The 72,089-nt window shown below is 39.7% G+C and overlaps 1 long non-coding RNA gene across 2 annotated transcripts; it reads left to right on the forward strand.

Moving 5' to 3' along the window:
* Positions 1-20,372: 20,372 nt before the first annotated feature.
* Positions 20,373-48,272, forward strand: LOC121994472. 2 transcript variants are annotated; one of them, XR_006115737.1, is made up of 4 exons: positions 20,373-20,777; positions 20,883-20,986; positions 21,104-21,380; positions 48,211-48,272. It is a non-coding gene; the product is annotated as an uncharacterized LOC121994472 (long non-coding RNA). The 2 variants fall into 2 exon arrangements; XR_006115736.1 differs by lacking the exon at positions 48,211-48,272 and adding an exon at positions 21,726-21,786.
* The last annotated feature ends 23,817 nt before the right edge of the window (positions 48,273-72,089 follow it).

The raw sequence follows: 72,089 nt of genomic DNA on the forward strand, positions 1-72,089 counted from the left end.
AATGACCAGGTCGGTTAGAGCAGAATTGACAGACTAGGACAGAGCAATCTTGACAGACCAAAAGACCAGATCTGCAGAGCAGAAATGCCGATTGGGCAGTAAGGCCGTCGATCGGACAAAGAGACCGATCGGGCGAGCTGACCGAGGCATGCAAATAGCAGTTTCCTTAAAATAGATTCACCCACCTTCGGTTGTGCTTCGAGATTTACTCGGGTCGTCAGTTTCCCAGGATACAACGGTCGACCGTGAACTCTACCAAGCACTGGTGGTCAAGGCGAACTGAGTGGTACCCGAACGCTATCACGGGCGCTCTGCTGAGCAGGAATTGCGCGATAGAGGAGGGGAATAAGGTGGAGAGCTTCTGCTTGCTTCACTGTGTTATCTCCGTAACCTTTTACCTGTGGTCGCAGCCTCCTTATATAGGAGCTCAAGACCAAAGGACAACATTAATGATCAATTAATGATCATTACTTTCACTTGGCCGTTTTGATTCTGTATTAATCTTTCTTTAATGCATCCGTTACACAAGTAGCAAAAAGATTTATGTGGAAAAATGTTGGTTGTTCTGCTTAGGTAAATTTTTGCCTCGACTGGTCCGGTATTCGTGTGCACAGGTTGCTCTCGCACCCGAGTCAACTTGGTTCAATGCAATCCGGGCCCTGAATTTGCACCCCCCCTGCGTACCCATGCGTGAGAGAGAGCCTCTCCCCATGCATTTGTTCACATCCTCAATGTATGTGAATAAATATAAACCAACAAAATTGCCTTGAAACTCCCAATATGGGACTAAAGCCCCATTCACAATGGAGCTTCTTCTCTTCCACCTATTCTCCATTCATACTTAATCAACAAAAATAAAGGTTTGATATCCCTAATTTTATAGCCCCCTCCCCCTAGGTTATCACTAAACATATTCCTCTTCATTCCTTCCTCTTATTTTTTTGGATAGCCCAGCCCCAAGCTGTCCAAGCCTCTTCTCCACTTGAGCCTCATCTTCACACGATCCTCTTCTCCACCCCTCTTCTTCCCCACCCGCCTAAGCCTCCTCCATTCTTCTCTTCCTCTCGGTCGCACCCCCTTTCTTCTCGCCCCTTTTTCTTGATGTCTATTTCTCCTCATCCTCCCTTCTCAGTCGCCCGAGCTGTTGCCATCAAAGTTGTTCTCCCCTTCCTCCTCCTCCCTTTCTTCTCCCCCTTCCCCTTCTCTTCCTCCTCCCAATCGAAGCTGCTCCCAACCGAAGTTGTTGTCATCGAAGCTTCCTCCACCCAACCAAAGTTGTTGCCATCGAAGTTGCTTCTCTCCCTTCCTCCTCCTCCTTCCTTTTTTCTCCTCCCTTCTCTTCCTCTCCCTATCGAAGCTTCCTCCTCCCAATCGAAGCTGTTGCCATCGAAAGAAACTACAATCTGTAAGTAAATCTTTTATCTGACTTCTGATTTTGAAATTGTGTTTAATTTTTCATCGGTTGTTATGTGATGTAGATAAATATGACACAACCACTGTTTAACCAGAGAAGACGTAGATTAAATGTGCACTTTGTGGAATATGTATGGAACGATCATGGTTTATTTGATTGTTGTACTTTATCAAATTGCAATACTTACATATCCTCGAAGTAGGATTCATCAAATAAAAAGTAGGGAGGACAAACAGATTAAGCGTGTGGAATGGATGTTCAATCTTACAAAAGAGAGCGATGATTAAGTATTAGTGAACTTCGAATGAATAGGAGAACATTCAAGATATTATGTAATATGGTACAAGACGTTGGGGGTTTAAAAGCCATAAAAATGCTACGTATTGGCACATCATCAAAAAATCGAATGATGAGTTTCCTTTTTAAACAAAGTCATGAGACAGTGAGTCGTCATTTCAATCTATGTCTTCAAGCAATTTTACAACTACCACAGCATATTACTAAAAAAACCTGAACTCGTACGTGATGATTGTGAAAAAGATAGATGAAAACCATTTAAGATAAGAATTTTAACATCACCTATATTTTTTTAGTTTAATTTTATTTTTTATTTCAATATATAATTCTTTAGTTTAATTACATTTTTTAACATCATAAAGATTATTATAGGGTTTTTAGGTGCTTTAGACGGTACTTTTATTCAAGTGACACCCCTAAAGAAGAAAAATAATGTTATCGCACAAGAAAAAAGGGGATTGCAACAAATGTGTTGGGAGTGTATTGCCCACAAATGTAATTCATATATGTGTTACTTGGGAGAGCAGATCCTCTGGACCGCAAAGTGCGGTCTAGCGGATGAACCACTACACTAATTGGTTATTTTGTATGGATCCCACCTGCTAAATAGATGGGGTTCATTCAAATTAACCAATAAATTTTTATAGTTCATCCGCTGGACCGTTCTTTGCAGACCAGAGGATCCTGCCTAGTTACTTGGGTGGAAAGGCATGATGGCCGGATAATTCGTGATGTCATTAGTAGACTATCTGGTCTTAAAGTTCCTCAAAATAAATAACAAATATTTTTTTTCTTTGAAGTTGGAATTATGACGGAGTTTCAAATTTCTAAAATACTTGCATTTATTAATTTAACTATTGTCCTTAGTTTATTAATTTAACTATTGTCCTTAGTTTAGGCTATTATTATTTGGTCGATGCTGGATATTGTAACCCAGATGGATTTCTGATACCTTATCGTGGGCATAGATATCACCTCAATGAATGGGAAGGTTGTCATATTGTGACAGCCAAAGAATATTTTAACATGAAGCACTCTAGAGCTAGAAATATTATTGAGAGGTGTTTTGGATTATTGAAGGGTCGTTGGAAAATCTTAGCTTTCTCGTCATTTTTTTCAATGCAAACCCAAGTTGGTATTATCATTTCTTATTGTTTGCTTCACAACTTGATCTATAAATTCATGAGTCATGATCCTTAGGAATGTATCCCATATGAAGATGAACAAAGTGAAGATGATGATAGTGAAAGTGAGACTGAAACAGACTATATATGGATACTTGCCCCAACCAATCAGTGGACTTCATTTGGGAATAATTTAGCACTCCAAATGTTTAACAATTGGAAAAATGAAGTAGTTGATATGGAATGCCTTTCATTATTTTAATTATCTTGATAGATGTTTTGATTATGGAAAATTATTGACAAAATTGTTTAATATGTGATGATAGTTTATTCTAAAAATAATTATTATGTTCTATTATGCCTTTTATATATTAGAAAAATATTCACCATATTGTGTTTTTTAATAAAAAGATTCTATCATGAATATGTGTTATTATTTTTATATTTTACTTATAAAGGTAAAATTAAAATTTTGATTGATTCTCATTTCATAATTTAAGATAAATTAATCAACAGTAATGAGAATAATAACAATTCTAGCATTCATTCCTATTTTTATTAACTCCTCGATCAAAATTCATTACAATTCTATTGCCCAATGTATAACCAACGCCTCCTGAGTATGCTCCTCTCGCTCAATAGTTTGGTGATTTGTATTTTATATATAACACTTTAACAAAGTAAATTAGGGCTCTAAGTCTCCCAATCTACCAATATTTATTTTTTCAACTTTTTTCCCTTAAATACTATTATTTGCATATCTAATAAGATTAATTATCTATGATTTTTAATTTATAATTGATAAGAATAATATGCATTAATGATGATATTATATATAATAGATTTAATTAAATAAAAATTATAAAATTTTTCAATAATTTATAGTTTATCAGAATATGTTATACATGCAAGTTTTAATCTATTGTCAAGATAGAATATTTGCATAATTTAGCAATAATTAAAATGTTTTATATCTACTAATATTTATTTTCCTTACACGTTTTATTTTTATATAAAAAGGAATAATATATATTTACAACAAGATTAACCAGGTAAGGAATTTTAATAATTTAAATTAAATATTTTTTTAATCATGGCTATCTCTAGAAGGTTATCATTGAGGGCATCCATAATACATCACTATTATAACACCCATCATTTCATCAAAAAGTATGTGGTACACTCTCACATACTCATTATAATAACATATCTCTTTCACCCACACTTTTTTTAACATTAACATTCATTATTTAAGTGTCTCACAATCTACTAATAATCTTAAAATTATACTATATTAAATAAATATATTTTAAATATGTTTTAAAATATTTAAATTATTATTACTTTTTAATAATAATCTTACTTTAAAAAAAATAATTTTACTATTTTTCAAAAATAATATTAAAATTTTTAAAATATATTTATTAAATAAAATAGATGTTTGTGAGAAAATAAAATTACAAAGTTGAAAAAATGGAATTACTCTGAGTGGCTAAACTTACAAAGTTGGGGAGACGAAATTTATTTAAAATTATCATGTGATTATGAAATTGAAATGCAACAATAACTTAAATAAATCACACTCTTATGAAATTAAAAATAACATATGAAATACTAATTCACGGACTGTTGGAATAAAAATATATATACACATTGATGATTATTTATAGATAAAATTTTGAACTAACCATTAACTAGCCGTTAAAAAATAGTCCTTAAAAACTAATCGTTTTATTCAATTATTAATTTTAAAATTTTATTTTTTTAATAAATAAAATTTTAAAAAATACCCACCTGGGTTGGACCAGTCCATTTCTTGAACGTGTTCAAGTGGAGGGGTGTTATAACGCCCCTCCACAATGGGTGTTAACACCAAGAGGTGTTATAACACCCCTATTAGCGGAGCATTGCAGATGCTCTGATAACTCTGTTTAATTTAGGTAATGTTTGATTCCAAGTAATAAAGGATGCCACATCAAAAAAAAAAAAAAAAGGGGGGGGGGGGAGAGAGAATCCGATTACCTTATAAATAGATGGTTTTTGACAATTTTAGGGTTAACAAAAATATGTTTCAAAAATTATCCTTAGGGAATCTATCGCTCCTTTGATCACAAACTCGATAACCATGCTTCGCCATTGTGAGAAGCTCCTTCCGGTGGCCGAAGAGGTCGATATCATCGACAGAATCATAGCGAAGATAGTGAACAATGCTTGCCAAGAGCAAGTCATCGTTGGCCTTTTGGATATCAAGCATAGTTTGGCTCTAGATCTAACGAACTAGTGGGGAAACGCTTTAGCGGTGTTGAACTCGGATCTCTTCCAGAGAGTCATCAAGGCGATGAAAGCTAAGGGTTTGAGGAAGGAGACGATCACTAGGATCTTGATGAACTACTCACATATCTCTGTTCAAGGTGGCCTATCGTCGGAAGAACATATTCTCACAAATCAAAATATTGTCATTGAAATGATCGCCGATTTACTTCTGACGTAGAGGAGGAAGTGCGATGTGCCAATGAAGGATGTTTATGAAGCCATTTTGTAGGAGCTTCTTCAGCGATCTTCTCTCTCAAAGAGCTATTTTGTAGGAGGTGATGCCCAGCGATCTTCTCTTCGGCAATCATTGGTAGAAGAGGGCATATGCTTCGAGTGAAAATCAGAAGAAGAGGAGGAAGCAAAAGTAAATTAGTAAAATATCAAATTATGTTTTTGTATTACCTAAGTTGAACCAAACAATATTATGTTCTATTCTATTCCCCATAACCTTAGTTATAAAATTATCCGGTAATTACATAACCAACCAAGATTATGTATAATAACTTGAATCAAATGCACCCTTATAGTATACTTTCAATGACTAAGTTTTAGTGACATCATCAATAACCATCTTATAAAATGATGTTGTTTTAGACCTTCTTGAAAATCTTAACATTTTGTAATGTCGTTATAAAATATCAATATCAACTTTTGAGATGTCTCAATTAAAAATATAACGACAATCTAAAATATATAAGAAAATAATGTTTCAAGAAAATTATATATTGCTTGTTATTATTATAATAACGACAAATTTTGTTAGTGCAATCAACCTCAGGTCAAGGTTGACCAAGTTTGTGTAATTCAAGTTTGGGTTTCGATAATATGTTAGTAAGATGTCAAGTAGGTTAAGGTTTACCGGACACTTGGTTATCGAAATTCTAATGAAAGTTGACAAGAGAAAAGTCCAAATGAGTCAAAGTTGACTGGACACTTGGTGATCGAAAGTCCAAGGGCAATTAGTACAAGCAAAGTCCAAGTGGTTCATTATTGACCAAACACTTGGTAGTCGGAAGTTGAACGGAAAGTTGGCAAGAGGAAAGTTCAAGTGAGTCAAGGTTGCTCGGACACTTAGTGATCAGAAGTCCAACAAGAAGTTAGCAAGAGAAAAGTCCAAGTGGGTTAAGGTTGATCAGACACTTGGTGATCGAAAGTCCAATGAAAAATTGTCAAGATGAAAGTTTAAGTAGATCAAGGTTGACCGCATAATTGGTATTTGGATGTCTAATAGGTAGTTGGCAAGAGAAAAGCCCAAGTGGGTCACAATTGATTGGACGCTTGGTGGTCGAAAGTCCACTAGGGAGTTGGTATGAGGCGTGAAGTCCCGATATGTCAAGATTAATCTGATGTAATCAGTGAAGAAATTTGGATAGAGCAAACTGTATGTCCAGGTATGCCAACTACAGGGAGGGTGAATAGCCCTGAAAAGAAAGTTAGAAAAATCTTTTGCTTTTCGAACTTCGCAAGGACACAATATTAATTAAACACATAAACAAATAAGTAAGAGACTCAGAGTTTACTTGTTTACAACCTAGGTGGTTGTTAATCCAAGGCAATTGAAAAGCTCCACTAAAATGACTCCTTCGTGAAGGCGAAGTAGCCTTTTACAGACTTTGAAAGTTCATAAATTACTATATAAATAAATACAATTGTCGTTATATAATTCCTAACTTTAGGGGGCTTTTTATAGCTTCCTGGGATAAGTTACCATTACTTGGAGGTGCCTCCAATGCCATCCAGAGCGCGTCTAAGTGGATAAAGTTTTATCCACTTTTCAACGGTTAGCCAACGACTCTGATTGGTTGATGGCGCCTTTGTGCCTTGTCTTAAGGTACCTTCGCCTAAGGTTCCTTCGTGCATGCTCTAGGCGCCTTTATGCCTAGTCCTAAGGAGCCTTTGCGCTTGCTCGAGGCGTGTTCATGCCTGGTGTTTGAGGTGCCTCCGCGCTTGGTCTTGGTCAACTTTAGAGTTGACTTTCTTGCATGGGTGATACTCTGGTCATCCGTCCGGAGTTGAGCTCACTCGAATCTAACTATGATCTTCTCCACGAGTAGACTTTCTCTCGACTTCTCGTCCCTCGAACGCTTCGTGTGCGTCCTTCTTGTCCACCGATGTACTCTTCTGTAGTTTTTCGTCCCTCAGATACATCGAGTCCGCCGTCTCATTTCTCATGTCCTCCTTCTCACTCATCGCATCTTCCATTTGACTTCTTATTTTCCTAAGTTCCTGCACACTTAGATACAAGGCATCAAAAAACACATGACCTAACTTAACTCGGTGGATCACATCAAAATCAACCTAAGGTACTTACACAAACTTCCTAAGTCTATAACTTTTGACTTAGATATCAGAATGAGATAATTTTTGGTAAGAAATGAAACTCGTTCAGAGATCTATATTTTTACCTGGCCAATCTATTGCACCAATTGATTGAGAGCTTCCAATTGATTGGGTCAATTGATTGATAGCTTATTTTTAGTGAATAGAATGCTTCCGAATCGATTGGCCTGATCGATTAGAAGCAACCAATTGATTGGTGAGTTCCACCAATAGATTGGTAAGGTAAAAAAATAGCCCTTCTTCAGGTTTAAATGACTACTTCCAATGTGGTAATCGATTAGTGAAGTTACCAATCCATTTGTAGGCGGAAATAAACCCAAATGTAATCCAATAGAAGAGGGTTTTGTGAAGATTTAAAAAGCAGCAGTTCTTAAGGTTTTGGAGATGAGGTGTTGCTGCATTTCCTACCACTAAGAGGCAATCCAAAGCAACTAAAGAGCAAGCAAAGTAAAGTTTTCATTGTAAAGTCATTTTCACTTTCATTTGTATTTGCATAATTGCATTCTTGTTTCTTGTTGTGTTACTGTAAGAACAAAGTTGTAAGACACTTCTCTACCTCTGGAAGGTATCCGGAAAGAAGATGTTCATAGTAGAGGAAGATCACTAAAAGTATGTCTTGAATTAATTGTTAGAGTGTATACTAAAAGCCTAGCTTTTGTAAACATTTATTTTTTAAATAAAAGAATCACATTGGTCAATATCTGTATTTATTTGTTAAATGTAATTGTTCAATTAATTTATATAGTAGATAACATGGAATGTGGTGTCACAGTCAGAAGATCATGTTGTCGGTTCTCTATAAATTATAAACAGTTGCTCACGACTAAGATGGAAAGGAGCAAACCATCAGAATAGTCGTAGTGTAATTAAGTATTAGTTTATCTTGACTAATAAATTACACTGATACACTTTAAGTGTATTGAGTAAGATCATTTAGGTAAGTTCTTTTTGTACTGACTTAGTAAAAGAACTAAACCTTAGTTATTATGGAAGTGTGTGCTCTTAATCCTAATATAATAACAAGCACATATATTTAATACTTATCTTTTTTTATTTATCAAAGGGTGAGGTTTAGCTCGATAAATCAATATGCCCGATAAGTTGGGAAATGATATTACTTATAGTGTGTGTTATTGATTATAGAAGGAATCTGTGTCCTAGTTATCTAGGTTAAGAATATCCCCAAGAGGAGCTCATAAGGATTGCCATGTTAAACCTTGCAGGTGGACCTAGTCCGACATGACAATAAAGTTGAGTGGTACTACTCTTGGAGCTAGATATTGTAGGACCGATGCGACCGGGTAGAAGGGGGGGTTGAATAACCCTGAAAAATCAAACACAACCCTTTCTCGTACGATTTAAGCTAACACATAAAAAATAGATTAAGCAGAAAATAAAGCATAAAAACGAGGCACCGAATTTGACTTGGTTACAACCAGGGAGGTTGTTAATCCAAGGATGAAGATCGCACTAAGAGCTCCTTCAGGCGGAGAAGCCTCGTGTAAGCACAGAAAGACAGAAGCTAATCTAAACAGTGGAAGCACACAAGTGTTGTTTACAATTTCTGAACTGATGAAGAGCTTCTGGACCAAGGCTATATTTATAGCCTTGGTCGGGGCGCCTAGAAGGGTTCCGGGCGCCCTGGGGGGGATAAAGTTTTATCCCCCAACGTTCAGATCACGTAAATCGCGATCTTGGTCAAAATCAGGGTCCGGGCACCCGGAAGCATTCCGGCGCCGGACAGCTCCGGCGCCGGATTGGTTCCGGCGCCGAGCAAAAAGTCAACTTCTGGTTGACTTTTGTCGGGGACCACTTCTCCGTTAAGTCCCCGTCTCGGTCGGGTCTTCCGCTCCGGATCCGCTTGATTGGTGATCTCGACATCCGAATAGGGCTCACCGAACCCATCTTTCGGTCTTCTTGAACGTGCTTCCCTCGGCTCTCGTCCCTCGGAATTGCGGCGTGTCCCTTCTCGCTCACCGGTACTCATCCGCAGACTTCGTCCCTCGATCGCACCCGTGCCGACCTTCGCGCTAGCGTGCCTCTTGCTCCCCGAGCAATCTTCCGCTCCGGCTTTCATACCTCGGAACCATCGCACTTCCTTCTCGTCCGGGTGTACTCTTTCGCCTCGTCCCTCGGACGCACGTAGTCGTCCTTCTCGCTAGCGTCTTCCGCTCGAGTACCTGTGCTCCTAAGCTCCTGCACACTTAGACACAAGGTTAGAAAACAACAGAACCTAACTTAACTTGTTGATCACACCAAAACCAACCTTGGGATTCCAACAATCTCCCCCTTTTTGGTGTGATCAACCCAAGTTAAGCTAGGGTTAACTAGACAAAAAATAAACTAACTAAATTTACAATTTAGTGCACAAAGATAGAAAAAAATAGTTTTAGGCTATCTCCCCCTAGACTTATACTTATCCTTCTCCCCCTTTGATCACAAAAAAATGGGGTTCCAAAAAAAATCTAAGGGTTAAAGACTTAGAAAATTTTGAAAAGCTACCTTAAAAAAAATTTCTAAGTCAAAAGATTCTAAGTTAGAAAAAGAATTTTGCAATCAATAAAACTTAATTAAATATTTTGAAAAATATTTTTGAATCAATAAAAGCAGAAAAAACTCTAAGTAAAAATTATTTTTGAAAATAGAAAAAAAATTAATTATTTAAAAAAATTTATGTCAAAATTTTGAACCATGTTTGAATAACTTTTTATAGCATTAAATAATTCTAGTATTAATGCTTTATTAATTAAACATTTATTTCAATATTTGGCTTCCAGGCAGTGGCGAGGCACTAGGCCTTCTTGGTTATTGGAGCAACAACCACTTTCTAGTCAAAGCCCATAAAGAAATTTTTGTTTAATTTTCTCACTTAAAGCGCTAACTTTGATTTTAAAATTTACACTAAGCAAGATTTAGGAACCCAATAAAGGTTCCAACCTACTGGATTAACTAAAAATTTCTTAGGGATATATTTTCTAGAGATATTTTTAATTTGTCCCTGGTGATATCTATAATACCAATTCAAATTATTGAACCTTCTAAAATTGGTTTTAGATGAGCAAGCAGAGTTTTTCAAGTTTTCTACTTGAATTTTTAAAATTTGAATTTCTAATTTTAATTTTTCATTTTCTAAATTTGATTTATCTATCATTTCTAACGGACAAGATGTAGCTAATATTGCTTTTAAATCTTTATTTTCATTTTCTAATTTGCAACAATCTTTTGTTAAAATTTTAATGAATTTAAACATTTTATCAGGAGGAAGAGATCGTACCTCACTTACCTTGTTGATCTCGTTGTCGGTTTCTCCCCCTGAACTGCTGCTCTCTTCGGACGTGGCTCCCCCTTCATCGATGCTTTCGATGCTCATTTCGGAAGAGCTTGACTCGCAGTCGTCGTCTTGATGACTCGCCATTAACGCGAGCCCGGAGAACTCCTCGACTTCCGATTCCGACGACGTATCGTCCCACGTCGCTTTTAGGGCCTTGCGCTTTTGGATAGGCTTCTTACCCTTGTCCTTCCCTTTGTTCTTCAGTTTAGGGAAATTGTCCTTGACGTGCCCTTCTTCATCGCAATGGTAGCAGCGGATGTTTCTTTTCTTTCTTCCCTGCGGATGGTTAGATTTCCTAGATTTACAAATATTTTTAAATCGTCTTACCATCATTACCATTTCCTCGTCGTCGAGAGAAGATTCTGACTCAGGTTCGTCTCTTGAAGCTTTAAGAGCGACATTATTCTCGGGCTCCTTCGGACCTGCACATCTCGACTCATGCACTTCAAAAGTTGAAAAGAATTCGTCTAATGAAATTTTTTCTAGATCTTTTGAAATGTAAAAGGCATCTACTAGTGATGCCCATTTTGAGTTTCTAGGAAAGGAATTTAGGGCATACCTTAGCGAATCTCGGTTACTTACCTCTTCTCCGAGATTCGTAAGTCTAGTGATGAGTTCCTGAATCCTCGAGTGTAGATGTGCAATTGTTTCACCTTCTTCAAATCGGAGGTTTGTAAGCTGGTTACGAAGTAAATCCCGTCTTGCAAGTTTGGCTTCGGATGTTCCTTCGTGTAACTCCAGGAATTTCTCCCAAAGCTCCTTTGCCGAGTTGTAGGTACCGACTCGATTGACTTCTTGTGTTGGAAGTACACTTAGTGTTGGTGCGGGTAGCACTAACGGTCTAACCCAGGTTTTGATGAATGACAAATAGGTTAAGTTAGTTGTGTTGTTGTCTGACACTTTGATCAAGTGTGCAGGAGAAGTCCAGCTAGGTCGACGGGCTGACCGGATAGCTGGCGAGAAGTCCAAGTGGGTCGACGGGCTGACCGGACGCTTGGCGAGAAGTCCAGCTAGGTCGACGGGCTGACCGGATAGCTGGCGAGAAGTCCAAGCGGGTCGACGGGCTGACCGGACGCTTGGCGAGAAGTCCAGACGGGTCGACGGGCTGACCGGACGTCTGGCAGGTAAGTGAGGTAAGTCACTGGAGGGGAGTGACTGCGAGGACGCGTTCCCGGGAAGGGAACATTAGGCGTCAATCCGGCTTAGATCCATTTCGGATATCTAAGTCGAGATCGTGACTAGATTCCGGTCTCGGAAAGACGGAATCTAAGTCATACTTTGCTTATCTATAAAATTGTGCTAACAATCTTTGCTACAGGGTAAATTTGCCTCCGGACTAACGTTTGTCTTGCAGGACGGATTCTGCGGGAAAACAGGGTCCGGGCGCCCGGAAGGAATCCGGGCGCTCGGAGGTCCGGGCGCCCGGAGGTCCGGGCGCCCGGAAGGGATCCGGGCGCCCGGGAGGGGAATTTCATCCTAATTGCGCGTCGCCACGTGGAGCTCGCTGGTTGGACTTGCCACGTCTCACCAGGGCGCCCGGAAGGAATCCAGGGCGCCCCGAGCTTTATATAAAAGAAGGGTCAGAGGGGAGCTTCAGTACCACAACGAAATACATCAAGTCTGCACTGAAAACTTACTGCTTGCTCTGCTGCCTGTGCCGGTTGTCCAACCGTCGGCCGAGACCCCTTCGGATCTAGCCGAAGCCCTTTCTCTCTCTCTCTCCCTTCTCTCTGTTCTCTTTTGCGGACAGTCGACGCCGACGCCGACAGGATTAGGGCTCCAGCTCCGGCGATCGTTGGTGTCACTTGAGGAGGAAGCTGCTGGATTGAGCGCAGATCCGGCCGACGCCTTTCATCTCCGGGCTGCAGACATGCGCGTCTTCTTGCGCCGATCACTGAGGCCATTGAATCGAGCGAGATCCACTCGGTCGCCAATGTGGAAGAGCAATTAGGGCTTCAAGGGTAAGCCATCGAACCTTATTCCTTCTATTTCTTTGATTTGTGCCCTAGTTCGAGTCTTCTTCTCCGGTTCTTGCTCGCCTTCTTGCTGATGGTTGGCGATCTCAGGTTAGGTCATGGATTTCTTCCTTGTTCTTGTTGATTGAAGGTCAGAGAAGTCCCTGGTGTGCAGAATCTAATCGAGCAACACCTTTTGGAGACGATCAATTGAGGTAAGATTAAGGTGTTGTTTGATCTGTGATTTCCATTGTTTGATCTCTTCACTTGATCCGATCCAATGAGATGAGGTGGAGTTTTGTTCTGATTAGTGAGTTGTGTTTGGGCTGTAGGGCAAAGACTAGAGGGGTTGATGCTTGATCAGTAGTCTTACTGCTTGATTCCTTCTTGATTCGAATTGTGGAGTGGAATCAAGCACCTTGCTGTTCTGTTTATGGTGTACCTTGTTCCATAGCTACTCATCTCACGTTCGGCAGCAACCTATCCAGTGAGGTGAATCCAGTGAGGATTTGTGAAGGTAATTTTGGTGTCCTGCAGCATTTCTAGTTTTGGCAGCAACCTCATTTAGCAGATTGCTTGGTTTCAGCAATCTACAACAGCTTGATCAAGGTAAGGTGTATAGGTTTTGTTCTTTGTTTTAGATATGATTTGATTTCATGAACAGATGTAGATTGGAATTAGGGTTATACTTAGTTGTTTATGTGTAGAATTATTTAGTTTAGAATTAGTTTAATGGAATGATTAGGGTTAAGGTAATTAACCCTAGTCAACCGTTGGATTTCTAATCTAATGGGAGATTAGGGATTAGATAACTAATCCTAATTGACCGTTAGATTTAATTAGATAGGATAAGGTTGTGGTGATTAGGGTTTTGCCCTAATTTAGTTTTGAGAATTTTATTTAGCTATTTCATTTGGATTTAGCTAAATAAAATATATATATTGTTTGACACAGGACTCTGATTCGAGATAGGCGTCTCGACTTCGGATTTGGATTGTACCTTCTATTTGAGGCGGGTACCCTTTGACTTATCTTTTGATACTGTCTTATGATATGTATAGTTTATATATAGTTGCTAGTGATAGTGGTAGATTTATTTCTTCCCTGGTCTTAGCTAGTTAATACCTATCACATGCTTCATCTGTTAGTTGCTTTACTTCAGGATTGGATATTTACCTCTTGCCATGTATATATATGTTCATAGAGATGCATATCTATAGTGCTCTACTCTACTGGATTAGTTGCTTTACATGTGTGATGCATGCTCTCGGATTCATGATACTTACATCATTGTTATATGTGATGTCTTTGGGTTTATGCTGTTTATATCATGGTTATATATATGCGTTTACCTTTTTGGGCACACACATATATGGAGGAGACTATGTTCAGGTATGTCATATTGTAGCCGCATGCACCATATCGCATGATTGCATGCTGGGCGATTGACGACTCCATTATTGTTGAGCTCGTCGGCCGGCTACATAGGCCTGCACACAACGTGTTTCACTGCATGGGTAGTGGCACAGCACAGTAGGGTGTGTATGGCAGTAGCTCTGTAGTGCTCCGCTGGTCCGCTCATGGGTAGTGTGACTGCAGCGTGGTAGCAGACAGGGATCCCTCCCCGTCATCGCGTACCGGGAGTTGAGAGCATTGCGCTCCCTCACTATGTTTGAGGTAGGAGGATAGGTGTACTCCGACAGCATCCCGTCCACTCGGTCACTCTTCAGGGGCAGTGATGGCAGAGTGCACGGTGTCACAGCCCTACCCACTCGGTCTCACCATTGTGTGTGAGATGGCTGACTGGTTGACAGGGGTGACCATGTCATATTGCATCATATGCACGGATTGCATTCGTTATGATTGATGCATTTTGGTGATTACATATGATTGACATACATACAGGATACATGCTTTTGCTCTGACTATTTTTATCTCTGTATGTTGACAGTTAGTTGCCCAAGCCTCGCAGGTGAGTACAGTTTATTTCAGTTATGCATCTTCTTATTATTCTTGCTATAGACTGTACTTTATGCCTATTGTTGGTTATTACAGTTTATTTCAGCTTTGCATATCTGTTATACTGTTAGGAGACTGTGCCGTAGATTGTACTGTTAGGAAACTGTTCTATTGATCCTATGGTTTAGGAGACTGTACCTTAGGATATTACTGGTAGTTATATATTGCTGTACATGTCTATTGGATTACCTGCTGAGTTCATTGAACTCACCCCGTTTTTATTACCATTTCAGGTTGAGGCCGTTGGGGAGATTCCAGTCGCTAGCCCCATTATCGCGAGGATTTTCTTTGTCGGATTATATTTTGCTTTTGCATCTTATATACTTGTATTGTGGGTTTGTATTGTGGACTTTACATTGAACATTCGGGTTTGCTACCCTTGTTTTCCGCTGCGGTTGTATTTTCATTACTTCGTGGATTTGTTTTCTTCGTTGTAGTGGAGTAGGCTGTTTACATATATCTTCGGGGTTCTATATCGTCTTTCCTTATTAAACTGCGTGGATTGATCATATATTATATCTGTGTGGAATGTTGATATAAACTGCGTGGTTTGTTTCTTATTGTATTGTATTATTCCGGCCGTGTGTGGCCGAGGTATAGAGATATATGTATACTGAGTTTCATATTGTCCGCCGTACAGGGGAGATGCTGTCGAAATTTCTTCGGACAGGGACTACCTGGGGCGTGACAATTTTTTTGGTATCAGAGCAAAGTTTTGCGATACCTACTTGTCGGGTTTCGGATTTACGATACTTTCGTGAGCATTCCTCGATATTTTCGGATTGTACGGATCTCCGTCGATTTTATCGTTTCGGAATTCCGAGGTATTTTGACAAGGTTTTATTGGTTCTATTTGGGGCTAAGCAGCGACAGGATATCTCCAGACGGTAAATAGGTAATTTAGGTAATTTTTCAGTTCTTATGCTTGTAGTGATATCTGGGTAACATTTTCCTTACAGATATGCCACCTACACGTGTACCGGCACCGTGACGTGGGCGGCCACGTAAGAGGCCGTTAGATTCTCCTGAGACAGAGTCTTCAGAGAGGTCTGTTAGGGTTGAGCCTGTCCGTCAGGGGCAGACTCCTCAGGTCATTGTGGGTACGGGTGCTTATCAGACCCCGATAGTTCCGACTTCCGAGGTACCTACCTCGACTGTACCACCAGTGGTACCCCCGTCGGTATATTCAGCACCTCCCCCAGCAGTAGTACCCGCAGTATACCCGGCAGCCCCTATAGCCGCGCCTGCTACTGCGTACTCGGTACCACCACAGACATCTATGCTGGTTACTACATACTCGGTACCTGCACCAGCAGTACCGGTTACATCTTACCCGGTACCGCCCATCGTACCTTTAGTCGCCCCTACTTATGCCTACTCAGCAGTTCCACCAGCAGTACCCATTCCAGGTTATTCGACAGCACCAGTGGTACCTCTTCCGGTCTATCCCTCAGTACCACCCATAGGATCAGCTCCAGTGGCTCTACCTAGTTCCGCAGCGATCCCTACTGGTATAGTTGCGGCACGAGCACGGATCCCAGCCTTAGCCGAGTCGATGAAGAGTCAATTCACGCTATTTCGCGGGGAGACTGATCCGAGCGTGGCTCAATCTTGGATAGAATCTATGGAGCGGACATTCTTTTACATGGCTTGCTCCGAGTGGGAGAAGGCTGAGCTGGCTGCTTACCACTTACGAGACGGGGCAGAGATCTGGTGGGACACACAGTGCTCAATTATAGGCGAGCAGCATATTTCCTGGACGAGAGTTAGGGAGGCATTTGAGAGTTAGTATTTTCCCCGGGCATATCAGATAACACGACGGTAGGATTTTCTGAGTCTTCGGCAGAATAATCGCTCAGTGATGGAGTATAATGCCGAATTTAATCGGTTGGCCAGATTCTGTCCTGAGTTGGTTGCCGAGGACAGATCTCGTATGCTTTAGTTTGTCTAGGGACTGGACGGGCATCTTCAAGTGAAGATTGCCGGTTTTGGTAGTTCATCATACACAGAGGCACTGGATAGAGCTCTTATGATTGAGTCTGCTCATCAGAGAGCAAATGCGGATAAGAAGAGAAAGCAGACTGATCGGACTTCCGGACAGATCCAGCAGCCACAGGCTATTGGGCAGCAGTAGAGCAGTCACACTCAGACGGGTCAGGGTACTTCTGGGTCATTTGGCCGACCCCAGAAGTCCAGACGCTCTGCATCAGGACGTTCCCGGTCTTCTCAGAAGAATCGGGAACAGTCCACCGGTGACACTGCACCCGATGCGGATCACGAGATCACAACACCTCTGCATGCACCATGAGACAGTCAGTTTGCTATTATTGTAAACTGCTTGGGCACGTGAGCCGAGACTGTTCGCTGAAGGCTCAGCATGTAGCTTCCGGGATTTCTGTTCCGGGAGGATAGTTTGGGTCAGTCTGGGACTCGACGAGGAGGGCCGAAAGCCCAATCTTCGCATAGCCACCAGAGGACAGCTCCCCCTGCAGCAGCTGCTTAAGGCATGCACGGACAGGAGCATTTCGGTGTCCTTGTGGAGAACCCCACGGTATTCCACCTTAGTGGTCTCCAGTACTATTCGGTAAGCAGAAGGATGGTACTCTGAGGTTGTGCATCGATTATAGGCAGCTGAATGCAGTGACTATCAGAAATAAGTACCCCTTGCCACGGATTGAGGATTTATTTGATCAACTTAGAGATACATCAGTGTATTCCAAGATTGATCTGCGGTCTGGATATCATCAGCTGAGAGTCAGAGATTCTGATATTCAGAAGACAGCATTCCGCACCAGATACGGACATTACGAGTTTTTGGTAATGCCGTTTGGGCTTACCAATGCTCCTGCAGTATTTATGGATTTGATGAACCGTATCTTTTTGGAGTATTTAGATCAGTTTGTGATTGTGTTTATCGATGACATATTGATCTATTCACGTTCCGAGGAGGAACATGCGCAGCACCTTCGCATAGTCCTGGAGACTCTTCGACGACATCATCTGTATGAGAGGTTCAGCAAATGTGCATTTTGGCTATCCTCGGTTGGTCTTCTGGGACATGTGGTGTCTAGCCGAGGTATTTCTGTAGATCCTCAGAAGATCGAGGCCATCACTAGCTGGGAGCAGCCGAAGTCAGTCCAGGAGATCCGTAGTTTCTTGGGCTTGGCTGGATATTACCGACGATTCGTTGAGGGTTTCTCCAGCATTGCTATGCCGTTGACACGTCTGACCAGGAAAGGCGTGAAGTTCACGTGGTCAGAGGCTTGCGAGACCAGCTTCCAGGAGCTGAAGCGGAGATTAGTATCAGCACCGGTCTTGGTTTTACCTTCTGGTGATGACGGATTCATACTTTATACAGACGCATCTCTTCAGGGCTTGGGCGCTATTTTGATGCAGCACGGTAGGGTAGTCTCCTATGCTTCTCGTCAGTTGAAGGAGCATGAGAAGAACTACCCAGTACATGATTTAGAGCTAGCCGCTATTATCTTTGCTTTGAAGATTTGGCGACACCATCTTTATGGCATTACTTTTGAGATTTTTACTGATCATAAGAGTCTCAAATATATTTTTACCCAGAAGGAACTCAATCTCCGACAGAGGAGATGGATGGAGTTCCTGAAGGATTATGATTGTACTATTAGCTACCATCCGGGTAAAGTTAATGTGGTTGTTGATGCACTGAGCAGGAAGTCCAGAGGGACTTTAGCTTGTCACCGAGTTTTAGTCGCGGACTTGATTCAGGGATTCTCCGAGTTGGGCCTTGAGGAGCAGGGACGGACAGAGCGGGGTATTCTTGTTACCATGGTTGCTCAGTCGTCGATCAGGATGAGGATTCGAGAGGCCCAGGCCGGAGATCAGCATTTATATAGCTTCTGGACAGCAGACCGAGTTTACACGAGATGATGAGGGGATTGTTTATTTACGAGGTAGATTATGTGTACCTCAGTCTCACCCGGTCATGGAGGAGTTACTTCAGGAGGCTCATCGTTCTAGATTTGCTATCCACCCAGGTGGGACCCGTATGTATCGTGATTTGAGGCGTTCCTATTGGTGGAACGGTATGAAGAAAGACATCGCGGAGTTTGTAGCCAGATGTCTTGTCTGTCAGCAGGTGAAGGCTGAGCACCAGAGACCTGCTGGATTACTTCAGAGGATCCCTATTCCAGAGTGGAAGTGGGAGCACATTACTATGGATTTCGTGGTTGGTTTGCCTAGGACTCGTCGAGGCCATGATGCGATTTGGGTAATCGTTGACCGATTAACCAAATCCGCACACTTTTTAGCGATCCGGAAGACTGATTCTCTGGATCGATTAGCAGAGTTATACTGTCGAGAGATTATCAGATTGCACGGAGTTCCGTTGAGTATTATATCAGATAGAGACCCACGATTCACGTCCCGATTCTGGCAGAGTCTGCAGCAGGCCTTGGGCACACAGCTTCGTTTCAGTACGACATTCCATCCGCAGACAGATGGGCAGTCAGAGCGGACCATTCAGACTTTGGAGGACTTGCTGAGGTCTTGCGTTATGGATTTCGGAGGCAGTTGGGAGGACCACCTGCCATTAGTGGAGTTCGCCTACAACAACAGCTATCATTCGGCTATCCAGATGGCACCGTTTGAGGCGTTGTATGGTAGGCCTTGTCGGACACCCACCCTCTGGGAAGAGGTTGGGGAGGCCCAGTTGATAGGACCTCAGAGAGCTCAGCAGGATGCAGAGTTGATTCGTACTATCAGACGGAGGATGTCAGAGGCTCAGGACCGTCAGAAGAGTTATGCTGATCAGCGGCGGAGACCCCTGGAGTTCTCCATTGGTGATCATGTATTTCTTAGAGTTTCACCCATGAAAGGGGTGAAGAGATTTGGTCTCCGAGGTAAGCTAGCTCCTCGATATATTGGACCATTCCAGATCTTGGAGAAGATTGGAGCAGTAGCTTACCGTCTGGCGCTACCACCATCTCTAGCTGGCATTCACAATGTATTCCATGTATCCATGCTGAGGAGATACGTATCCGATCCGGCACATGTCCTGTCAGATGTATCTGTTCCTATTCAGCCTGATGTTACTTACGAGGAGGTTCCGGTGCGGATTCTGGACCATAGAGAGCGTCAGCTGCGGAACAAGATTGTCCGGCTGGTTAAAGTCCGATGGCAGCATCATTCTGACGAGGAGGCTACTTGGGAGCTGGAGGATACGATCCGAGCTCGATACCATCATCTTTTTACTTGAGGTATGTGGGTTAGAGTTTCGTTCAGCATTTATACTGGTTGGTTATATTCTAGTGGTTGCTGTTGGTTATAGCGAAATTTGGGGACCAAATTTTTATTAGTAGGGGAGGATGTAAGATCTCAGGAAATTTAAATACATAGGGTTATTTCAGAAATAGCCTTATAGAATTTTTTCGGAATTTTTAGAAATTTTCTGGGAATTTTTCGGAGCTCGTACGGAGGGTTTTGAGGGGATCAATTTTGGGTTCGGATAAAGCCTATTTGGGAGACCTATTTAAGAGAGGAAATGTTTAATTATATAAATTCCCTTTTCTTATTTCTTTTCTCCCCAAACGCCGATCCCGACTCGACCTTTACCCTCTCTGCCGACGCGAATTTCCGATCTCCTTCCCCGATCTCCCCTCTCTTCTTCCCGATCGCCTCCGCTCGTCACCGATCACAGCCGCCTGTGCCGGTTGTCCAACCGTCGGCCGAGACCCCTTCGGATCTAGCCGAAGCCCTTTCTCTCTCTCTCTCCCTTCTCTCTGTTCTCTTTTGCGGACAGTCGACGCCGACGCCGACAGGATTAGGGCTCCAGCTCCGGCGATCGTTGGTGTCACTTGAGGAGGAAGCTGCTGGATTGAGCGCAGATCCGGCCGACGCCTTTCATCTCCGGGCTGCAGACATGCGCGTCTTCTTGCGCCGATCACTGAGGCCATTGAATCGAGCGAGATCCACTCGGTCGCCAATGTGGAAGAGCAATTAGGGCTTCAAGGGTAAGCCATCGAACCTTATTCCTTCTATTTCTTTGATTTGTGCCCTAGTTCGAGTCTTCTTCTCCGGTTCTTGCTCGCCTTCTTACTGATGGTTGGCGATCTCAGGTTAGGTCATGGATTTCTTCCTTGTTCTTGTTGATTGAAGGTCAGAGAAGTCCCTGGTGTGCAGAATCTAATCGAGCAACACCTTTTGGAGACGATCGATTGAGGTAAGATTAAGGTGTTGTTTGATCTGTGATTTCCATTGTTTGATCTCTTCACTTGATCCGATCCAATGAGATGAGGTGGAGTTTTGTTCTGATTAGTGAGTTGTGTTTGGGCTGTAGGGCAAAGACTAGAGGGGTTGATGCTTGATCAGTAGTCTTACTGCTTGATTCCTTCTTGATTCGAATTGTGGAGTGGAATCAAGCACCTTGCTGTTCTGTTTATGGTGTACCTTGTTCCATAGCTACTCATCTCACATTCGGCAGCAACCTATCCAGTGAGGTGAATCCAGTGAGGATTTGTGAAGGTAATTTTGGTGTCCTGCAGCATTTCTAGTTTTGGCAGCAACCTCATTTAGCAGATTGCTTGGTTTCAGCAATCTACAGCAGCTTGATCAAGGTAAGGTGTATAGGTTTTGTTCTTTGTTTTAGATATGATTTGATTTCATGAACAGATGTAGATTGGAATTAGGGTTATACTTAGTTGTTTATGTGTAGAATTATTTAGTTTAGAATTAGTTTAATGGAATGATTAGGGTTAAGGTAATTAACCCTAGTCAACCGTTGGATTTCTAATCTAATGGGAGATTAGGGATTAGATAACTAATCCTAATTGACCGTTAGATTTAATTAGATAGGATAAGGTTGTGGTGATTAGGGTTTTGCCCTAATTTAGTTTTGAGAATTTTATTTAGCTATTTCATTTGGATTTAGCTAAATAAAATATATATATTGTTTGACACAGGACTCTGATTCGAGATAGGCGTCTCGACTTCGGATTTGGATTGTACCTTCTATTTGAGGCGGGTACCCTTTGACTTATCTTTTGATACTGTCTTATGATATGTATAGTTTATATATAGTTGCTAGTGATAGTGGTAGATTTATTTCTTCCCTGGTCTTAGCTAGTTAATACCTATCACATGCTTCATCTGTTAGTTGCTTTACTTCAGGATTGGATATTTACCTCTTGCCATGTATATATATGTTCATAGAGATGCATATCTATAGTGCTCTACTCTACTGGATTAGTTGCTTTACATGTGTGATGCATGCTCTCGGATTCATGATACTTACATCATTGTTATATGTGATGTCTTTGGGTTTATGCTGTTTATATCATGGTTATATATATGCGTTTACCTTTTTGGGCACACACATATATGGAGGAGACTATGTTCAGGTATGTCATATTGTAGCCGCATGCACCATATCGCATGATTGCATGCTGGGCGATTGACGACTCCATTATTGTTGAGCTCGTCGGTCGGCTACATAGGCCTGCACACAACGTGTTTCACTGCATGGGTAGTGGCACAGCACAGTAGGGTGTGTATGGCAGTAGCTCTGTAGTGCTCCGCTGGTCCGCTCATGGGTAGTGTGACTGCAGCGTGGTAGCAGACAGGGATCCCTCCCCGTCATCGCGTACCGGGAGTTGAGAGCATTGCGCTCCCTCACTATGTTTGAGGTAGGAGGATAGGTGTACTCCGACAGCATCCCGTCCACTCGGTCACTCTTCAGGGGCAGTGATGGCAGAGTGCACGGTGTCACAGCCCTACCCACTCGGTCTCACCATTGTGTGTGAGATGGCTGACTGGTTGACAGGGGTGACCATGTCATATTGCATCATATGCACGGATTGCATTCGTTATGATTGATGCATTTTGGTGATTGCATATGATTGACATGCATACAGGATACATGCTTTTGCTCTGACTATTTTTATCTCTGTATGTTAACAGTCAGTTGCCCAAGCCTCGCAGGTGAGTACAGTTTATTTCAGTTATGCATCTTCTTATTATTCTTGCTATAGACTGTACTTTATGCCTATTGTTGGTTATTACAGTTTATTTCAGCTTTGCATATCTGTTATACTGTTAGGAGACTGTGCCGTAGATTGTACTGTTAGGAAACTGTTCTATTGATCATATGGTTTAGGAGACTGTACCTTAGGATATTACTGGTAGTTATATATTGCTGTACATGTCTATTGGATTACCTGCTGAGTTCATTGAACTCACCCCGTTTTTATTACCATTTGAGGTTGAGGCCGTCGGGGAGATTCCAGTCGCTAGCCCCATTATCGCGAGGATTTTCTTTGTCGGATTATATTTTGCTTTTGCATCTTATATACTTGTATTGTGGGTTTGTATTGTGGACTTTACATTGAACATTAGGGTTTGCTACCCTTGTTTTCCGCTGCGGTTGTATTTTCATTACTTCGTGGATTTGTTTTCTTCGTTGTAGTGGAGTAGGCTGTTTACATATATCTTCGGGGTTCTATATCGTCTTTCCTTATTAAACTGCGTGGATTGATCATATATTATATCTGTGTGGAATGTTGATATAAACTGCGTGGTTTGTTTCTTATTGTATTGTATTATTCCGGCCGTGTGTGGCCGAGGTATAGAGATATATGTATACTGAGTTTCATATTGTCCGCCATACAGGGGAGATGCTGTCGAAATTTCTTCGGACAGGGACTACCTGGGGCGTGACAGCTCTACGCTCCTGCGACGCCACGAGGCTATTCCGACAAAGCGCTTTCTTAAAGTCTAACTCTTCTTCTCTTGTCGGTATTTTATTTCTGTCAATTCTTGTACTTATTTGTAATCTTCATTCGAATTGATAGTGATTGCCCAACGAAAGTACTCACGGAGTACGGGCCTTCGAGTAGGAGTCGTCACAGGCTCCGAACGAAGAAAAAAACACCTGTGTCTATTTTAGTTTTCCGCTGCGTTTATACTCATCTTTATCGAATCGATATTCACCCCCCCCCCCTCTATCGAATCCAACGGTCTTACACTTAGCAGATGGAATTCTGCTTTCTTGTTTGCCACGTGGTCAGCCTGCTCCTTCTTTGACCATTGATTTCTTGCTTTGCCCTCTGGTGCTTCATAGCCAAATTCCATTGTTAGTAATAAATCATAATCTGTTTCAAGAAATACCTCCATTCGATTTTTCCAGCTAGCGAAGTCCCCTTCGAATTTTGGTGCGTGGATGTTGGATCCGGCCATCTTGTTGCTTCGTTCGGCGGTTAGTCCTCCTGAAGCGCCTCGGCTCTGATACCACTTGTAGGACCGATGCGGCCGGGTAGAAGGGGGGGTTGAATAACCCTGAAAAATCAAACACAACCCTTTCTCGTACGATTTAAGCTAACACATAAAAAATAGATTAAGCAGAAAATAAAGCATAAAAACGAGGCACCGAATTTGACTTGGTTACAACCGGGGAGGTTGTTAATCCAAGGATGAAGATCGCACTAAGAGCTCCTTCAGGCGGAGAAGCCTCGTTTACAGGAAAGAAAGAAGCTAATCTAAGCGGTGGAAGCACACAAGTGTTGTTTACAATTTCGAACTGTGAAGAGCTTACGGACCAAGACTATATTTATAGCCTTGGTGGGGCGCTGGAAGGTTTCGGCCACAGGGGATAAAGTTTTATCCCCAACGTTCAGATCACGTAAATCGCGATCTTGGTCAAAATCGGTCCGGGCGCCGGAAGCATTCCGGCGCCCGGAGGCGCCGGTTGGTTCCGGGCGCCCCGGAGCAAAAAGTCAACTACGGTTGACTTTTTGTCTGGGACAACTTCTCCGTTAAGTCCTCGTCTCGGTCCGGGTCTTCTGCTCCGGATCCGCTTGATTGGGTGATCTCTGACATCCGGAATAGGGCTCACCCGAACTCATCTTCCGGTCTTCTCGAGCGTGCTTCCCTCCGGCTTCTCGTCCCTCGGAATTGCCGCGTGTCCCTTCTCGTCCACCAGTGTACTCATCCACAGACTTCGTCCCTCGATCGCACCCCGTGCCGACCTTCGCGCTAGCTGCGTCTCTTGCTCCCTGAGCAATCTTCCGCTCCGGCTTTCGTACCTCGGAACCATCGCGCGCACTTCCTTCTCGTCCGCCGGTGTACTCTTCCGCAGCGCCTCGTCCCTCGGACGCACCGCGTGCCGTCCTTCTCGCTAGCTGGTCTTTCGCTCGAGTACCTGTGCTCCTAAGCTCCTGCACACTTAGACACAAGGTTAGAAAACAACAGAACCTAACTTAACTTGTTGATCACAACAAAACCAACCTTGGGGTTCCAACAGATATTAATTAAGTGAGTTGTCAGTAACTTACTTAATTAGTGGACATTCGTAATCTTAAACACAGAGAGACTAACACACTCATGATAAGAAGGAGCCCATAATGTAATTTGGGATTGGTGCGGTAGTGTGGTAATAACTCTCTAGTGGAATGAGTTATTATCGATGAACTTGAGTTGTCTGTTCATCGGAAGGCCAAAACCAATTTCTCCTCTAGGTCCCTGTCGTAGCCTCATTATAGCCTCAAGTCCATCCAAATGTAAGGCTCTTCTTGGTGTCCAAGAAGTGGGTCGGTCCAATGCTTGGTGACCAAGCAAGGGCCGGCTACATCCTCTCCTATAGGGGTCGGCCCTTTGCTTGGTGACCAAGCATGAAGGGGCCGGCCACAGTAATTCAAAAAGGGAGGGTTGTTTTGAATTTTTAAAATCTTTTCTTTGTAGAAAACTATAAGTTTTAAAAGAGAGATTTTAATTTTCAAAACTTTCCTTATTTGAATTAGGTCACATGTTTAAATAGAGAGTTTAAAAGATTTTAAAACTTTCCTTTTTTAACCATCCTCATGGTTTAAGAAAAAAAGGAAAAGAAGTTTTTAAATTTAAATTTTCTATCATCATGTTAAAAAAGAAAATTTTATAAGAGAAGTTTTAAATTTTAAAAAATGGTTTTAATTTTTAGAACTTTCCTTTTTTAACTCTTACTTTAGGAAAGAGAGCTTGTAAAATTTTATAAAAATTTTTCTTGTAAAATTTTATATAAAAATTATTTATTTCTTTCTCTTGTGGGGGTCGACCAACCTTGCTTGGTGCCCAAGCAAGGTGGCCGACCATATTAAAATAATAAAATCATCATCCAATTAATTTTGGTGATTGATTCAATCAAGAGGAAAGAAAAGGAAAAATAAAAGGGAAAAGGAAAAACTCTTGGATGATTTTATTTTTTGTAAAAAGTTTTTCCTTATTTGCCTTGGGTAAGTAATATAAAAGAAGGGGTGAGGGGGCTTCATGAGACACAACTCTTATTCTTTTGCTTGGGTGATCTCTTGGTGGCTGGCCCTCTCCCTTCTCCTTTTCCCTTTGCTCTCTTCTCCTTGGTGGTGGTGGTGGCCGAATTCTAGAGGAAGAGGAAGGACTCTTTTGGGTGGTGTTCATCTTGGAGGATCGTCGCCCACACGACGTCCAAGGCGAGGCGAGGAATACGGCAGAAGATCTCGAGGTCATTAGCTTACAAAGAGAAGGTATAACTAGTAGTTTTCTTCCGCATCATACTAGTTATTTTTTTTGTAAGAATTCTAAATACAAGAGACAATTAGATCTAGTTTAATCAAATTTATTTTTCGATTTTGTGTTTTTTTTTTCGAATTTGTGATTCGATTGTTCTTTTTGGTTAACCTAGAGTTATTTAAGGAAATAAATATTAGCTTTCCTTAAAAGGCTTTGCCTATGTGGTGGTGGTTGCTCTCATATCCAAGAAGGCCATGTGCCTCGCCATGCAGTCCTGGAAGCCAATTTTAGAAATTAATATTTATGGAATTAATAACTTAGGTAGATTTGAATCAATAGTGTTAAGTTCCGCTTGCGATTCAAATCTAAACCATTAAGAACAGATAAGTTAAATTTGGAATCAATGATGTTAAGTTCCGTCTGCGATTCATTAGTTGAAACATGTTTCGTGGTGTTATCTACCAGAACCTGGAGTATAGATACAGATGCCATTAATCATGTCCACAATTCATTGCAGGGTTCCAGGAAACACGACAACTAAATGAAAATAAAAACACCATCCACATGGGCACTGCTATAAAAATGGCAGCTGTTGCAGTGAGAAATGTTTATCTTTTGATAAGAATAAAATATGGATTTTAAGTAATTGTCTTTACGTACCAAGTTTAGAAAGAACTAGTTTTCAGTTTCTAAACTATTCTAAGAATTTGATATTCTGCCTCTTTTAATAACAAAGTTATTATTAAGAAAAAGAGGGAAGTTATCTGTTCTGGTATGTTGGTTGACAATTTATAAATCCAATAACTCCCACGATGCAACAAATGGAAATTAGTAACACATCTTCTAACTTTAAGAGAAAGCAACCTTCGGAAATGAACCAATTATATCTTTGGCATCTAAGGCTAGGTTATATTAACTTGAGTAGGATTCATTGGTAGCTGATGAACTTTTGGGTTCATTGGTAGTGGAAATCTTTCCAACCTGCGAGTCTTACTTGGAAGGAAAAATAACCGAGAAGCTTTTAAGTATAAGGGGTATGGAGCCAAAGATACATTGGAATATGTTCATTTTGATTTGTGTGATCCTATGGCAAGAGTTAGTATCGAATATTTCATCTATTTTATAGACAACTATTCAAGATACAAATACATTTACTTGATGTGCCGCAAGACTAAGTGCTTTGATTAGTTCAAAGAGTACAAGGCTGATGCGGAGAAATGTTAAAGTAAAAGTATCAAGTCACTATGGTAAGATCGTAGTGGCAAGTACCTCTTGGGAGAATTTAGGAGTCACTTATCAGAAGTCGGGACTCAATCCCAACTAACTGCACCTAGTACACCCCAATAGAATGGTGTAGTAGAAAGAAGGTATATGACTCTTATGGAAATAAGTAGATTGATGATGAATTAATTTCCAAATTCGTTTTAAGGATATACACTAGAAACAGAAGTGAACATAATACCTTCTAAAGTCAGAACTCTCTACTCCCATAGAATTGCAGAATGGGCATAAGCCTAGTCTAAAGCATATTCGGATTTGGGTGGTCTAGCACATGAGAGACACTGATAAGTTAGGCAGGAGTTCACTTGTTTGTGAGTTATCCTAAAAGAACGAAAGTAGGTTTATAGTCTTAAAAAATCAGAAGGTCATGGTTAGAATCAATGACCGATTTTTAGAAAATGACTATGTAATAAACCACAAGCCCATAAGTAAATTTGTTCTTAAAGAAATTATAAAGGACATGTCTAATCTAGTACCAACTGTACAAGATGAAATATCACAAGTGTTGGTGCGGGTAGCACTAACGGTCTAACCCAGGTTTTGATGAATGACAAATAGGTTAAGTTAGTTGTGTTGTTGTCTGACACTTTGGTCAAGTGTGCAAGAAAAGTCCAGCTAGGTCGACGGGCTGACCGGATAGCTGGCGAGAAGTCCAAGCGGGTCGACGGGCTGACCGGACGCTTGGCGAGAAGTCCAGCTAGGTCGACGGGCTGACCGGATAGCTGGCGAGAAGTCCAAGCGGGTCGACGGGCTGACCGGACGCTTGGCGAGAAGTCCAGACGGGTCGACGGGCTGACCGGACGGTAAGTCACTGGAGGGGAGTGACTGTGAGGACGCGTTCCCGGGAAGGGGACATTAGGCGTCGATCCGGCTTAGATCCATTTCGGATATCTAAGTCGAGATCCTGACTAGATTCCGGTCTCGGAAAGACGGAATCTAAGTCATACTCCTTTTATCTGTTGAACTTTAACTGTGCTAACAATCTGTTTTACAGGATGTATATTTGCCTCGGACTAACTTTGTTTTGCAGGAAAAGGGAGTTTTCTGGAACAAGGTGGTCCGGGCGCCCGGAAGGGATCCGGGTGCCCGGAGGCAAGTTTTATCCCCAGGACGACGTTGACACTTGGAGCATGCTGGTTGGGAGTGTTACGTCACACTCCAGGCGCCCGGAAGAGATCCAGGCGCCCGGAGCAGCATATAAAAGAAGCCCCAGGCAGGAGCTTCAATACATCAGTTTTCTGAGAACTCTGAGTCCAATCACTCTGCTGCTCTGTGCTCCAACAACGTTCACAAAGCTCCGACGACCCACTCCGGCTCTCCTTTTAATTCATTGTTTGTCGGTTAGCTTTGTTTTCTTTCTTTTCATTAGCAATATTTGTACGTAAATTGTAATTATCCGAATTGCTAGTGAATTGCCCAACGAAAGTACTCAAGGAGTACGGGCCTTCGAGTAGGAGTCGTCACAGGCTCCGAACGAAGTAAAAAATCAACAGTGTTCATCTCTTTACTTCTTTACTTTTCCGCTGCGTTTTAACTCGAGATTTTTCGAATCGATATTCACCCCCCCTCTATCGAATCCAACGATCTTACAAGTGGTATCAGAGCTGGTACCGCTCTGATTTGGTGCAACCACCAATCAGACAGGGGGTGAAATCATCTTTTTTTAACAATTCAAAACTGATATTATTATTATCTTCTTGGAAGATTTTTTTTGGTGCAACACCAACTTAGAGTTTCTACTTCTCCCACACTGCTAATCCAAGACGAAGTCTTGGGATATTTTTCCAGTTAATTTCGTGTGTGTAGGTAATGATGTCTCAACAAGAAGGCTTCAGCACAGTACGTCCTCCTCTATTCAACGGGGATGATTTTTCATACTGGAAGAGGAGAATGGAGGTCTACATGAAGACAGACTACGACCAATGGATGAGCGTCACAAGGGCTTACAAAATTCCAGTAGACAACTCCGGGAACATACTAGACCCTGAAGACTGGACAAATGATATAAAGAAAAAGGCATCAATTGAAAACAAAGCCATAAATACTCTACACTGCGGACTAACACGAGAAGAACTGAACCGAGTCGGACCGCATCAAAACGCTAAGGAGCTTTGGGATAAACTGATCGAGCTGCACGAAGGAACAAGCGATGCGAAGGTAACAAAAAGAGATCTGCTGTTAAATAAAATTTTAATATAAAAAAGGAAAAACAGCAAGTCAGCTCCACGCGAGGGTCAAAGATATCCTCAACGGTCTCCACGCGATTGGCCACCAAATGGAAAACCGAGACTTAATCAGGTACGCGTTAAATGCTTTTCCGCGAAACAATTTGTGGGCATCAATCGTAGATGCCTACAAAATTTCAAAAAATTTATCTAAATTAAAATTGGATGAACTCTTTTGTGAATTAGAACTGCATGAGCAAACTAACGCCGGGGTCGAGAAAGGTATAGCTTTATTTGCAGGTTCCCCTAAAGAAAAGAAGAACAAGCCCGAATCTGAAGAAGATTGAACCTGGTAAGGAAAATGTTCACTAGGAAAAAGAGAAGCTTCAGCAAACAGGATCTTCAGAAGATCAGTTCGCCAGCCGACTCAAGAAATGTCACATGCTTCGGATGTAACAAAAAGGGGCACTACAAGAACGAATGCCCAAGATTGAAACTTGACAAACCAAAGTCAACAAAGAAGAAAGCCCTCAAAGTAACATGGGACGATTCCTCCTCAGACGAATCGGAGGGAGAAAGGCAAAAGCACCAAAGTCACCTCGCGCTGATGGCTCGCGAAGCTGAAACGGAAGACGAATCAGAGGAATCGGAAGACGGGTCCGAACCCGAATCAAGCCACGAGTCCGCACTCGTTTCCGAAGGTTCCGAAGAGGTATACCTAAACTTAAATCGTAAATTCTTTAGAATTATCTCGTGTTTAAATAAAAAATTAGTTAAATTGGAAAATAAAAATAAATCGCTTCTTGAGGAAAATCAAAACCTCAAGGAACAATTAAAAAATTCGAATCCAACTCAAGATCGAACACTTGAGGAGGAGAATTTATCATTAAAAAATGAAATTAATAAGTTGAAAGAATTGTTGGAAAAATTCACAACAAGATCTAAAAATTTAGATTTAATTCTAAATAACCAAAAGGCATGCTATAATAAAACCGGACTTGGATATAAGTCAAACTCAAACAAAACCTTTAAATCATTATTAACCCAACACGAAGCAACTAAACAAGTTTGGGTCCCGAAAGCGTGCTTAACCACGCAAGTAGGACTTAATCAATTCTATATACCTAAAGATAAAATACATTATATAAACTTGAATAAATCAGATCAAAAACTAAAATATAAATTAAAATCAAAATTCAAAACTCAACAAAATTTAGATTATCACCAAGTTGATTATAACTATAAAAAGAATCGACACAAACCCAAAATCTAAATTAATGGCCAATAATTCAGGGGGAGGCTCTAGAATAGCTGGCACCTCCAAAACTAACCTACCCGACAGGGTAACCCAAAACAAACTAACCCGGCAGGGTAATTAGGAATAGTTAAAGAGAGACCAAGTTTAACTTGACTCATGGTACTGGTGAAGTTTTTGGATGATAGTACGTTAGGGAAGCTTGGGCATCGCATGTCTAGAAAGATATGGTTTCGATCTGGTGCATTTGGCCAAGTGGAACTGACCGAAGCTACCCTTAAACGAATCCTAACCAGTTAGACCAAGATTTAGTACTAAGTTCCGTGGATAGCACTATTCGAAAAACCTCGAAAGGTTGGTTACTTTTAATGATGTCCTTGTGACTCACCAAGCTTAGAAGTTTATCCGAAGAATGCCTATTTGTGGAAACCAAAGCTAAGTCTGAATCTAACACAAGTTAAAACAAAACTCTGTAATCTAACTAATTTCATCTCACAAAATCATAGGATTCCTTGATTGATAATATAAATCGGGTGAGATGAATAAAACTTAAATTAATTTCAAAATTTTAATTTTAAAACTTAAATTAATTTCAAAATTTTCAATTATAAAACTTAAATTAATTTCAAATTTTTAATTTTAAAACTTAAACTAATTTCAAATTTTTTATTTTAAAACTTAAATTAATTTCAAAATTTTCAATTATAAAACTTAAACTAATTTCAAAATTTTAATTTTAAAACTTAAATTAATTTCAAAATTTTAATTTTAAAACTTAAATTAATTTCAAAATTTTCAATTTTAAAAACTTAAATTAATTTCAAAAATTTTCAATTTTAAAACTTAAATTAATTTCAAATTTTTAATTTTAAAACTTAAATTAATTTCAAATTTTTAATTTTAAAACTTAAACTAATTTCAGAATTTTAATTTTAAAACCTAAATTAATTTCAAAATTTTAATTTTAAAACTTAAATTAATTTCAAAAATTTTCAATTTTAAAACTTAAATTAATTACAAAATTTTAATTTTAAAACTTAAATTAATTTCAAAATTTTAAAACTTAAATTAATTTCAAAATCTTAATTTAAAAAAAAAAAACTTAAATTAATTTCAAAATCTTAATTTTAAAACTTAAACTAATTTCAAAATCTTAATTTTAAAACTTAAACTAATTTCAAAACTTTAATTTTAAAACTTAAATTAATTTCAAAATTTTAAAACTTAACTCCAAAAAAAAAAAAAAAAATGTCAGTCCAAAACCAGGGGCGGGCGCCCCTGGTATTCCCCTCCGGGCCGCCCGGAAGGAATCCGGGCGCCCGGAATCCCCTATAAATAAGGGGCAGCAGGCGCCCCTAACCTCTGCCCCACTCATTCTCACTTTTGCCAAGGTTCACTTTGAACCTCAGTGCGAAAGTACTCTAAATCAAAATTTTCTTGCGGTGAAGACGCTGTTGCGATTCAACCGAGGTCGTCAAATCTATATCATTTTTCGATGGCTCCTCGGTAAAACATTCTTCCCCTCTCTAAAATTTTTCTTGTCCTCTAAATTTTGTTTAATATATATTTCCCACAGACGAACTTAGGATTAAATTTGAGTCCACCAGTTATAAGGCCATTAGGACTACCTGCATAGATAGAGCGTTCTTCCTTAGGTCATGTCCCTCTGCTTTAGAGGTTATAGGCCACTATAACTTAAGGAACCTTGTCGAATGTACCAGTCCAATAAACATAAGTCTATGTGCCGAATTTTGCAATAACCTAGTAAAAGTAAACGATTTCACCTATACCACTAGGGCAGCAGGCACTGATATCATATTTTCCCCTACGACTATCCGAGAGTTTTTAGAGTTGCGTCCATCTACTTGCTCCTTTTTGTGCTATCCTCCGAGGGATCTTCCGTTCGACGATCCCTACTCACATATTACTCTCGATACGATGTATTCGTATTTTTTTGAGGGAGAGAGAGATCCCACTGTGACACAGTTTAGATCAGTAGAACTTAGAGTCCAGGACTACACTCTTTATAGGGTTGTAGTTCTTTGCATTTTACCACTGACTACTCGGGACATCGCTGTGATGCGCCCATTCCATTCATTCTTACTTTATGCCCTGATTCATAGATTAGAGATTGACATTAGCCTACACATCTTCTCCACCATCATTTACTCAGCCGGATTCGTGACTGACAGTCGAGTCCATATACCATTTAGTCACATTTTGACAGCCTATATGTCCTCGTTGCACATTGATGTCACTAGAGGAGACGTTGCCCATATGACCGAGTTCGATGTTATATCCTCTCGGAACTTTTCCCTAGCCGGCATCCACATAGATAGAGATGACGGGACTATGTCTTGGCGGAGGGGGGCACAGCACCAGCCCGATCCAGACGCACAGATGGACGAGTTCATGCTCGCACTATTTCCGGAGGAAGCCGCACCGGCTCCACCACCACCCCCAGCTCGAGCACCACGACACGCTCCCCGCACTCTAGCCGACCGTATGACCGGACTAGAGAGAGCTATGGCGAGTCTCCAGCAGGAGAACTCTGACTTTCATCGGGACATGCGGCGAGAGGTTGCCGAGTTACGAGCTGCCGGAGTCACCCGACACACTGAGCTGATGACACTTCTTCGATCCCTGGGATCTGGACCACCCCCTTCATCATCCCAGTAGCCTTAGTGATGACCTACGTCTGTAGCTACACTACTTATAAAATATTTTGGATTTATCTAGTAGCGTTTCAAACTTACATTGAATATGTTCTCTCTTAATAGACTAGGAAATTTCAAAATACTTTCAAAAATGGTTTTATCAAACTATAGGTTAAATTTGTTTGTTTTCAAAACTTTCCATTTTTAGATTTTTCAAAAACAGTTTTGGCCTTAGACTAGTTTTGAACCCTTAGAAAGCATGTGCCCATAGGTCTAGTTCTTGAGCATCTCACCAACACCTTAGGTTTACCTTGCTTGTGTTTGATAAACATAGAAAGGGGTGAGATGCATAGGCCAACTGTCTGGACTTAAGATGCTAATTTCAGTGCATCAACATAAGTCTGGACGTTAAATACAATTCAGATATTAATCAGATTAAAGTTCATCAGTCAAGTCAAACACTGACTGGTTGTAATTAACTTAATCTGACTAACCAAGTGAAAGCTACTATCTTCTGATAGTTAGTTAGTACCTAATTGGTTAGACAGCTGGTTAAAGTGATGTCAGGTTCAGGGGGAGGAATTAATTAAAAATTTTCCTTTATATAAAATATTTAAAATCTTGTTTGAAAAATGTTCTCCTAAAAATTTCTTAAACCTACTTTTGAAAACTAACTCTTATAAAACTAAGTTGTTTTTAAGAATTGAGTTTTACTTTTTATTGAAAATTGATTCTGAAAATTAGATTTAACTTAGTTTTGAAAATTGTGGAAATTAGATTTTTCAAAACTTAAGTTTACAAACTAAGCTTCTCAAAATCACTTTCCTTAATTTTGAAAATCAATTTTCAATATCAACTTGCTTAAAATTGTGAAAATTCTTTCAAAATTGTTTTAAATCACAAACTGTTTATCCTTTTCACTTAGTCTTTGAAAACTCAACTTTTCAAGTATTTTAAACCATGGTTTTGAAAATAGTACTTTTGAACTTTAAAATTTTAATTTTTGAAAATTAGATTTAATTATTTTTACTTTATCAAAATAAAAGTAAAGTTCAAAATCAATGTTTACAAACTGAAATTTGATTTGCAAAAACTCAAGTGTTAAAAATTATGAAAGTTAGATTTTTTTTCAAACTTAAATCACTGTCAAAACTTAAGTTTTAAATTAAATCATTTACAAACTTAGTGTTGAAAAATAAAATTTTCAAACTTAGTTTTGGAATTCTGATTTTTGAAAACTTGTGTTTGAAAATGAAAACTTAACTAGCTTTCTAAAAGCTAAAAGCTAAAAGCTAATGCTTTAAACGAATTTTCAATAGCCTAAACTCCCCCAAGTCAACTTGACTATTTTTTTGCTGTTAATTTTATCAATATCTTTGAATTTTTTTTTAACCAAACTTTTTATTACTCTACACTATGCTTGTTTTCCCCTGCTTACTTTTTTATGAATGCCAAAGGGGGAGAAGGGTTAGGTGGTTAAGTTAGCTAAACCAAGTTGAAAACACAAACTAACTTTAAAACCACACAAATGCATGTTGTTTCGTACATATGCTTTCACTAACTTAACCAGGTTGTCATTCCATCAAAAAGGGGGAGATTGTTGGTGCGGGTAGCACTAACGGTCTAACCCAGGTTTTGATGAATGACAAATAGGTTAAGTTAGTTGTGTTGTTGTCTGACACTTTGGTCAAGTGTGCAGGAAAAGTCCAGCTAGGTCGACGGGCTGACCGGATAGTCGGCGAGAAGTCCAAGCGGTCGACGGCTGACCGGACGCTTGGCGAGAAGTCCAGCTAGGTCGACGGGCTGACCGGATAGTCGGCGAGAAGTCCAAGCCGGTCGACGGGCTGACCGGACGCTGGCGAGAAGTCGACGGTCGACGGGCTGACCGGACGTCCGGTAGGTAAGTGAGGTAAGTGACCGAGTGAGGACTGTCCCCGTTCGAAGGGACATTAGGCGTCGATCCGACTTAGATCCATTTCGGATATCTAAGTCGAGATCGTGACTAAATTCCGGTCTCGGAAAGACGGAATCTAAGTCATACTCCTTTCATCTGTTGAACTTTAACTGTGCTAACAATCTGTTTTACAGGATGTATATTTGCCTCGGACTAACTTTGTTTTGCAGGAAAAGGGAGTTTTCTGGAACAAGGTGGTCCGGGCGCCCGGAAGGGATCCGGGCGCCCGGAGGTCCGGGTGCCCGGAAGGGATCCGGGCGCCCGGAGGCAAGTTTTATCCCTAGGACGACGTTGACACTTGGAGCATGCTGGTTGGGAGTGTTACGTCACACTCCAGGCGCCCGGAAGAGATCCAGGCGCCCGGAGCAGCATATAAAAGAAGCCCCAGGCAGGAGCTTCAATACATCAGTTTTCTGAGAACTCTGAGTCCAATCACTCTGCTGCTCTGCGCTCCAACAACGTTCACAAAGCTCCGACGACCCACTCCGGCTCTCCTTTTAATTCATTGTTTGTCGGTTAGCTTTGTTTTCTTTCTTTTCATTAGCAATATTTGTACGTAAATTGTAATTATCCGAATTGCTAGTGAATTGCCCAACGAAAGTACTCAAGGAGTACGGGCCTTCGAGTAGGAGTCGTCACAGGCTCCGAACGAAGTAAAAAATCAACAGTGTTCATCTCTTTACTTCTTTACTTTTCCACTGCGTTTTAACTCGAGATTTTTCGAATCGATATTCACCCCCCCCTCTATCGAATCCAACGGTCTTACAACAAGAAACTGCAACACGTATCATAAATGATATACATACAGTGGCTCATCGTAGTGGGAGGGTTGTCAAGCAAACCTAAAAGATTCATGTTTTGGGAGAGTTTTTGGACTTGATCCCAAATGAACATGAGTCTGATCCCAGACATATGATGAAGCACTCCAAGATAAAGATGCAGCATCTTGGCAAAGAGCAATGAATACAGAATTAGAATTCTAATAAAATCTGGAAGCTTGTAGAACCACTAGATGGTGTAAAAGCCATTAGGTAAAAATAGGTCTACAATAGGAAAAGATGGATAGACAGGAAGGTGGAAACTTTCAAAGCAAGGCTTGATGAAAAAGGAAACTTTTCACTGGTAGTCATGCTTAAGTCTATCTGGATTCTTTTATCTATTTGGCAAGTGGATGTCAAGACAGCATTCCTTAATGGAAGTCTTGAAGAAAGTATCCATATAAAGTAACCAGAAGAGTTCATTGCAAAGGGCAAAGAGCATCTTGTGTGCAAGTTCAATCAGTCTATGGACTGAGGCAAAGCTTTAAGGTCTTGGAACATCCGGTTTATCAAAATAATCCAGACCTATGGATTTATTTAGTAACCGAATAAGTCTTGTGTATACAAAAAGTGTGATGGAAACGTGGTGGTATTTCTTTTACTATACGTAGATAACATTTTTGGTAGTTGGAAACAATATCAAAATGTTGTCAGAAGTAAGGGTATGGTTGTCCAAACAATTCGATATGAAGGACTTGGGAGAATGTATATATTCTAGGGATCAAAGTAATAAAGGATCGTAAGAAAAGAATATTTTACTTATCCCAAGCTTCATATATCGAAAAAATCCTTGCTCGTTTTAAGCATGCAAAACTCCAAGAAAGGTTTCTTACCTTTTTAGCATGGAGTAACTTTATCTAAAGAAATGTCTCCATAGACATCAAAGAAGATAGAGGAAATGAAGGCAGTTCTTTATGCTTCGGCTGTCGGAAGTCTAATGTATGCTATGCACGAGATCAGAAATCTGTTTTGCCAAGGGCATAGTTAGCAGATATCAAAATAACCCTGGACAAGGACATTGGATTGCAGTAAAGCATATATTGAAGTACCTTAGAGGAACTAGAGATTATATACTAGCTTACAAGGCAGTTAATTTGGTCCCTGTGGGTAGCACAGATTTTGACTTCCAGTTGGATAAGGACAATAGTAAGTCAACCTCGGGGTTTTGTGTTTACTTTGAGAGGTAAAGTCATAACTATGGAAGAGTGATAAGCATAAGTGTTTTTCTGGACTTTACCATAGAAGCTGAGTATATGGCAAACCTCTGAGGTAGTCATAAAAGCTGAATGACTCAATAACCTCAAGTTAGACTTAGATATGATTTCTAGTTTGTCCAAAGATTATTACAATTTATTGTAATAATAGTGGTGCAGTAGCAAACTCGAAGAAACTATGAGTCTATAAGGCAAGTAAACACAATAGAGAGCAAGTACCACCCAATACGAGAAATCGTATAAACGAGGATAAGTTGTTGCTGCTTAGATTACATCAAGTGATAACCTAGAAGATCCTTTCACTAAGGCTCTTAAGGCAAGAGTTTTTGATAGGAGTGTTGAAGGGTTGAATCAGATGTATGGCAGCAGATAAGGCAGCTTAGTCTTTTAGTATAAGTGAGAGATTGTTAGGATGTATACTAAAAGCCTAGCTTTTGGTATAAACATTTATCTAGAAATAAGAATCACATTGGTCAAATGTCTATATTTATGATAAATGTAGTTGTTCAATTAATTTATATTGTAGATAACATGGTGTGTGGTGTCACACACAGAATATCATGTTATCAGTACCTTATAAATTATAAACAGTAGCTCACGACCAAGATGGAAAGGAACAAACCATTAGAAGGTCATAGTGTAATTAGGTATTAGTTTATCTTAACTATATAATTATACTAGTACACTTAGAGTGCATTGAGTAGGACCATTAGAGGTCGTTTCTTTTATACTGACTTTATAAAGGAACTAAGACCTCAATTATTATGGAAGCGTGTGCTCTAAATCCTAATATAATAACAAGCACATATATTTGATATTTATTTCTTTAATTTATCAATGGGTGAGATTTAGTTCGATAAATCAATAAGCCCGATAAGTTGGGAAATGATATCACTTATAGTGTGTGTTGTTGATTATAGAAGGAAACTGTGTCCTAGTAATCTAGGTTGATAATGTCCCCAAGAGGAGCTCATAAGAATTGTCATGTTAAACCCTGCAGGTGGACTTAGTCCGACATGACGATAAGGTTGAGTGGTACTACTCTTGGAGCTAGATATTAATTAAGTGAGTTGTCAGTAACTTACTTAATTAGTGGGCATTTGTTATCTTAAACACAGGGAGACTAACACACTCATAATAAGAAGGAGCCAAAATGTAATTTGGGATTGGTGCGGTAGTTCAATAATAGTTCTCTAGTGGAATGAATTATTATTGATAAAATTAAGTTGTGTGTTTGGGGCGAACACGGGATGCTTAATTTTATCGGGAGACCAAAACCAATTCCTCCTCTCGGTCCCTATCGTAGCCTTTTGTATATAGAGATTTATACCCACCACATACACTACAAGAAAATTAATTTTTAATGACGAAAACTTAATGAGGGTATGGAAAAATGGTCATTAAAACCATAATTGTTGAAGTTTTTATGAGGGTAAAAATAAGCATGGTTAAAAAGTTAAATTATTAGTGACGAATTTTTTATTTCGTAACTATAGATAACAAATCCCGTCATTATGTGAATACAAAATAAATCCCCTTATAATTGAGTATTATATTTAGACACCAAATTTTTCAACAAATAAAATTTGTGTTAATATTATATTATATTATATTATATTAAAAACATATATAACACAATATGCTTGTGTTATCTATAGTTACGATTATATATAACACAAATATATATATGTTTCGCAAACATGTATATTTGTAAAATAAATTAACTATGCTTGTATTAATTTGTAACACATTATATATTTGTAACACAAACATATATAACACATTATATTATATATCCTATGTTCGTTTTTTAAAAACTATTAAACAAATATTTTTTTCCCATGTTCATTTTTTAATTGTGACGTTTTATTTATTTTTTTTGTTTGTGTTAATTTGTTTTCCACCGATTTTTTAAAAACTATTAAACAATTTTTTTTCCATGTTCGTTTTTAAATTGTGACGTTTTATTTTTTTTGGTTGTGTTAATTTGTTTTCCACCAATTTTTTAAAAACTATTAAACAAATATATTTTTTTCCATGTTCGTTTTTTAATCGTGCCTTTTTTTTTTTTTGCCCTAGGCGGGTTATCTCTTCTCCTGTTCGTGCGCCTCTTCTCCTTTGCACAGCGGGCTCACGTCTCTTCTCCTCTGCATAGCGGGCGAGCGACACGCTACGACGCACCTCTCCGCAAGTCAAAACAACGCCTTCCTTCCTTCTCTCAACAGCGCGCTTCCTTCTCCTCTCAGTAACGGCGCAGCCTTACTCGTCTCCTTCCCTTTCCTTGCTCATCTCCTTCCCTCTCAACAACAACGTAGGAAGCTCAATCAAAGGTAAGCCTTTTTTTTTCCGTTCCACAAAAAAAAAACACTTTCGTCTGGAATGGTATCTTTAATTTCTGATGCTACACACTTTGTTACGGATATGTTACAGAACATGCTAGAATCATTAGCAATGTAAACACTTTCTAAATTAATTGCATCATTTGTTATCATCTATTGTTCCCACTATTAGTTTGTTTAACTTGCATATTTGTTAACTAGTTGTAATATTTTTGTTATTCATAATTTCTTTTCCAAATTCTTGGAACTTCTAATATTCGCTCAAGAATTATCTATTGTTCCCACTACCTTTATGTTGTATTGCCTATCAATCTGTTGCAGGTTTTTTTTTGAGCAAGAATTCATATTTGTAAAAGGAAAATGGCACCTAGTAAGGAATGGATGAGTTTTTTCAATGATCAGTTCAATGAAAAATATAAGATTGGAGTTGAACAATTTTTGAATTATGCTTTTAAGAAGACAAGTGAAGAGAATAGTATTCGGTGTCCATGTGTCAAGTGTAATAACACTGATTATGGATCTCGTGAAGTAGTTGAAATGCATCTAAATGTGAATAGAATAATGCCAAATTATACAACTTGGTATCACCATGGTGAAAGGTTTGGTGAGTCTTCATCTGATGACGAATCGGGTAAATAGAGTAATGCCTCATCGAACTGGAAGCAAGCCACACAGACAACTGATATATGACATGGTCATAAATATTTATATTAATTTTTATGTTTATTATTTATGATGTTTTATTTAATTAATATATATAATTTACTTTCCTTTTATATATCTTTCAGGGAGGCAAGGATAATAATCCACCTGACATTGCAAAAATTTTCTATTAGACGCGACATAAACATGGAAAGTTTGTTGAGCCAAAAGTGCAAGAAAAATATGTAACTATCACTATTTAGCCTTTTAACCTAAATTTGTTATTTATCATTTATTTAAATAATGTTTGAGTGATGAACTTTTGTAGGATGAGATTGTGAAGACTATTCAGTCTACTGCATCACTCTCACATATTGAGGTTGTTGAAAAGTGTTTTGGACCACAACAACATAGTCATGTCTTTGGTTTCGGAGGTGGAATGAAAAGAAAACATTTTAATTGTTCACAAGCTACTTATATAAAAGATCTTGAGGCTAAGCTCCATGAGAAGGAAGAAGAAAATAATAACCTTAAGAGACGCATGGATGGAATTGAAAGTAGATTAGCCAAAATCGAGAATGAAAACCAACCAACTTCAGATGAACCTGCAATAGATGGTAAAGGTGAGTTTATTTTTTTTAATCTAACACTCTATATCATATATCTGCAAAATTTTAATATTGTGTAGAAAGGTTGGCATACTTCATCCATCCTTCTCTTGCAACAATGCTTCAGTAAGTTTCATATTTAATGACAAACGTAAGTAGCTCTTGAGGAACTCAAATTGTTAAATTGGTTTCTTTATAGTTATTCTATTACTAGTTCAGGAATTCAAATAGTCGAATCTACTACCAACTTTCACAATTACTGAAATTTCAAAGACTAGTAGTATCAGAAACCAACATTACCTTTTTATTCCATGAAAAAAAATGGAAGATCCATGAGCTGTTCTTCCATGCGATGCCATAATTTGGGGAAAATTAATCTCTTTTCCAAAATTTCTGCGGAATCTCACCTGGCCTTTTCATCAATAAAACTCCCATTTTATCTAAATACTGGAAAATCACCAGTCAATCTCACAATCTAAAATCTTCTGTTCAAACCATGATGTATTTTTGTATGACTAGTGTTGATTAATAGATGACATCATTTTTAGATGACTAGTATTGTAATTGTTATCTAATACTTGTATTTTTGGACTTGGACATTTAATTGTTCGACTATATCTTTATTTTAATTAATTTTTTCTATTTATATTTTACAGATGATGCCCTGATGGAAGTTAATAGGCTGCCTTAATCGGACGGCGTGCTCTAAAGAAGAATTCAAGCAAGGATCAATTAAGAAATTATATAGTACAATTGCAATATTTTTAAATCGGATGGCGTGCTCTCAAATATTTTTGTACTCAAGGAACTCATTTTGGAACAAATTGCAATTTTGTATATTTTGGAACTCATGCTTATATAAAATATTTTTCTAACCACAATTCTATTTATTAGTAATGTCATCTATGATAAATTGATACAAAACTATTTTAAATTTGATCACGATTAAAAATATTTTTTAATGAGGGTAATTAATGATTTAATGAGAGGTAATTTTATTATTAGATCGATTTTTAGTGAGGGGTCAATGATGATATAATGAGAAGATATAATGTCATTAAAATATTATTTAATGAGAAGTAAATGGTAGTATAATGACGTCTTTTTTTGTCATTAAAATTAATTTTAATGACGGTGTAATCTCATCACTAAAAATATTACAAAAATAATGACGGGATGACTTTACTGTCATTAATTACCTTTACCTAGGAGGGCAGTAATGAAGGTCCATGACGGATGAATTCCCGTCATTATAAGTATTTGATGACGGGTTTTGAACATTTAATGACGACATTTTTCATCACTATAGATCTATTTTCTTGTAGTGATACCCACCTTCTTACCCATCCAATGGGGCCGGCCAAGCTAGCTTGGAACCTAAGCTAGGGCCGACCAAGACCAAGTGGATGAGCCAAGTTGGTGGCCGGCCAAAGCTTGGGTCTCAAGCTTAGGTGGTCGGCCACTAAAATATTAAAAAGAATTTTTATTAAAATTATTTCTTATGTGGATATCATGGTTTTAAAAGAGAGTTTAAAATTAAAAATTTCCTTTTATAGTTTTCTACAAAAGATTAAGAGAAGAGATTAATCTCTTTCCTTATTTGTAGATTAAAAGGATGGTTTTAATTTTTGGTAAAAACTTTCCTTATTTGTAAATCATCTACATGTTTAAAAGAGAGTTTAAAATTTGAAATCTTTCCTTATTTGTTGATTAAAAGGTGGATTTTAAATTTTAAGAAAACTTTCCTTTTTAACCATGTTCATGATTTAAAAGAGAGTTTAAAAAATTAAATATTCTCTTTTATAAGTTTCTACAAAAGATTAAGAAAAGATTTGATATCTTTCCTTATTTGTAGATTAAAAGAGATTTTAATTTTTAGAGATAAATTTCTTTTTATCCACATGTTTAAAAGAAATATTTTAATTTATTAAATTTCCTTTTTATAAACAAATCATGAAGGGATAAAAATTATTGGAGAAATTTTTATAAATTTCCGGAAACAAATTAGGAAGTTTTAATTTTTGTTTTAATTAAAACTTTCCTTGATTTGGGGAGAAGAGTGGCTGGCCAAATAAATTGGAGAAGAGAAAATTATTTTTAATTAAATAAATTTTCTTTTTCAATGGAAAAAGAATTAAGGAAGTTTTTATTAAATTTTCTTTATTTGCCAAGACCAAGGATTATAAAAGAGGGGATAGAGGAGGCTTCATGGTGAACAACCTCTATTATTTTCTCCCTCTTTTCTTCCTTGATGTGGCCGACCTCTTCCTCTTCTTCTCTTCTCTCCATCCTTTGTGGCCGAAGCTCACATCTTCTTTAGAGATCAAGTGGTGGCCGGATTCTAGCTTAGAGAAGAAGGAGAGAAAGCTTACATCCCTTGGAGCTTGGTTGGTGGGAAAAGATCTTCATCTTTTGGAAGCATTGTGCTTGGCCGAAACTTGAAGAAAGGAGAAGAAGGTGCCTTGGTGGTTCTCGTCTCGGAAGATCGTTGCCCACACAACGTCCGGGATTAGAAGAGAAATACGGTAGAAGATCAAGAGGTCATTATCTACTAAGTAAGGTATAACTAATATAGTTTTCCGCATCATGTTAGTTTTATCTTCATGTAAAATACCAAATACAAGAGGCATGCGATTCTAGTATTTCAAATTAGTTTTCGATGTTGTGTTCTTTTATTTTTCTTTTCCTTGTGATTTGATTGTTCCTTTTGGTTGACCTAAAGTTATTTAAGGAAATTAAATATTAGCTTTCCTTAAAAGGCTTTGTCTAGGCGGTGGTGGTTGTTCCCATATCCAAGAAGGCCATGTGCCTCGCCATGCAGTCCTGGAAGCCAATTTTGGAAATTAATATTTAATGGAATTAATAACCTAGGTGATTTGGATCGAACGTGTTAAGTTCCGCAGGAGATCCAAGTCTAAACCTAAAAGAACAAATAAATTAAACTTTGGATCAAACGTGTTAAGTTCCGCAGGCGATCCAAGTTTAATTTAAAAGAACACATGGTAGCTAGTAAAAGGTTCAGACCTTTGTACAAAATTTTTGTACAGTGGAACCATTAGGTTTTCTAAGTAGCAACCAACAGACTCAACCATAGAAGCTGAGTATGTGGCAGCCTATGAGGCAGCCAAAGAAGCTGTATGGCTCAGGAACTTTCTAATGGACTTAGATGTGATTCCTGGTTTGCCCAAGATCATCACAATTTATTGTGATAATAGCAGTGCAGTTACAAACTCGAAGGAACCACGAGCTCATAAGGCAAGTAAACATATAGAGCGCAAGTACCACCTGATACGAGACATCGTCAAGCGAGGAGAAGTTGTCGTCGCCAAGATTGCATCAGAAGATAACCTAGCAGATCCTTTCACAAAGGCCCTTCCGGCAAAAGCTTTTGATCGGCATGTGGAGGGGATGAGAATCAGATGTAAGGCAATAGATATGACAGCTTAGTCTTTTAGTATAAGTGGGAGATTGTTAGAGTGTATACTAAAAGCCTAGCTTTTGTAAACATTTATTTTTTGAAATAAAAGAATCACATTGGTCAATATCTGTATTTATTTGTTAAATGTAATTGTTCAATTAATTTATATAGTAGATAACATGGAGTGTGGTGTCACACTCAAAAGATCATGTTGTCGGTTCTCTATAAATTATAAACAGTTGCTCGCGACTAAGATGGAAAGGAACAAACCATCAGAATAGTCGTAGTGTAATTAAGTATTAGTTTATCTTGACTAATAAATTACACTGATACACTTTAAGTGTATTGAGTAGGATCATTTAGGTAAGTTCTTTTTGTACTGACTTAGTAAAAGAACTAAACCTTAGTTATTATGGAAGTGTGTGCTCTTAATCCTAATATAATAACAAGCACATATATTTAATATTTATTTCTTTGATTTATCAAAAGGTGAGGTTTAGCTCGATAAATCAATATGCCCGATAAGTTGAGAAATGATATTACTTATAGTGTGTGTTGTTGATTATAGAAGGAATCTGTGTCCTAGTTATCTAGGTTGAGAATATCCCCAAGAGGAGCTCATAAGGATTGTCATGTTAAACCCTGCAGGTGGACCTAGTCCGACATGACAACAAAGTTGAGTGGTACTACTGTGAGATCTCGGAAAATTTAATTAATAGGGTTATTTGAGAAATAGCCTTATAGAATTTTTCCGGAATTTTTAAAAATTTTCTGGGAATTTTTCGGAGCTCGTACGACGAGTTTTGAGGGGATCAATTCCGGGTACGGATAAAGCCTATTTGGGATACCCGTTTAAGTGAGGAAAAGTTTGTAATTATAAATTCTTTTCCTTTATTTTTATTTCCCTTCCCAAATCGCCGATCACCGAATCCCTTCCCCTCTTCCTTTTCCCCGATCTCCTCTCTCTGTTCTTTCTGTCCTCTCCCTCTTGCGGACAAGCGACGGCGACGGGACCAGCTCCGGCGATTCCTCTGCCGGCATCGACGCCTGGTAAGCCCAGATCCAGCCGAGACCTTTCTCATCCTAGCTTCGATCTCTTCTCCTCGCCACTGGTTCTTTCACGGGGATGAGCCGACGCCACTGATCGAGCGAGATCCACCCGATCGCCGGCGAGGGTTTGCTTCCGGAGGTTTGAGAGTAGGGCTAGTTCCACCTGAGCCCTTCTTCCTTGTGCAACCGTGCCCTAAATCCCTTCCAGCGGCTCCGATCAGTCGTCGCAGCGTCGACCAGCCGTGCCCTAGCTACGATCCTGGAGGCAAGGATCGTTTCCTTGCTGGCAGTTCTTGATCTTCTTCCTATTGACCTCACGGGGTCAGATCTTGATCCTCTTCCTTGAGGTTGAGTTGGGCCACAGATTGGGCAATTTCTGTTGGAGACAGCCGATTGGGGTAAGGTAGGTTGTTATTTTGGTTGGTGTTTGGATCAATGATCTGTGCTTGATCCCTTCTTGGTCTGGTTGATCCAGTAGGGTGATCTTCTGTGGTGTTCTTGATTCAGCACCCTTTGCTCCGGCAGCTACCTTCCGGAGAGCAATACTTCTCAGGGTGGATCAACAGAAGGGAGGGCTAAGCGTGAGGTATGGTGTAATTTGATTGTTCTAGAGGAATTAGTTTTGATTGGAGGTGAAGTAGTGTTCTGTGGTAACCTTGTCCAACAGATCACCTTGTCTTTCCAGCCAGCTCAGTTGGTTTCCAGCAGCTCATTTCGTTCCAGCAGTGGCTGTAAATTTAGGTAAGGATTAGGTATGTTTCGGTACATGATTAGTTGTAGATCATGGTATGATTTGAATACTAGATGGTTAGTGTATCATTAGTTGATACATGTTGTATTTAGTTGCTAAAGTGTAATTAGATTTATTTGCCTAGATAAATCTAATGGAATAATTAGGGTTAAGATAATTAACCCTAGTCAACTGTTAGATTTAATTTAGATGATGATACATGTTATGATAGATATATTTGCTTATATTTAATCTAATGGAATGATTAGGGTTAAGACAATTAACCCTAGTCAACTATTGGATTTAATTTAAGTTTATATATCTGATCTAATTGGTGATTAGGGTTTAGGTAACTAACCCTAATTGACCGTTAGGTTTAATTAGATAGGTTGAGATTGCTGATTAGGGTTTTGCCCTAATTTAGGTTTAGAGATTTTATTTAGCTATTCATTTGGATTTAGCTAAATAAAATATATATATTGTTTGTTGACACAGGATTCTGATTCGAGACAGGCGTCTCGACGTTGACTTCGGATTTGGGATTGTACCTTCTATTTGAGGCGGGTACCCTTTGACTTATCTTTTGATAATGTCTTATGATATGTGTAGCTTATATATATTTACTAGTGGTAGATAGTAGATTATTTCTTCCCTGGTCTTAGCTAGTTGATACCTATCACATGCTTCATCTGCTAGATGCTTTACTTCAGGATTGGATATTCTATCTCTTGCCATGTGTATATATGTTCATAGAGATGCATATCTATAGTGCTCTACTCTACTGGATTAGTTGCTTTACATGTGTGATACATGCTCTTGGATTCATGATACTTACATCATTGTTATATGTGATGTCTTTGGATTTATACTGTTTATATCATGGTTATATATATGCGTTTACCTTTTGGGCACACACATATACGGAGGAGGCTATGTTCAGGTATGACATACTGTAGCCGCATGCACCATATTGCATGATTGCATGCTGGGCGATTGACGACTCCATTATTGTTGAGCTCGTCGGCCGGCTACATGGACCCGCACACAACATGTTCACTGCATGGGTAGTGGCACAGCACTCAGGGTGTGTAGGGTAGATTGCCCGGTAGTGCTCCGCTAGGGCGCTCATGGGTAGCGTGACAGGAGCGTGGTAGCACACCGGGGTCCCTCCCCGTCATTGCGTACCGGGAGATGAGAGCGTTACGCTCCCTCACTATGTTTGAGGCAGGAGGATAGGTGTACTCCGACAGCATCCCGTCCACTCGGTCACTCATCAGGGGTAGTGACGGCAGAGTGCACGGTTGTCACAGCCCTACCCACTCGGTCTCACCATTGCGTGTGAGACGGCTGAGCATGGCAGTAGGGGTGACCAGGACATGTCATTTGCATCATATGCACAGATTGCATTATTTATGATTGATGCATTTTGGTGATTGCATATGATTGACATGCATACAGGTTATATGCTTTTGCTCTGACTATTTTTATCTGTGTATGTTCACAGTCAGTTGCACAAGCCTCGCAGGTGAGTACAGTTTATTTCAGTTATGCACTTCTTATATTCTTGCAGTAGATTGTATTGCCTGCTTATTGTTGGTTACTGCAGTTTATTTAGTCTTGCATACCTGTTATACTTAGGAGACTGTACTATATAGATTGTATGGTTAGAGAACTGTACTACTGATCCTATGATTTAGGAGACTGTACCTTAGGTTTTTACTGGTGGATATATATTGCTGTACATGTCTATTGGTTTACCAGCTGAGTTCTTTGAACTCACCCCGTTGTTACTATTTTTTCAGGTTGAGGCCGTCAGGAGAGATTCCAGTCGCTAGCCCCTTTGTCGCGAGGATTTTCTTTGTCGGATTTGTTCTGCTTTTGCATCTTAAATACTTGTATTGTGGGTTGTATTGTGGACATTGAACATTCGGGTTTACTACTATTGTTTTCCGCTGCAGATATTTTCATTACTTCGTGGATTTGGTTTTCTTCGATGTAGTGGAGTAGGATGTGTACATATATTTTCGAGATTTTATATCGTCTTTCCTTATTAAACTGCGTGATTGATTATATGTTGAATTATGTGGAATGTTGATATAAACTGCGTGGCTTGTTCTTTTGTATTGTATTATTCCGGCCGCGTGTGGCCGAGGTATGGAAATATATGTATACTGAGCTTCATATTGTCCGCCGTACAGGGGAGATGCTGCCGAAATTTCTTCGGACAGGGACTACCTGGGGGCGTGACAACTACTCTTGGAGCTAGATATTAATTAAGTGAGTTGTCAGTAACTTACTTAATTAGTGGACATTCGTAATCTTAAACACAGGGAGACTAACACACTCATGATAAGAAGGAACCCATAATGTAATTTGGGATTGGTGTGGTAGTGCGGTAATAACTCTCTAGTGGAATGAGTTATTATCGATGAACTTGAGTTGTGTGTTCGGGGCGAACATGGGATACTCAAGCTCATTGGAAGGCTAAAACCAATTTCTCCTCTAGGTCCATGTCGTAGCCTCATTATAGCCTCAAGTCCATCCAAATGTAAGGCTCTTCTTGGTGTCCAAGAAGGGGGCCGGACCATTGTTTGGTGACCAAGCAATGGCCGGCCACATCCTCTTATAGGGGTCGGCCCTATAGCTTGGTGACCAAGCTTGTAGGGGTCGGCCAACATTAATTCAAATAGGAGGGTTGTTTTGAATTTTTAAAATCTTCTCTTTGTAGAAAACTATAAGTTTTAAAAGAGAGATTTTAATTTTTTAAAACTTTCCTTATTTGAATTAGGCCACATGTTTAAGTAGAGAGTTTAAAAGATTTTAAAACTTTCCTTTTTTAACTATCCTCATGGTTTAAGAAAAAAAAGGGGAAAAGAAGTTTTAAAATTTAAATTTTCTATCACCATGTTAAAAAAGGAAATTTTATAAGAGAAGTTTTAAATTTTAAAACATGGTTTTAATTTTTAGAACTTTTCTTTTTTAACTCTTACTTTAGGAAAGAGAGCTTGTAAAATTTTATAAGAATTTTTCTTGTAAAATTTTATATAAAAAATTATTTATTTCTTTCTCTTGTGGGGGCCGGCCAACCTTGCTTGGTGCCCAAGCAAGGTGGCCGGCCATATAATAAAATAAAATCATCATCCAATTAATTTTGGTGATTGATTCAATCAAGAGGAAAGAAAAGGAAAAATAAAAGGGAAAAGGAAAAAGGAAAAACTCTTGGATGATTTTATTTTTTGTAAAAAGTTTTTCCTTATTTACCTTGGGCAAGTAATATAAAAGAAGGGGTGAGGGGGCTTCATGAGACACAACTCTTATTCTTTTGCTTGGGTGATTTCTTGGTGGCCGGCCCTCTCCCTTCTTCCTCTCCCTTTGCTCTCTTCTCCTTGGTGGTGGTGGTGGCCGGATTTTAGAAGAAGAAGGAGGAATCTTTTAGGTGGTGTTCATCTTGGAGGATCGTCGCCCACACGACGTCTAAGGCGAGGCGAGGAATACGGCAGAAGATCTTGAGGTCATTAGCTTACAAAGAGAAGGTATAACTAGTATTTTTCTTTCGCATCATACTATTTATTTTTCTTTGTATGAATTCTAAATACAAGAGGCAATTAGATCTAGTTTATCGAATTTATTTTTCGATCTTGTGTTTTCTTCTTTTTCGAATTTGTGATTCGATTGTTCTTTTTGGTTAACCTAAAGTTATTTAAGGAAATAAATATTAGCTTTCCTTAAAAGGCTTTGCCTAGGCGGTGGTGGTTGCTCTCATATCCAAGAAGGCCATGTGCCTCGCCATGCAGTCCTGGAAGCCAATTTTGGAAATTAATATTTATGGAATTAATAACTTAGGTAGATTTGAATCAATAGTGTTAAGTTCCGCTTGCGATTCAAATATAAACCATTAAGAACAGATAAGCTAAATTAGGAATCAATGATGTTAAGTTCCGTCTGCGATTCCTAATTTAATTTCTAAAGAACTCAATAGGTTATTTAAGGAAAGGTTCGACACTTGTAAAAAAATTTTTGTACAGTGGAACCGGTACGTTTTTCTAGGATTAACCAACATTAATCACCTAAGAGGCGAATACAAGTAAAATCTCAAAGTTGTACATGTGGCGTCAAGTTTGATTCAAGTTTCCGCTATGCATTCAAACGACAAGCACGAGATCAAGACAAGAAGTGATCGGAGTTATTCACCCCTAGCTTGCATGAGTCCTAACAAGTGGCACTACAAGAAATTTTACATTTTGTGAAACATTTTAGTGTCGTCATATGTACGTAAAGCACGTCGTAGAACATTTTGTGACACAGACACGTGTCACCGACGTGCATCACAACTTGTTCATATGCAAATGCCAATATGTTCTTTGGCCATGCATTAAGGTATGCGTCGCCAAAGGTTACACCATTTCATGACGCAAGTAGTGGAAAAGCCTTCTTTTATGCATCGCCTAATGACGTTGCCAAAGGTGCTATCATTTCGCAATGCTAATATTGGAGACGCCTTATTTTATACACCACCAAAAGGTTCTATGTCACGCTTCGGAGGAGTCCCTGCCAGAATAAATTTCGGCAACATCTCCCCTGTATGGGTGACAATCTGAAACTTCCTACAATGCCCTCAGGGCCACATATACATCGGCCAACACGGCCAGAACAACAACAATAAATAATAAAACAAACACCCACGCAGTTTAATAGCAAAACTCAACTAATGTGATGATAAGGAAAACCAAGTAAAAAATCCTACTCATCTACACCCAAAAAGCTCAAAACAGATATCCTACTCTACTACACCCATAAAACACAAATCACAACAAACTCACCTTTTTTGCCATCTAGGCAGGCATTTAGCAAAACATATCCAATAAAAATCCATCGACAATAAAATAAACCATACAATATCCATAAAGCAAAACTAGTACAAGTCCAGATAGTGCAATAAGAAATAAAACCAAAAGACCCAATAAAAATATCCTTTCAATCTGCAGGGGACTAGCGACTGAACTCCTCCGAATAGCCTCAACATGAAAATAGTAAATATCCACGGGATGAGTCAACTCCTCAGCGGGTAATATTGACATGCACAGTAAGAAAATAACAACTAACACTAATCATGCATACAGTCTCCTGATATAAGAATGATACATGCAACTGAAATAAATAGGAGAAAACTGTACTAACCAGGACCTGGTGTATGGATAATCAATCGAGAAGAATATGAATCCTATATGCATGTCAAACAAATGCATCCATCCAATATACAGAATACAAGTGCAACAAACATAAGCAATAAATGCATCAATGCGTATGATGCCAATGACATGTCCTGGTCACCCCTACTCTCCAGTCAACCGTCTTACACACGATGGTGAGACCGAGTGGGTAGGGCTGTGACAACCGTGCACTTTGTCATCACTACTCCTAATGAGTGATCCAGTGGCCGGGATGCTGTCGGAGTACACCTATCCTCATACTCCAAATCATAAGTGGGGGAGCTCAATGCTCTCATCTCCCTGAGCAAGTCCAGAGGAGGGATCCCTGTCTTGCTACAACGCTGCATCACACTATCCATGAGTGGACCAACGGAGCCCTTGACAGAGCACCTGCTGCAACACACCCTGACTGATAAGAACCACTAACCCATGAGTGGTTGTGTGTGCAGATCCATGTAACTGGCGATGTGCTCAACAATAATGGAGCTAACTATCGCGCAACATGCAATCATGCGAGATGATGCATGCCACTAAACATGGCAATATCCTGAACCTATCCATATATATAAAATGTGTACCCTAGCATCAATGGATCAAATCCGAAGATCTAAGGTACACAGGTAAGGTATGATAAAAACCTAGTCCGGTATATCAAAAGTCATGGTATGTCATTACCTCTATGATCATAAGTAATCTGAAGGGTATAAGCATGAATGCTAAACAGGTAACAATCAAAGCATGCTCAGGAAATAGATAATGACATACCGATGCAGATATAAACATAACTATTACTCTTTGTTAAAATCTACTATGCATATCAAATGACCATATTAAAAGATAAGTCAAGGTACCCGCCTCCAATAGAAAGATCCAATCCGGTAATCGAGATACTCATCTCATGTCAAAGTCCTGTACCAATAATGTGTATATTTTATTTAGTTAAATCTAAATAAGTAGCTAAATAAAATCTCTAACACTAAATTAGGGTAAAACCCTAATCAACACATAAACAACTAAGGAAGAATTTTCTTCCGGCATCAAACCAAGTCTACACACTTACCCTAATCTGAAACCTCAGTCTGTGATCCACAGCCAGAGACAACTTACTGCCAGTAAACCTGACCGAAGCGAGGTAAATGGTGTTGCCCTCTAAATCAAATACCCTTCAACACCAAACACCACTGATCTTTAGGTTCTGTCTGTATCGCCAACACCTATATTTTAGTGTCCAGATCAGAATAAACTCAAGAATCATCACAACCAACAACCACCTAATCCCATAAAAATCTGTGCACCTTACCTACTCGATATTCCCTCTGTCGATGATTGGTGGCGAAGATGGAAGACCCGATGGTGAGGTCTCGGGCACGAGTGAAGCAACTAGGGCTTGGATCTTTGCCTCTAGTTGAAAGCCCACTCGTGCAAGGGTGGCGGTGGACCAAGTCTAGGGCGCAGGAGCGCTGCTGCTTAGCGCAAGGAGGAAGGGAAGCTTCGGCCGGCGTCTAGGGACCAGACCTAGGGTTCGGCCGGCCGATAGACTCCCTGCGACATTGGCATCGGGGAAAAGAGAAGAAAGGTGGAGGCTCGGCACAGGACCTCTCCTTGGCCGAAGGTGACTTCGAGGGAGGAAGAAACTTGGCCGGTGGTAATAAGAGAGGAGATGGGTCGGCGGTAGGATCTTAGGGCACAATTAAGGAGTGGCACGATAGGGAAGAAGAGAAATGGAAAAGAAGAAGAAGTGTCGGGCACAGCTTTGTACTCTCGGGGGAGAAGGAAACCGCCACGTGCGGTTAGGGCACGACGTCGGGCGGGGAAGAAGACTCGGGCGCGCGGAGGAGGAAAGAAAGAAAAAAATAAGGAAAAGAAAATAAAAAGGAAATCAACATTTTCTCGCTTAAATGGGGTAGCCCAAACAGGCTTTCCCGGGGCCCAATATTATCTCCGTAAACGAGGTCATACGGTCTCCGAAAAATTTCTAGAAAATTTCTAAAAATTCCGTAAAATTCCCTTATCATTATCCGCCATTTTTCGGTATTTTACATCCCCCCTCCCCCACTAATAAAAATTTGGTCCCCAAATTTTGTTATCTATCATCAGCAAGTACTAACAACGGATAAAAAAATATAAATGTTGAACGGTAAATTAATCCACATACCTCATGTGAAAAGGTGGGGCTATCGAGCTCGGATCGTATCCTCGAGCTCCCAGGCAGCCTCCTCATCCGAATAATGCTGCCATCCGACTTTAACCAGTCGAATAATTTTATTCCGCAATTGACACTCTTTCCGGTCCAGAATCCGTACCGAAACTTCCTCATAAGTGACGTCAGGCTGAACGGCAACTGAGATATCTGTCAGCACATGTGTCGGGTCGGGTATGTATCTCCTCAGCATAGATACGTGGAATACGTCGTGGAAGCCTGCCAGGGACGGTGGTAGTGCCAGACGATAAGCTACCGCTCCAATCCTCTCCAGGATCTGGAAAGGACCAATATAGCACGGAGCTAGCTTACCTCTAAGGCCAAATCTCTTCACCCCTTTCGTGGGTGAAACTCACAGAAATACATGGTCACCTGTAGAGAACTCCAGGGGTCTACATCTCCGATCATCATAACTCTTCTGGTAGTCCTGCGCCTCTGATATCCTCCGTCTGATAGTACAGACCAACTCTGCCTCATGCTGAGCTCTATGAGGTCCCAACAGCTGGGCCTCCCCAACCTCATCTCAGAGGGTGGGTGTCCTACAAGGCCTACCATACAATGCTTCAAACGATACCATCTAGATAGCCAAATGAAAGCTGTTGTTGTAGGCGAACTCTACCAATAGCAAATGGTCCTCCCAACTGCCTCCGAAATCCAATACACAAGATCTCAGCAAGTCCTCTAGAGTCTGAATGGTCCGCTCCGACTGTCCATCTGTTTGCGGATGGAAAGCAGTACTGAAACAGAGCTGAGTGCCCAAGGCCAGCTGCAGACTCTATCAGAATCGAGGCGTGAACCGTGGGTCTCTATCCGAAATAATACTCAAAGGAACATGTAATCTGATGATCTCCCGGCAATACAGATCTGCCAATCGATCCAGGGAATCAGTCTTCCAGATCGCTAAGAAGTGCGCGGATTTAGTTAATCGATCAACGATTACCCAAATCGCGTCATGACCTCATTGTGTCCTAGGCAAACCCACCATAAAGTCCATGGTAATATGTTCCCATTTCCACTCGAGAATAGGAATCCACTGAAGTAATCCGGCAGGTCTCTGGTGCTCAGCTTTCACCTACTGCAGACAAGACATCTAGCTACAAATTTCGCGATGTCTTTCCTCATACCATTCCACCAGTAGGAACACCTCAAATCTCGATACATGCGGGTCCCTCCTGGGTGGATCGTAAATCAAGAGCGATGAGCCTCCTGAAGTAGCTCCTGTAAGACCGAGTGAGATTGAGGTACGCATAATCTGCCTCGGAAATATATAATACCCTCCTCATCTCGGGTGAACTCAGTCTGCTGCCCAGAAGCTATCTGATTGCCAATGAACTGAAAATCCTGATCACCGGCCTGGGCCTCTCGGATACTCGTCCTGATCGACGACTGAGCAACCATGGTAACAAAAATACCCTGCTTTGTCTGTCCCTGCTCCTCAAGGACTAACTCGTAGAAACCCTGAATCAAGTCTGTGACTGAAGCCCGGTCGTAAGAAAAAGTCCCTCTGCACTTCCTGCTGAGTGCATCATCAACCACATTAGTTTTCCCCTGGTGGTAGCTAATGGTACAGTCATAATCCTTCAGAAACTCCATCCATCTCCTCTATCGGAGATTAAGTTCCTTCTGGGTGAAAATATATTTGAGACTCTTATGATCCGTAAGAATCTCAAATGTAATGCCGTACAGATGCTACTGCTAAATCTTCAGAGCAAATATAATAGCGGCCAACTCCAAATCATGCACTGGGTAGTTCTTCTCATGTTCCTTCAACTGTTGAGAAGCATAGGAGACTACCTTATTGTGTTACATCATAACAGCGCCCAAACCCTGTAGAGATACATCGGTGTAGAGAACGAATCCATCCTCTCTAGCGGGCAAAACCAAAACTGGAGCCGACACTAATCTCCGCTTCAGCTCCTGAAAGCTGGTCTCGCAATCCTTGGACCATGTGAATTTCACGCCTTTCCTGGTCAGTCGTGTCAGCGGCATAGCAATCCGGGAGAAACCCTCGACGAATCATCTGTAATATCCAGCAAGTCCCAGAAAACTGCGGATCTCCTGAACTGATTTTGGCTGCTCCCAACTGGTGACAACCTCGATCTTCTGAGGGTCTACTGAAATACCTCTGCTAGAGACCACATGTCCCAGAAAATCGACTGAGGATAGCCAGAAAGCACACTTGCTGAACTTCGCGTACAGCTGATGTCATTGAAGAGTCTCCAAGACTGTGTGAAGATGCTGCGCATGGTCCTCCTTGGAACGCGAGTAGACCAATTTGTCATCGATGAAAATGCTAACAAACTGATCAAGATACTCCAAGAAGACGTGGTTCATCAAATCCATAAACACCGTTGGAGCATTGGTAAGCCCAAATTGCATTACCAAAAACTCATAATGGTCGTATCTGGTACGGAATGCAGTCTTCTGAATATCAGATTCTCTGACTCTCAGCTGATGATATCCGGATCGCAAATCAATCTTAGAATACACTAATGTACCTCTGAGCTGATCAAACAAATCCTCGATCCGTGGTAAGGGGTACTTATTTCTGACAGTCACTGCATTCAACTGTCTATAATCTATGCATAACCTCATAGTACCATCATTTTTCTTGACGAATAATACCGGAGAATCCCATGGAGAAGCACCAGGGCGTATAAATCCCCTGTCTAAAAGCTCCTGGAGTTGAACCTTCAATTCGTTCAACTCTTTTGGTGCTATATGGTAAGGAGCTTTGGATGTCGGCGCGGTTCCCGGAATCAACTCAATAGCAAACTCCACTTGCCTTCTGGGAGGCAAGCCTGGTAGCTCCTCTGGAAATACATCCGGATACTCTCGGACTACTGGAACTTCGGAGAGTTGAGAACTACTGTCGTCTTCAGTATGAATCAAGGATAACAAAAAACCCTAACAGCCATGTGACAGCAGTTTCTGAGCCTGAATCGCCGAAATGGTCAATATGTCGTCGTCTCTTATGCCAGTGAAATCCCACGAGGGTTGGTTCGGAGGCCGGAATGTGACCACCCTTGTCTGGTAATCAACAGTGGCATGATATGCTGACAAACAGTCCATGCCAAGAATAATATCAAAGTCGACCATTTCCAATACTAAAAGATCTACTGTAAGTATCATGTTGCCAAAATTTAACGGGCAACCTCTGACCTCCTGAGTGACGTCCAAGGTATCACCGGATAATAGAGAGACAGTCAGTCACTGCAGTCTGAAAGTGGGTAATCTACCAATCTCCTGCATAAAGGTACGGGATATAAAAGAATGCAAGCTACCGGTATCTATCAGCATATCAGCAGATAAGGCATAAATAGAAATCGTACCGCGGAAAATGGATCCGTCGGCCCGCTGCGCATCCTCTCTGGTCACCGTACGAATACGTCCAGTCTCTAGCGGTGGAGGAGGTGGTAGTGCTGCCAAAGGCTGCTGTGCCTGAGTCTGAGCCTGCCAGTGTGACGGTGTCGGGTACTGAGCGAGAGACTGATAGGTAGGCTGAGACTGATACTGGACCGGCGGCTGGGGCGATGACAGGTACTGGACCAGTGGTTGTGGCTGATACTGTACTAGGGACTGAGGCGGTGACTGATACTGAACCAGTGGTTGGGGCTGCAGCTGATACTGCCCTTGAGTCAGATACTGTGGTTCCAGAACAGAGCTCTGTGGTACTATGAGAGTACTGGAGTACTCCTATCCGAGCATGCCGAATGCAGCTACTGCAGGGGGAGCTATCCTCTGCTGACGATGTGAGGATTGGTCTCTGTACCCTCCTCGCTGAGTCCCTGTGTGACTGAGCTGAACTCCATGACCAGAAACTCCAGAAGCAATATGCTGAGCCTTCAGCGAACAATCTCGGCTCATGTGCTCAGGCAATTTGCAATAATAGCAAACTGACTGCCCCAAGGTGCAGGCTGATGTGGTGTGCTCTCTGGATCCACACCGGTCGCAGTGGATGTCACTGGCGGTTTGTTTCTAGGTCTGCTGAGGAGGTCGAAAACGTCCTGATGAAGACCGCTTCGACTTCTGTGGCTGACCAGAATCCCCAGAAGTACCCTGACCTGGCCAACTGCGACCACTCTGCTGCTGTCCAGTCGCCTGTGCCTGCTGGATCTACCCTGATGTCTGACCCGTCTGCTTCCTTTTCTTGTCTGGATACACTCTTTGGTGAGCTGACTCTATCATCAGGGCTCTATCAGTGTCTCTATGTAAGATGAGTTCCCAAAGCCAGCAAGCTTTACTTGCAGATGTCCATCCAGTCCCTGAATAAACTGCTACATACGGGAACTGTCCTCAGCAACCAGTTCTGGACAAAATCTGGCCAACCGATTAAACTTGACATTGTACTCTATCACCGATCGGTTGTTCTGTCGCAAACTCAGAAAATCCTAATGGTGAGTCATCTAATAGGCCCATGGAAAGTAACGGCTCTCAAAAGCCTCTTTGAATCTGGCCCAAGTGATGTTCTGCTCGCCTATGACAGAACACTGCATAACCCACTAGGTGTTGGCCTCGTCCCGTAAATGGAAAGCAGCCAGCTCCGCTTTCTCCCACTCAGAACAAGCCATGTAGAAGAAGGTCCACTCCATGGTCTATAACTAGGATTGGGCCACACTCGGATCAGTCTCTCCTCGGAAGAGTGTGAATTGACTCTTCATCGACTCTGCCAATGTTGGGATATGGGCTCGTGCCGCGACAATATCAGTGAGGTGTATAGGGATGGTTGCAGGAACTGGCGGAACAACTAGAGCTGGTTCTACAGGTAGTACCGCTGGATAGACCGGGGGAGGTACTCCCGGTGCTGCTGCATAAGCTGGAGCATGTACCACTGGTGGTACTATAGGGTCGATATGGGTGGTCGCAGCTGGAGGTACGATAGGTGGTGGTACTGAAAATGGAGCAACCGGTACCGCTGGTGTGGGTGCTGGGTACACTGTAGGTCCAAGAGGTGGTGGTGCCTGGTACATCGTAGGCTCGACCGGAACAGGTGTCGGGTATGCCGGTGGTACCCCTGGTGGTACCGTAAATACGGTAGGGGTGGGTACTGCAGGTGCAGCCGAGGTAGGTACGTTTAAAGGAGTCATCGGGGTCTGAGAGCCCGACGCGCCCGTAGTATCTTGAGTCTGTCCCTGATCGACAGGCTCAAACACAGTAGGGATCTCTGGTGAGTCTGTTGCTAGAGATTCCAAAGTCCTCTTAAGTGGTCGTCCAGCACCACGTCTCGCAGCTACTCGAGTAGATCTCCTCATATCTGTTAAGTTATAACACAAATATCACTACAAGTATAAAAATAAAAAAAATTATCTTTATACCTATTTACCGTCTGGAGATGTTACGTTGTTGTCCAGTCCCCATTTTACCTCAAAATTCCGGATGAGAAAATCGACGGAAACCCATACAAATCCGAATATAAATACCCAAGTTAACTAGCAACTTGGGCTAACCCTAAAATCCAGAACACCAAAAGCAGGTATCGTAACCTCGCTCTGATACTAATAAATTGGTATCAAATTAATCTCGAAAATCCGTAACACAAAAAACAAACAAGTATCGCCAACCTAACTCTGATACCAAATAAATTGTCACGCCCCGGAGGTGTCCCTGCTAGAAGAAATTTCGGCAGCATCTCCCCTGTACAGGTGACAATCTGAAACTTCCTGCAATGTCCTCAGGGCCACATATACATCGGCTAACACGACCGGAACAACAACAATAAATAATAATGCAAACACCCACGCAGTTTAATAGCAAAATTCAACTAATGTGACGATAAGGAAAACCAAGTCAAAAATCCTACTCATCTACACCCATAAAGCTCAAAACAGATATCCTACTCCACTACACTCATAAAACACAAATCATAATGAACTCACCTCTTCTGCCATCCAGGCAGGCATATAGCAAAACATATCCAATAAAAATCCATCGACAATAAAATAAACCATACAATATCCATAAAGTAAAACTAGTACAAGTCCAGATAGTGCAATAAGAAATAAAACCAAAAGACCCAATAAAAATATCCTTTCGATCTGCAGGGACTAGCGACTGGAACTCCTCCGGACAACCTCAACCTGAAAATAGTAAATATCCACGGAGTGAGTCAACTCCTCAGCGGGTAATATTGACATGCATAGTAAGAAAATAACAACTAGCACTAATCATGCGTACAATCTCCTGATATAAGAATGATAAATGTAACTGAAATAAATAGGAAAAAATTGTACTAACCAGGACCTGGTGTATGGATAATCAACCGAGAAGAATAGGAATCCTGTATGCATGTCAAACAAATGCATCCATCCAATATGCAGCATATAAGTGCAGCAAACACAAGCAATAAATGCATCAATGCGTATGATGCCAATGATATGTCCTGGTCACCCCTACTCTCCAGTCAGCCGTCTCACACACGATGGTGAGACCGAGTGGGTAGGGCTGTGACAACCATGCACTTTGTCATTACTACTCCTAATGAGTGATCGAGTGGTCGGGATTCTGTCGGAGTACACCTATCCTCCTACCCCAAATCATAAGTGGGGGAGCTCAATGCTCTCATCTCCCTGAGCAAGTCCAGAGGAGGGATCCCTGTCCTGCTACAACGCTGCGTCACACTACCTATGAGTGGACCAACGGAGCCCTTGACAGAGCACCTGCTGCAACACACCCTGACTGATAAGAACCACTAGCCCATGAGTGGTTGTGTGTGCAGATCCATGTAACTGGCGATGTGCTCAACAATAATGGAGCTAACTATCGCGCAACATGCAATCATGCGAGATGATGCATGACACTAAGCATGGCAATATCCTGAACCTATCCATATATATAAAATGTGTACCCTAGCATCAATGGATCAAATCCGAAGATCTAAGGTACACAGGTAAGGTATGATAAAAACCTAGTCCGGTATATCAAAAGTCATGGTATGTCATTACCTCTATGATCATAAGTAATCTAAAGGGTATAAACATGAACGCTAAACAAGTAACAATCAAAGCATGCTCAGGAAATAGATAATGACATACCGATGCAGATATAAACATAACTATTACTCTTTGTTAAAATCTACTATGCATATCAAATGACCATATCAAAAGATAAGTCAAGGTACCCGCCTCCAATAGAAAGGTCCAATCCGGTAATCGAGATACTCGTCTCGCATTAAAGTCCTATACCAATAATATGTATATTTTATTTAGCTAAATCTAAATAAGTAGCTAAATAAAATCTCTAACACTAAATTTGGGCAAAACCCTAATCAACACATAAACAACTAAGGAAGAATTTTCTTCCGGCATCAAACCAAGTCTACACACTTACCCTAATCTGAAACCTCAGTCTGTGATCCACAGCCAGAGACAACTTGCTGCCAGTAAACCTGACCAAAGCTAGGTAAATGGTGCTGCCCTCTAAATCAAATACCCTTCAACACCAAACACCACTGATCTTTAGGTTCTGTCTGTATCGCCAACACCTGCATTTTAGTGCCTATATCAGAATGAACTCAAGAATCATCACAACCAACAACCACCTAATCCCATAAAAATCTGTGCACCTTACCTACTCGATATTCCCTCTGTCGGCGATTGGTGGCGAAGATGGAAGACCCGATTGTGAGGTCTAGGGCACGGGTGAAGCAACTAGGGCTTGGATCTTTGCCTCTGGTTGAAAGCCCACTCGTGTAAGGGTGGCGGTGGACCAAGTCTAGGGCACAGGAGCGTTGCTGCTTGGTTCGAGGAGGAAGGGAAGGTTCGGCCGACACCCAGGGACCAGACCTAGGGTTCGACTGTTTGATAGACTCCCTGCGGCGTCGGCGTCGGGGAAAAGAGAAGAAAGGTGGAGGCTCAGCACAGAACCTCTCCTTGGCTGAAGGTGACTCTGAGGGAGGAAGAAACTTGGCCAGCAGTAAGAAGAGAAGAGATGGGTCGGCAGCAGGATCTTAGGGCACAATTGAGGAGCGGCACAATAGGGAAGAAGAGAAATGGAGAAGAAGAAGAAGTGTCGGGCATGGCTTTGTACTCTCGAGGGAGAAGGAAACCGCCGCGTGCGGTTAGGGCACGACGTCGGGCGTGTAAGAAGACTCGGGCACGCGGAGGAGGAAAGAAAGAAAAAAATAAGAAAAAAAAAATAAAAAGGAAATCAACATTTCCTCGCTTAAATGGGATAGCCCAAACAGGCGGTAAACGAAGTCATATGGTCTCCTAAAAATTCCCAAAAATTTCTAAAAATTTCAAAAAAATTCTCTTATCGTTATCCATCATTTTTCGATATTTTACATTCTAACATGTCATGATGCACGAAATGCATCGTGAAATGTACTTTTTGCTATATTTTTTTCTTTAATTATTTGACGCCACATTCTATACATTACAAATATATTGCTCATTCAATAACAACTTTATAATGTGTCTAAAATGCATTACAAAATTTCAATTTACTATTAATTAGTCAAGTATTTTTAAAACATAAACACAACTAATCAAATATTGTCCAAAAGAACATAAGTAGTGAAATACGCATTACATAATATTGCAAAACAAAAACTACATAGTTGATAATGGAGGTGGCGGAGGAGGTCGAATTGAAGAGAATGTTGGTAGAGGCTGGAATGAGAAGCCAAGAATGACCTGTTGAAGCTTGTGCAATAATGCTTCAAATTTTTGATGCTGCTCACATATAGTCTGATTTTGTTCATCGATCATTTTTTGCATAATTACAAATTTTCCACAATCATCATGATGCTTTGAACTGATATTTGTGGCTTTAGAACCACTCACTAAAGATAGTTTAAGTCATGGATCTAAACCATTCATGTAACAAAACCATGAACCTAAGACTTGCGTAATGATATTGATGTCCTTTGGTTGACGCACATGATCAATAGTAGACATGAACACTTTACTTTCTTGTTGAGTCAATCGTAGATTTACCATTTCAGCCTAAAAAAATATTAGTATACAAAATAATGGATTAATGAATTTAATTTTTATGAATAAATACATCAACAAATATGTAAAAAATTATAAACAAATTAATCACCAAATATACATATAAATAACTAATTGCTATTTCATTTTACATTAATTCAATGAAGCGGAAGGAATTATGTGATGTTCGTATCAACTATATATGCAAACAACATAATCAAAATACAATAAGATCAACTAGCAAGTATTATGTATAGATATTCATTAATCAAAATTCTCAAAATAAAACATTAAGAAACAGTGCTAGCAATAGAAACATTCGAACATCTATTACATAATTGGATACATAGAGTCTTAGCCAATTCTATGTAACAACATAAATACCTTTTAGAAGTCACCTTAGGCTTTGAAGGTACTTTAAAATAAGCATTTAGTATCTTGAATTTATAAATGTATCAACATAATGTATCATAATAAATGCAATTCAAAGTGCACATACATCTAATGCACAATAAGCTTCTCACTTTAGTGAAGAGACTCTCAAGGTGTATAAATACACATTACAAGACATACATACATACATACATACATACATACATACATACATACATATATACATACATACATACATAAGGGCATTGACAAAGAATAGAACTAAATAGCATATACAATAGTAATTAATGGTGTACAAAAGCAAAACTGATAGTTAATGGACTTAGGAGTGGCAACTACTTATACATTATAAAAAATGATCATTTTTATCTTCCTATTCATGTAAAAAATAATAAAATATTTATGTATGAAATAATAAATAGGAAGTGTTGGAAACAAAAATTGAACAACATATATTAGCATTTGCCAATAGCCAACAGAGGAATAACTTGAAATGTATTATAAGAAATATAATGGTAGAAAAGATACTTACATATTTTTAATGCTATCCTGAATAAAATAGTAAAAGATACATATTTTTATGCAGCCCAATCATTCTTCCATTTTCCTCCTTTGTGAAAGAATTTCTCGAAGGTGTCGATCACACTCTGAAGCTCTCCCGTCATAGGATCAGTCTTAAAAAATGAAACAATTTATTATCAAATAAATTGTGATAAGAAATTTTATTTTCAAATGAAATTTACACCTTTGTGATAATATTGAATCAAAGTCTTTAATCCATTGGCACCTTCAAGTGGCCTATTAAACCGATTATTAGTATTCCTTTCAAATATTTCTTACAAAAAGAGAATAATATTAGTGCAAGTAACAATAAAAAAATATTTATCAACTAATTTAATTACTATTAACAATTTATTTTTTGTGCCAAAATAATTACAAAGAAAATCTCAATCATCTTGGCTTACTCCCTTGTACGACTTCCTCTTTGGTGCATCTTTATTTCCCAATCCCCTGAGTTGCTTCCAGTGCCTCCTTATCTTACACCTTCATTCTAGAATAGCTCCCATGGTAGCATGTCACTATGATTTGGTTGTGCACTGACAAAGAGGTCACTCATCGCATGATGTGCGTAGATTATATACATTTTTATACATATTTTGACGCACATCTACTTGTATTTCATGAGTATAATCTATGTTTATTATACCCTATTTCATTATAATATCATATTTCCATTTCTTTTGCTTGGAAACCTACTCTTTACTTGTTTTGATTTACAGATGTCATTTGGAGCGAAAGTGGAACAAATATGCACATTCGAGCTAACATAAAGAATATCAAGTTCAGGCCGTGTGAAACCACATAGCTGTGTGGTCTTGCTCATAGCAAATCACGCTTTGGCTGTCTAAACTCACACGACCATGCCACACTCCAGAAAAGAAGAAGACCAATCCACATGACCGTGTGAATCCACACAGCTGTGTGGGCTTTCAAAAGAAGAAGAAAACCACTGCCATGTGAATCCACACGGCCGTGTGGAATTCCAAAGAGCAAGAAAAGCATGGCCCTGTGGATTCCACACGGTTGTGCCACCGGACCAGACTGTGGCCATGTGGAACATGTGGTTCCACATGGCCGTGGCACGGGTTGTGCTAGGCATGCGCCTAGTACTATATAAAAGGATTTTCTCCTCTTTTCAGGGAATCTTGGGCTTGGGGGTTCTTCCCCATTCCATGGTGAAGGGTTGTCTCCCTTGGGAGAACCCGAGATCATCCATCTTCATCTATCCTTCCACCTCTGGAGCAAGGGAACACCTCCAAACAGAAATGAGGCTTCAAGAATAAGCACTCTCCTCTCTCTATTTCTATGTATTGAGTTGCAGTTTGTTATTTTCATTGTCTTTTGATTGTATTCTTTTGTGATGGAGTAGATCTCTAAATCTAGGATGTAGGAAGTAGTTGTGATGTGTTTTGATGTATGAACTATGTATTTGGATATTTTCTTGTACTATGAAGTATTTATATCAGGTTCTATGTGTGTTGTGCCTTGTATATGTTTGACGAAATGTGTGTGAGGTAAATTCATGTAGATGTGAAGGATTTATCTCTATGTTAAGGTTGCTACTAGACTAGATAACCGGGGGATCCTTAGTGACAGAGGATACTCATTCAATCGGACATATTATGCCCTTAGTGACAGAGGGCATTGATATTTACCCACTTTCTAGAGTCAAAAGATCTTAGCATAGAGACTAATTCTTGTTAGGACATTCTAATTGAAGTGGATACTCTAGTACTACCGTTAGGAAGTGACTGTACAATCTAGGAATGTACGACTGGGAGGTCCTAGTGACAAGAATTCCCTCTTAACTGGATTTCCTAGGTTTCCTGTCTACTTAATAGCGTTAGAACTTGGGTAGACTCTCCTATGCAATCTACATGGGGGTTATGCTAGGTTTTAGTTAGAATCCCTACACGAGTGTAAGCATGGAGTTAGGTATATGAATAATGCATAGGGACATTAACTGGCATCGTAACAAAATTGAAATCCTAGCATCAATCCATCCCCAAATCCAACTTCACCTTCTTCTTTCTTCTCTCTCTTTCTCTCAACCTTCTCTCTCTCTCCCTTCAATCACTCTCATTACTTCGCAAGCACCAAAGCCAACTTTCGATTATCTAGATAAATTACATTGCAACATCGATCTCTAGTGCTTAATCAATAGTTCCTGTGGATTCTACAATCTTTTATATTACTGATGATGTAGTCATATACTTGCGGCTTCGTAACAAATTTTGGCGTTGTTGCCGGGGATTATTTTCGATTAACATTAGTTGATTAGCATATGAGTTACACTAGACATTTTTCTTTTCCTTTTTTGCATTCTCTTTCTTATTTTCGTTATGCATCTTATTTCTTGTCTTTAAATTTTGTATTTATTTTTTTAAAAAATAATAAAATCAAAAAAATCAAAACAAAAATTGTTGAGTGCCTTGGTTATTTTATATTTAATATATCTATGTGTAATGTGATGATTACTCACCGTATCTTATGAGTTCAGTGCTATTATTTCAGGTAAGATTAGAAATTTTCTTTAGTCATGGATTGATATTCTTGGCAACCTGGAGGGTTCAATGTAACATATAATTCAGGTGATGAGCAAAATGTGAACATCTGCACAGTATGTGGTAGTCTAACCCATCTGTCTGCCATATGCCACCTCTTCCAATATGAAGCTAGCCCTTCCACAGAACCAACTAATGATATTTGCACGGTTTGCGGTAGTTCATCCTATCCAATTGCTATATGTCACTTCTTCCAAAATGTTGTTACCTCCTCTATAGAACTTCAGAATCTATTCCAACCTGTGCATCAAGACATGTATGATTCGGTTCCTAGTATTTCTAGCTATGACTGGGGAGATCAATAAATTTAGAACTTTCAACCCCAGCACACTTCTGAGAAGGATGAGCAATTACTATTATAGCAGCATATCCTTGACTCACCTCAACACCATAATTAAGATGAGATGGATTATCAAATTTTTTTAGTACAACAATATTCAAAGTGTTGAGTAGTATTCATAAGTAAATCTGACTCCGTCAGAGTTTCAGGATGATTAATCATGAAACAGATCACATCATTTGCAACCTAATGAACCGATTGACTGGGAGAACTCCCAAGACCTAATTACTCCTGCTCCTAGTTAGATGAAGACCATAACATAAGATTCTGAAGAGCAAATGGTGTAATGGGGGATCTTAGTTATGCGGATATTACATTAAATTTCTAATAATGTTATTGATCCTTCTGTTGTGAATATTAATGTTAGTGGACTCTTCACCACCTATGATGATGAAGTGGTGGATAAATGTGTAGGAACATGTACTATGGAAGCAATGCCCAAGAATCACCTCCTTTGATTATACAACCAATTGATACTATAGAATCTATAAGAATGGAATTGGTTAATGATAAATGTGTAGGGACTTGTGTAATGGAAGCAAAGCCCCAAGAATCACTACTTTTAGAGGTAGCACCGCTTGAGCCAGGGCTAGAACTACTACAAAATTCTGAAGAGGTCACATCCACTTGTTTAGAACTTTCAAGTACTTCTTAGCATTGCAAAGTTAGTATTCTTAGTGATCTTTTAGAAAATTTTATGGAGGTACCTGTAATTGATTTTGTTGGGTGTGATTCAATTTTTGATACATACTCAGTTCATTCGAATATGATTTTAGTTCTTTCTTATATTACGTGCTTGTGGGAGGTATGCCTTTCTTTTAGGTGTGTAGGTTTTCATGAGGCCGATATTTGGAAGCTCAATCTAAACCATCTCTGACCGTCAGAAAGAACTTTCAAGGAGACGAAGATGAAGAGAGCGGTGATACACTACATTACTCTTATGATGATAGCTCTCTTCATAATAATATGGGTCATTGGAAGAAAAGTTCAGAAGTTTCTCACTTTAGCAAGATCACGATTTTGATGAGCCTAATAAGGGGTCAAGTTAATGACCTTAAATAAGCGCTTCTTGAGAGATAACCCAAGTTTCAAAGTTATGGAGGAATGTGAGCATTAGATAGAGGAGTATTTCCAAGCATATGGTGTAGCCTTGGAGCTAATCACTTGGTAACTCCTCTTACATCAAAATCTTCTCCATATTATATTTCTAGTTTTCATTTGGACAATGAAAAGTTCGAGTTTGGGGAGATGTATTGGGCTTAATTTAGTTTTTTTTTATTTCTTTTAATAAATTTTTCTAGTTGCATCACTCATCATGTTATTATTGTTTGTTCCTCATAGTAAAATGCTAGCACATTTCATCTAGATATTTATGTTGTGTGATTTGGTATGCTAGTATGTCTATTTATCTATATTTTTCTATTCATAGTAGCAAGAAGTGAGCATTATTATTACTAGAAGAATTTGAATGTTGGCCTAATTTTAGAATCTCTTCACATTATACTTGACTTTGATGGTAAATATTTTTTAAAAATAGTCATGATTCATAGAACTGGATTAGTACTCTTGCTTCTATGGTGACCTCTCAACTATATTTTGGTTACTGGATAAACTCAAATCATGCAATCTTATTTGGAAAAATCAATCCAAAAAAATAAAGGTTTGTTCAAATTTGACACTTTATAAACATTCAACGAAAGAAAAAAATTAAGAGATAAAAAAAAAAGTTATCGTGAGTGGAAACTAGTAATTCACCCATTTGAAACCAAGTTAAGTTATTAGGGAAATGAATGTTATGTTTTTCTTGATACCAAGTATTCCTTTGAGACCTTGTGTAGATGATGTATAGCATTTTTATGGGGGATGAACCTTGCATGTGGCAAGTAAGTGTCTATCGCCAGAAGTATGAGGAACACGGTTAAATGAAAAATTGACTAGGCTTGGAGATTGACACTTGAGAAATTTAAGTCACTCATCACACTAAGCACGGAGAACTTCTACTTAGGCCACATTCAAATAATTTTTATATCATGCTCATCAATGAAACTATATGATAGATTTATATTGATTTATTAGGGATTATTATATGTCATCTACACATATAAATCTAGATTGCAGGTTTTATTTGAGGACAAGCAAAGGTTTAAGCCTGGGGTGTGATGTGTGTAGATTATATATGCTTTTATGCATGTTTTGACACATATCTACTTGTATTTCATGAGTATAATTTATGTTTATTGTACCCTATTTTATTATAATATCATATTTCCACTTCTTTTGTTTGGAGATCTGCTCTTTGCTCATTTTGATTGATAGAACATCATTTGGAGCGAAAGTAGAACAAAAATACACATTGGAGCGAACATAGAGAAGATCAAGCTCAGGCTGTGTGAAACAACATGGACGTGTGATCGTACTCGTAGCAAATCAAGCTTCATCCGTGTGAACTTACACGACCATGCCACGCTCCAGAAAAGAAAAAGACCACGGCCGTGTGGGCTTTCCAGAGCAGAAGCAGACCATGGCTATATGAATCCACACGACCATGTGGAATTCTAGAGAGCAAGAAGACCATAGCCATCTGGATTCCACACGGCCGTGTCACCAGACTAGACTATGGCCATGTGGTTCCACACGGTCATGGCACGAGTCATGCTAGGCTCGTGCCCAGCACTATATAAAGGATTTTTCTTCCCTTATCAAGGAATCTTGGGCTTGGGGGTTCGCCCTCATTCCTTGGGGAAGGGTTCTCCCCCTTGGAGGAACCCAAGATCGTTCATCTTCGTCGATCCGTCCACCTTTGGAGTAAGGAAATACCTCTAAAGAAACCATGCTTCAAGGTTAAGCACTCTCCTATCTCTATTTCTATGTATTGAGTTGTAGTTTGTTATTTTCATTGTCTTTTGATTGTATTCTCTTGCGATGGAGTAGATCTCTAAATCTAGGATGTAGGAAATAGATGTGATGTATTGTGATGTAAGAACTATGTATTTGGACATTTTCTTGTGCTATGAAATGTTTATATCCAATTCTATGTGTGTTGTGCCTTGTATGTGTTTGACGAAATGTGTATGAGGTCAATTCATGTAGATGTGAAGGATTTATCTCTATGTTAAGCTTGGTACTAGACTAGATAACTGGGGGATCCTTAGTGACAGAAGATACCTATTCAACTGGACATATTATGCCCTTAGTGACAGAGGGTATCGATATTTACCCACTTTCTAGAGTCAAAAGATCTTAGCATAGAGACTAATTCTTGTTAGGGCATTCTAATTGAAGTGGATGCTCCAGTGCTACCATTAGGAAGTGACTGTACAATCTAAGAACGTATAATCGGGGGGTCCTAGTGACAAGGATTCCCTCTTAACTGGACTTCGTAGGTTTCCTGACTACTTAATGGCGTTAGAACTTGGGTATGATAGCTTGACAATCTGTTCTTATCAGAAGTTCAGTTTTATCAAGCAAATAAATTTTCAGAGCTTCCATCGTGTTTTGCACAGCATGAATTTCTGCATCATTAGTTGATTTGGAGGGATTGAATTTTCCACTTGCATATGCACAAATTTTTTCTGAGGATATTGAGTCAAATTTACTCTTTTTCCATTTACATATGCCTCCCCACCCATCCATGCATCCATCAACTTCCAGAATAATATAGCATTCTGATGGAGGTATCTCAAGATCTGGGAGTTGTTTAACCTTTTCTTTTAGCTGTTGTATCAAATCCCAATCTTGTTGATTTAGCTTCTTTTCACCATTAGGTGAAGTTTTGGCATATAAAGGTCCCAAAAGTTTTCCTAAATTAGGAATATAGTTTCTGGCATAATTTAAAAGACCAAGCCAAGACCGCATACCTTTAGTGGTTTTGAGTTCATTATTCTTGAAATCAGCAATTTTTGAGATCACATGCGGTTGGAGTTTAATTCTACAATTTCCAATAATTGCTCCTAGAAATTCGATTTCTGATACTGTAATTTTCATTTTAGTGGGGCTTAAGACAAGCCCATTCAACTGGCAAATATTAAGCATATGTCGAAGGTGTTGTTCGTGACTTTTCTCATCAGGGGAGAAGACTAGAATATCATCAATATAAACAGCAATAAAGTCTTCTGTACCTTTAAAACAGAGATCTATCTTTCTTTGAAATATTATGAGGGCATTTTTGAGACCAAATGGCATAACAAGCCATTCATATAAGTCATCGGGTACCCAGAAAGCGGTCCACTCTATTGAGTCAGGGTGCATGGCAACCTGATGAAATTCGCTCTTAAGATCAAATTTTGATAATATACAACTGTTACTAACCTTTTTCAAAATAGTATTGATGCCCGGGAGACTGTACTGGTCTTTGTGAGTAATATCATTAAGACGTTTATAATTGAATACCAGCCTCTCCTTTCCTTTCTTTTCTTTTCCAGATTCTGGATCAATAGTGGTACCTGAGTTAACTATGATGGCTGTTGTTCTGTGCCTGCTCTTGCTGGGTTGAATGATACCCAGATCTAATAAGGCCTTTACATGTTTAGAGAATGCTTCCTTTTGGACTGGAGTCAAGTGTTTCAAAGGCCTATCCTCAATAATGAATTCAGGATTTTTAATATCTAATTGGCACAGAATTTTATTTTTCTGCCAATGCTGGAGAGGACTTTCTCCAATAACTCCTTGATTTTTCAATTCTTGTAATAAGGGACTGAATTTTTGCTCAAACGTTGGATTGACCTTTCTAGAATACATGACCATTTCTTTGATTTGTATATATTCTTCATCTTCAAGGTCAAGTTCCTCAATAGCTACATTCACAGAAGGTAACGTATTGATAGTAGTGAGATTTTTATAAAAAGTTACTGTGTTACTCTCAATTCGGAGTCCTCCATGCATTGCTCTGATAAAATTACATCCAATAATAAATTGGATATTATCACCTAACACCATTGGGAAGCTGTAGGTGTATGGTATTCTGAAAATATTGTCTCCAATTATCATACGTCCATTTTGAGCTTCATCTTGGCAGATTGCTGTGAATTAATACCGCTGAAATTTACCACAAATGTATTTTGTTCTAAAGCCTCTTTTGGAACAGATCTTTGATCGATACAACAAGTTGTTGCACTAGTATCCAGGATTACTTTTACTTTGAACTTAGAAATACCTAGGATATCAAATTCCACAGTTAAATTATATAGCATGTTTTTCACTAACCGTGGACTCGATGTAGTAGCAACTGTTTCTTCTATAAGCATGTTGGCAGTTTCTTCCAGTTCTTGGAAATCTTTCTGCAAGTCTTGTTCTAATTGCAGAACTTCCCACTGTGATTTATAGTATGCAATCTCTTCCTTTAATCTTTTAATTTCCTCTTCGCACCAAATAATATAGTTTCTTTGCTCCTGTATTAAATTCATCGGATAAAATGGAGTAGAAGGTGTAGGAGTTACAGGTACCTCTTTGTTAAAATAATACGGTCCACATAGGTTGAATAC

This window comes from Zingiber officinale, chromosome 6A (assembly GCF_018446385.1).
Source record: "Zingiber officinale cultivar Zhangliang chromosome 6A, Zo_v1.1, whole genome shotgun sequence".
Lineage (NCBI taxonomy): Eukaryota > Viridiplantae > Streptophyta > Magnoliopsida > Zingiberales > Zingiberaceae > Zingiber > Zingiber officinale.